Raw genomic sequence first — 72,089 nt, forward strand, 5'->3', positions numbered from 1 at the left:
AAAATTAATTATAACAATAAAAACATTTCCAAGAAGAATGGCTGAAGAGCAACAGTGAGATTCTGGGTAGAGGGCACTACCTAAAGCTAACCCGGAAACCAGAGGCTGAGTGGGCTTTAGCCCAACCAGAGTAACATGCATTATCCAGGAAAGGCAAATTAAAGTTTACATTGTGGACTTACAGAGAAGCCACAGAAAAATTCATGAAGGACTCATCTTTTAGCACTTCTGAGATGTGAAGAATGTGAAACCATCTTAATATATGCTAGACAAGTAAGAGTTTTCCTGCCCTTTGATATATCATTCCTCTCTCTTCTTTGATTTTTAGGGTGTCAGAAAACTGCACTAAGCAAGATGAGGTGGAAGAGAGAAGGACCATGTCCCTTTCCTCAGCTTTCCAGCTAGAATGTCCTGTTGGGGTGTGAGGAAAGATTATTTCAACTACTTTGAATGAAACAGAGAAGTTTTTATTATTATATGAACATATATTTAATTTCTGAACTGAGTTTGTATTTGCAGCTTAAAGTGGCTGCTAAGAGGGTTCAGAAAAGTCAAGGAGCTGCCCAAGTTTTTAACTAGGGAACTGGAAGTACAGTTGGCCTTCTATATCTGCAGGTCCCAAATACAAGGGTTAAACCAACCATGGATGGAAAGCATTTGAAAAAATTTTCCAGAAAGTTCCAAAAAGCAAAACCGGAATTTACTGCATGCTGGCAACTATTTACACAGGCTTTACATTGTATTACGTATTATAAGTAACCTAGAGATGATTTGAAGTATATGGGAGGATGTGCATAGGTTATATGCAAAGGCTACACCATTTTATATGGGGAACTTGAGCATCCTTGGATTTTGGTATCTACCAAAAAAGGGGTTGCTCTCCTGGAACAAATTCCCTATGGATACCAAGGGACCACTGTAGGTCTGCCCCTCTCTAAATAAGTTTAAAGGACCAGTGAGGGGTAAAAATAAAGATGCTTTCTGGTTTCATCACATAGGTTCTGTTTCTTCAGTGTACTAGTATCTTCCTTCACTAAAGCCTCATTCCTCCATTTTATATTCATGGGTGGGGTAGAAAACATCGACAACAGCCTTACTGAAATTCAGATATTCTCTCTGCATTCTCTTCATCACTCTAAATTGGGTAGACAATTTAGGAACAGAAATAATGTTAGTTTGAATTGACTAGTTTCAGTGGAACCATGTGGCTGCCAAACAAGCATCACTTTTTTTTCTGAATATTTATAAATGTTCTGATTAATACTTCATTCTAAACTTACCAAAGTAACTGATGTCAAGTTTAGTCAGCTCTGATTCCTTACTTTCAATATTAGGATAATTTGAATGTGTTTCTTAAGTGGTCTTATCAGCATGTAAAGGCTTATGAATGGCTTTCCTGAGGACCTGTGAAGATGAAGATCCATGTTAAGTTGATAAAATTTTCTGAAACCACAGAGATCAGTTGAGACAAATCCCTGTTTATTTTGTTGTTGTATCATTTCATTGTTGAGAGTGATTTGGTTAGACACTAAGTTTTCAAATACAATATGCACTTCTGAAAATACTTTAAAATATTAATGATAAGTTTAATGACACTAACCCTCAAGTCATCTAACTGTGTTAAATGTTTTTGTTAAAGTGATTTGGCTTGATTTCGCTTGATTACTTTCACCTTAGCTGCCTATGGAATTTCACAAATATTGTCTTAAGTAGCTACGCTGTCATAGAACTACACTTTTTCAAAATTTGTATAGTGGTTCGTCTAGAAGGGCAGCACTGAGGATATCGACAGAGTAGAAGGATAAAGCTGATCTTTACAAAGCCACTATTTTAATCATTCTATTTATTCTACATTTCTTAAATTGGCAATTTTACAATTGACCAGACTGCTAAATTAATTGGAATGATTTTTTTGTATAGGCTTTTAAAAAGAAGTCCTACATGAAGAAAAAAAATTAAAACAATGCAAAAAGCTTTCACAGCAGAATTCCTGACACATAGTAGACACTCAGTAATACAAATAGAGTAATTAAAGAGTTTAAAGGAATTTAATAATAAAGTAATTTCAAAGCAATACCCTAAATACAGATCCTGTCCCATTCCTTCAAAATATATCTCTGAATAAATAGAATGAAGTGTTTGTATATATTGAACATATGACATTGCCAATACTCCAACTTTGTTAAAGGCTTTATTGAGGTATAATTGATATGCAGTAAACCATACCTCTTTAAAGAGTTCAATTTGACAAGTTTTGACCAATGAAATCATGATCACAGTCTAGATAATGATCGTACATATTTTCCCCTAAAGCTTCCTCTGTCACTTTGTAATGCCTCCCTCTTGTTCCAAACTTTCTTGCATCCCCAAGGCAATGACTGGTCTGCTTTCTGTCACTATAGTTAAGTATGCATTACTGAGAGTTTTTTTTTTTTTTTTTTTTATGCGTTACGCGGGCCTCTCACTGTTGTGGCCTCTCCCGTTGCGGAGGACAGGCTCCGGACGCGCAGGCTCAGCGGCCATGGCTCACGGGCCCAGCCGCTCCGCGGCATGTGGGATCCTCCCAGACCGGGGCACGAACCCGTGTCCCCTGCATCGGCAGGCGGACTCTCAACCACTGCGCCACCAGGGAAGCCCCATTGAGAGTTTTTTATAAATGGAAACACATAATATTTATGGGTCCTTTTTGGGGAGCCAGGGGTTCTGGCTTCTACCACTCAGCATAATTATTTTGATAATGAAGCATGTTGCTGAATGAGTCAAGTTTGTTTCTTTTTATTCTTGAGTAATATTCCATTATATAGATATATATTTTTCTTTATCCATTTACCTATTGATGGGCACTTGGGTTGTTTCTAGATTTTGGCTATTACAAATAAAGATATTTTCAATATCCCTGTCCAAGTCTTGATATTGACTATGCTTTCTTTTCTAATACCTGGGATTAGAACGGCTGAATCATAGAATAGATGTATGTTTAACGTTGTAAAAAATTGCTAAGTTGTTTCCAAAGTAGTTGTGCCATTTTACATTCACACCAGAAGTGTAGGAAAGTTCCACCTCTTCCACATAGTGCCAACACTTGGTATATTCAGTATTTTTAATTTTAGCTGTTCTAAAGGTATGTAATAGTCTGTCATTGTGGTTTTAATTTGCAGTTCTCTAATAACTAATGACGTTGAGCATTTTTTCATGTGTTTATTTGTCATCCATATATCATGTTTGGTTTAGTATCTGTTCAAACAATTTGTCCATTTTTGTATTTGAGTTATTTTCTTATTATTGAGTTTTGAGAGCTTGTAATTATCACATATATACTTTGCAAATATTTTCTACCAGTCTATGGTTTGTCTTTTTATTCTCCTATGAATGTCTTTTGAATACCAAGAAATCTTAAATAATCCAGTTAATTTATATTTTTATTGATAGCAGTATTATATCTAAGATGTCTTTGCCTAGGTCACATGGGTTTTCACCTACCTTTTACTTTAGAAGTTTTACAGTTTTAGGACTTATATTTAGGTCTATGAATCATTCTGAATTAATTTTTATATATGATATGAACTATGGATCAATTTTTGTGTGAGTATATGAATATCTAATTGTTCTATCACCATTTGGTGAAAATACTGTCCTTTTTTTCCACTGAAGAGCCTTTATCCTTTATAAAATATCAGTTGTCCATATGTTTGGGTTCATTCTGGACTCTGTTTTCTATTCCACTGGTTTATATGCCTCTCTTTATGCCAAGGTTACACTCTCTCAATCACTATAGCTTACAAGAAGCCTTGAAATCAAGGAGGGTTAGTTTATTCCTCCAATTTTTTTCACATTTTCCAACATCCTTTGGCTACTCTATATTTTTTTGCATTTTCACACAAATTTTAGAACCATCATGTCAATTTCTACCAAAAAGCCTGCTGCTATTGTGTTTGGGTCTTAGCTGAATCCATAGATCCATTTGGGGAGCAATAACATATTAACAATATTGAGTATTGAGTTTTTCAATATTGAGTACTGAACACAGTATATCTCTCTCTTAATTTGTCTTCTTTATCTCCCCAATATTCTGTAGTTTCCATTGGATAAGTTTTTCACATCTTTTGTCATATTTAATATTGACTATTTCATAATTTTGATGCTAACTTACGGGGTATTAGTTTTTATATTTCAGTTTCCAGTTGCTACTATATAGAGTTGTTTTTTGCATATTGATGTATAGCCTGCATTCCTGACAATCTCATTTCTTAGTTCTAGTAGCTTTTTTGTAGATTCCTTAGACTATGGTTCACAGATGATAATGCCATCTGTACATAAAGACAGCATTACTTCCTTTCCAAGCTGAAGTTCTTTTATTTCTTTTTGTTTGTTTGTTTCATGGCTCTGGCTTAGACCCTCCAGTACATTTCACAAATTCCTGTCTTGTTTCTGTTCTTAGGGAGAAAATACAGTCTTTCACCTAATATTAAGTAGGATGTTAAGTGTAAGTTTTACATAGATATTTTTTTATCAGGTTGAGGAAGTTCCTTTGTATTCCTTGTTTGCTGTGCATTTTTATGAGGAATGCATAGTGGATTATTTTCTTTCTTTTATCTTTTCTTTTTTTTCTTTTGCATGAATTGAGAGGATCCTAAGGCTTTTCTTTTTTTAATTTGCTAATTTAGTGAATTGCATTGACTGATTTTCAAATGTTAAACTAACCTTGTATTCCTATGATAACCCTACTTGATCATGATGTATTATGCTTTGTGTATTATTAGATTTGATTTGCTAAAAGGTCTGTTTAAAAATCTTTACATCTGTGTACATTAGGGATATTAGTTTATAGTTTTCTTTTTCTTTTTTTTTTTTTTTTTTTTGTGGTTCGCGGGCCTCTCACTGTTGTGGCCTCTCCCGTTGCGGAGCACAGGCTCTGGACACGCAGGCTCAGCAGCCATGGCTCACGGGCCCAGCCACTCCGCAGCATGTGGGATCTTCCCGGACCGGGGCATGAACCCGTGTCCCTTGCATCGACAGGCGGACTCTCAACCGCTGCGCCACCAGGGAAGCCCCTATAGTTTTCTTTTTTGTAAGGTAACTCAGAACTTGGAAAAAAAATTTTGGAAGTATTTCCTCCTCTTAAATTTTCTGGAAAAATCTGTGTTAAAACTGTATTATTTCTTTCTTAAATGTTTGATAGAATTCATCAGTGAAACCAGTGAGCCTGGAGTTTTTCCTGTAGGAAGACTTTTAAGTACAAATCCAATTCCTTTAATAGACATATATCTATTCAGGTTTCTTTTTCTTTAAATCAGGGCATAATTGACATACAACATTATATCAGTATCAGGTGTACAACATAATATTGATGTCTGTATATATTGCTAAATGACCAGCACAATAAGTCTAGTTAATATGTCACCATACATAACATTTTTTCTTGTGAGAGAACTTTTAAGATCCTCCCCTTTTAGCAACTTGGAAATATGCAATACAGTTTTAACTATAGTTACCATGTTGTACATTACATCTCCATGACTTTTTATTTTCAGGTTTCTTCTTGAGTGGGCTTTTATAGTTGTATCTTTTAAGAAATATATCTATTTCATCTAAGTTGTCAATTTATAGGCATAAAATTATTCACAATATTTATTATCCATTTAATATTTGTAGAGTCTGTCATGATGTCACCTCTCTCATTCCTGAGATTGGTAATTTGTATATTCTCTCTTTTATTCTAATCTCCTGGGCTAGAGACCTTTCTTTTTTTTTTTTTTTTTTTGTGGTACGCGGTCCTCTCACTGTTGTGGCCTCTCCTGTTGTGGAGCACAGGCTCCGGACGCGCAGGCTCAGCGGCCATGGCTCACGGGCCCAGCTGCTCCGCGGCACGTGGGATCCTCCCAGACCGGGGCACGAACCCGTGTCCCCTGCATAGGCAGGCGGACTCTCAACCACTGCGCCACCAGGGAAGCCCAAGGGCTCTGTTCCTGTTAAACTTTTCTAATGGGTCTTTCTCCAGCCTTGGGTAGTTTCCTCCCATAGTTACTCAGCTGAATACATGGAGGAAATCCTCTACAGAGCTGCAGGGTTCACTTTCATTGCAACTCTTCATTTTGGTCCTCTGTCCTATAAAGTTTAGCTACCTGGGTCTCTCTAAATTCTCACCTTCATCTTCTCAACTCAGGGAGTCTGCAAGGCTTTGTTGGGTTTGTGTACCCTGCACCACAGCCTGGAAACTCTCAGGGCTGTAAGCTGTGGTACACAGGGTTGATCTAATTGTTTCCCAGCTCTCATGGATCACCGTCCATGGTTTTCTGATTTCCAGTCTTGAAAACGGCTATTTTAATATTTTCACTTTTTTAATTGATTCAGGTAGTAGAGTGAATTTGGTCCCTCTTTTTCATCTTGACCAGAAGTGAAAGTGCCTTATTCCATTTTAAACCCACAAAATTTGTAGTTTAATATTTTTCAAGCTAAGACATATATTTAAAATAAAAATTCCCTCAAGTAATCACATATTACAAATATGATTCTGAAAAATCAGAGGTTTGTATTCTATATTCTAAATATTGATCCCTTTCTTCTATATTGAAGACATTTTTGAAAACCGGCAACATATATTTTATGTTAAAATATAGCAGTTAGAAAGAGAATAACCTAGAAAGAAAACCTTTTAATCTTAGGTTACAAATATTTTAATATTTTGTAATACCAAAAGATGCTTCTGACAGTTGCCAGGTGACAGAATTTGTGTAAAGAACTTGATGATCCAGATGAAATCTTTTTGTTTGAGATTGACATTACTTTTTCTAACATCTATGTACTAGGCTAGGATTGCTAACTTCTTCCACCTTGTGCAATATGATGAATCCCTTTAGCATAGCTGTAATTGTAAGGGAAACTTGTCAAATTTCAAAAGCAGTGCTGAAAAAACATGGATACTATATCACTTATTCCAATTTTAGAAAAGTCTTTTCCGTTTTCTTTGCTACTGTCAACAAACATGAGAAGAAACTTAGCTAACATAAACTACCTGTTCCTAATGTTTGCATTTGTTCATTAGTGCATTAAAAAAATTAAAACTGCATAAAATGGAAGGAAATAAGGAAGAAAGAAAGAGAAAGAAAGGATTGGGGAATGCAAGAGCTCTATAAATTTAGAGCAAAGAAGAAAAGAGTGACCGAGACTATTATCTTCTATAAGGTACATCCAGCTGTTCTTCAGTCCTCTGTACTTCTCCCATTTTATTTCTGAGGAAAATTAAGTGACTTTTTATGGGTATAATACCTAGTTAGCTACTGACAGACAGTAGAATCTGTATGGCAGATTTTTGCATCTTCATGGTAGATAAAATTTTTTTTTTAATTATATCAAATGAGATCTGCCATTACCTCAAAGAGAAGCAATTTTGATTTCTCACCATTCAGTGCTAATACTGTGAATTTATTCACTGAAGCTAAGAATTTTTTTAGACTGGCATTCTTTAATTCACTTTACAGATTAGTTTTTAAAAAGTCAGTGGTCTATGAAAAATGAAATTTAATTCACAAAACGTGCATTGTCCCAATTTATATTCTCTCTTAGCTATCTGCATGTCCTTCTTCAGATTGTCTCTTTCACTTAGCATACAGCACACAGTATTTCCTTTTATGAAAATCTCTTTAATCTATCGCAAATTTCTCTCTTTAGCTTTTTTTCTTTCTATAAAATGGAGATAACAATACTTACGTCATGATGTTATTGTGAACATTTGTAGTGTCTGGTGTATTGTAATGCTCAATAAATGCTAGGTACTATTTTTCCCCTACTTACTATCTTTTTCATTCCCTAACACAACTCACCCATTAATATTAGTCAAATACATATTGTTCCCTCAACACTGTTTGGGTGTTTAAAATATAGTGTTAAGTTAAAAATAATTTAACACAATTATGGCCCATTTGACCCAGAGAGTTCTTTTTCCATTATTTGTGTTAATTTCTATGCATTATGACTATATTTCCCTATAATCTTAATTTGATATAAAGTCAAGTATGGTATGTTTACATGCTTGTGTGTAATATAAGGTAGGTTTTTAATCTTTTTTATCATAAAAATGCTTTCTTAATTTTTAAAGTTAAAATTTTAAATTACTATGCTTTCAAAATCTTGTGAAGAGTCATTAACATAGCCTTCTCAGATATACAAATGCAGAGCAACAGGGCTTTATTTGCCTCAATGGATTACAAAATGTTGCCTCGTGCCCTTGGTATACAGAATTGGTTTTTGGAGAGGGGGAAGAACTTTTTTTTATGTAATAGAGAATACTCAGAAAGAAGACTCTTCAGAAAGGTGGGGGAGTCCATGCTGGAAAACTTGGCTGAGAGAAGAGTGACAGGATTTCTGGTCGAGGTCAGGTCTCAAACTTACTGGACACCCAGAAACCATGCAAAGTATCAGTGATTTGGGAGACAATGGCTGAGTTTGTGATAATGAAGCAAGAGACCTGCCATCTTGCTTTTCAGGAATGGGACATGATTTTGGTGAGGGCAGAAAACAGATCAGAAAGGACATCATCATATATTTGAAAAGTATGTTAGGTGACAGGCCGGTCTTCTCTACTGATAGCACCAAACATAATACCCTCTTTACGGAACACAGAGCAACAGCTTGGTAGAGTGCTAAGGCAAGGTAATTGGGTGGCATGTAGTAAGCAGAGGTGAGTTTAAATGGTGGCCATCCTTTTGACTTGAACAAATTATGTAATATACCTGCCCCGACCCCCAATTACATGGGTTTATCATAATACATCATTTGAAATGTGAATTATGTTCCGTAATTCTCTTCTATTGAATGTTGTTTACAGGGTCCTAGTCACTGAACTTTCCTTTCTCATTCACACTATGCTCCATTATACTGGCTTCTTTCAGCTTTTCATATGCATGAAGATTTCTGCTTCAGGATATTTGCAGATACTCTGCCCCCTGTCAGGAATATGTACTTTCCTTATTCATACTAGGGGCTCAGTAAATATCTGTTAATGAAAATTTTATAATTGGTATGCTCATATTTTATTTTTTATCAATAGATTATCAGGGAATGGTTAATAAGCAGTCTTTAAAATCTCTTTATAGTATTTTAATCTATCCTATACTAATAATATTTGTTTTGTAGTAATGAAACTAGATCACTATTTCTACAAAAATGGTTAAACTTACTAGTAAATAGTGTAGATGTTTAGGTGACATATATCAAAATAATTTTATTATGATTTAGCTATTCCTCCTCTGGCTCACATAGCATAAATAGTGCCATTTTCCAGTGGGTTTTGTATTGTTGTACCAAAAAAATACTAACCCAACAGGACCTTGGGCTATGATTGTTTTAGTAAATTTCTGTTCAGATCATATGGTAAGGATATTTCTTGGGTCCTGTCTCATTTTTTTCATCATTCCCTTATTTCAAAATTTATGATATTTTGAAACTTTACACATCTTGGCCAAAATTCTAACTTTCTTCAGTCAATGATAAAATTTACTTGGCTCTCACCCTCATCATGTTTGGTTGCTTGATTATGATCCTTAAAAAGTGAAATCACGGGGATTCCCTGGTGGCGCTGTGGTTGAGAGTCTGCCTGCCGATGCAGGGGACACGGGTTCGTGCCCCAGTCCGGGAAGATCCCACATGCCATGGAGCGGCTAGGCCCATGAGCCATGGCCGCTGAGCCTGAGCGTCCGGAGCCTGTGCTCCGCAACAGGAGAGGCCACAACAGTGAGAGGCCCACGTACTGCAAAAAAAAAAAAAAAAAAAGTGAAATCACAAGCTTTGTTTGGTTTTCCTAGGTTATTTACCTTTGATTTTGAGGGGAAAATATGTAATTATTTTTAATATGCTACTCTTTTGAAAATAAACTTTCTACTTTCCATTCAAGTATTAAATATATTTATCATTTAAAAAATTCAAAAATGCAGAAAAGCCAAAGGTAAGAAAAAACTCACCCACTGTCCTGCAAACACTTAACACTTCAGTGCCATATCCTTCTAGTACTTTTGCTGTGCATATTTTACATATAACTAGGATAATATAATAGATGCAAAATTGTATTTGTACTTCTTAAAGTAATTTTTTTTTTTTTTTCTCTTTTTGCAGTACGCGGGCCTTTCAGTGCTGTGGCCTCTCCTGTTGTGGAGCACAGGCTCCGGATGTGCAGGCTCAGCGGCCCTGGACTCACGGGCCCAGCCACTCCGCGGCATGTGGGATCTTCCCGGACCGGGGCATGAATCCGCGTCCCCTGCATCGGCAGGCGGACCCCCAACCACTGCACCACCAGGGAAGCCCTTAAAATAATTTTTTTTATGCTTGTAAAAATAATATGTGCCTTAGGCTCTGTTGGTAATATCTAATCTCCACGTAAGATAATTTTAATTTTGAAGGGTCATTTTTGGCAGCTAAATAATCTTATTCATAATATTTTCATTCACTAATTTGGAATAATGGAGATTTTATTATGAAGGAGCTGACATTCATCTTTACACCATATTTAAATAATGGGTATTCTAAGAAAATTAATAATTCAAAGATGAAGGATCATGTTTGACTTAAAAGAAAAATGTAATCTCAGAGAAAATAGAAAATTAATACTGCAAACTTCAAATAAAATTTGTCTTGTGAATTATTCTATTATTTACATTTCACGAAATGATTTAAAGTTAGAAAAATTTCCAGGACAGTTTTTGTGTGAAAGCACATAAAATTCCTGTCCTCAGGGAGCAGGCAGTACCCTAGAGAAGCTTAAGGAAACATCTAATTTTAAAACAACAAAGCATCTCATACAGCATAAGACTGAGAATGAAAGACAGAAGAAATGTTTTAGTGGTAGACATTTGAAAATCACACAGATTTGGATTTTACTCACAGTTCTGCCACTTATAGACATGGTTCTTAATCTCTCAGTGCTTCAGTTTCCACCTTGGGAAAGAAAATAAAATCTCTATTTAAAGGGCATTGTAAATATAAATGACATATATCTAGCACGATGCCTGGCATATTAGAAATCTTGAGTAAACAGTAACTATTACTCATTTTAGTTATAGATGAAATGGCCTGAGAAAAATTAGAGAGAATATTTAGGGGGATGTTATTATGGTAATTCTAGTAAACGGTAATGAGAGTCTGAATTAGCATAGTGATAGGCAATATAGAAAGGAAAAATAGATATTGAAAAGAATCCCACAAAAGCATATACAGGCATTAGTTATAAGAAAATGAAGGTGCAAGAGGAATCCAAGATGACTTGAGATTCTGACCTTTGTGAATGGGAGAATACAAAGCTTGTGAAACACTCAAGAAAACTGAATCAGAATCTATGGGTTTAGAACCCCAGCATCAGGATTTTTAAAAAGCATTGCAGATTATTCTAATGCATCTCAAGAACTGAGAACCATTTTTGAGATTTTTAAATATGCGTACATCAGTGTATACATAAATTCTTTAAAATTAATTTAAAGGCAACTTTATTATAACAATTTTAACTTTATAAAAAGTTGTTACATAAAATAGAAAAATAAATGCTATGAAATTGGTTGTCAGGCTTCCATTTTCTTAAAGGTTATGTACTGGAGTGGATATTTGTTTAGGATAGAGTCTCACTGAGCAATTTTGTTAACAACGGCAGGGCTCCCTGGACATGATACCAAAGGGAGAGCTTTAAACATGAGACACATTGCTTTGCATAAAGATAAGATAATTTGTAATCATTTAAAGACAACTCTTATGAAAAAGGGAGGAGCCTACAGACTCAAGGAAGGCATGGGGGATACCCAAGGAGGAACACAACATTTTTAAATACTAAAAGAGCTGTCAGTAGCAAATTCTATATCTTGCAAAAACTATCCTTCAGGAATAAAGAGGAAATAAAGACATTCTCAGTTGAAGGAAAACAAAGATAATTTGTTGCTAGCAAAGCCACCCTTAAAATGGTTAAAGGAATTTCTCTAAACAGGAGGAAATGGTCACAAAACAAGTTTTGGAAGGTGAGAAAGGAAGGAAGAATGTTGGCATGAGTAAAAAGGTGTTTGTGTAAGAAATTAATCCACTTCTTATGAGCTTATTAAATCAAATTTGTGGTTGAAGCAAAAATTATGTCATCATCTGATGTGGTATTCCATGTATGTAGAGGAAATGCTTAAGACAATTATAATTAAAAAGCTGGGCAGATAAGAGAACCTAAATGAGGTAATGTTTCTATACTTGACTCAAAGTTGTAAAATGTCAATACTGGAAGATTGTGGTAAATTACATACTTACATTGTAATACCCAGAGTGTCCTCTAAGAAAATTACATAAAATGCTATAGGCAAAATCCAGATGAACCCTAAATAATGAATAAATAAGCCACAGTACCGTAACATAAGACAAGTGGGGGAAACAAATAGAAAACAAATATAAAATGGCAGCCTTAAGCCATAATATATCAATAATTATGTTAAATGTAAATGATCTAAATATGCCAATTAAAATATAGAGATTGATAGAGTGTATAGAAAAACATGATCTAACAATATGTTGTCTGCACGAAATTCACTTCAAATACAGTGACAAAGGTAAGTTTAAAAGGATAAAAAAAGAGAGGTTTTTCTGCATATGTTTCCGTAGTTTGACACTTCAAGCTCGTGAATATATTCACTACTCAAAAATTAAATAAAATTTTCAAAGCTTCGGTATACACTGATTCAGAAGCAAAGTTGAGGCCCATTTCCTGTTTTTCCAAATACTTGACTAGGGAAAGATGCCCTTTGAAAAGACAAGTGGTGGGATTTTGGATTTTCCACAGTATGTTACATGGAAACTGTAAACGTTGTAATTGACTTCTAGAAGAAAACAGTACCACAGACAGCTGAAAAACTCTCGGTGGTTTGCTTTACATATATATTGTAAACATCTTTGCAAATCAGTGTGTGTACATATTTATATGTATATACATGCATACATATACACACATACATATATATACAAATCTCATAAAAACTTATCTGTGTCTGAATGTATTGTCAATATATTTATATACATCTACTTCTACAAGTAATTTTTCTTGCTTACATAGTATTTCTAGCATGTATTATTTTAGTTGTCTTAATCGGTTCTCACTCGAAGAATTATATTGTTTCCACTTTTGTTGCTATTGTTGTTAGGATTCTAATTGTATTCTAAGAAACATCCTTGTTCACCTCTCTCTTATTCTTTAAGATAAATTCTAGAAATGGTAATCCAGGTCAGTGATCATCCAGATGTTTGCCTTTTGACACATGTTGTTGTGTTCTGCTCCGGAAAGCTTTTCATATGTACAGCATTGTTGTGACGGGTTTATCTTATAAGTCAGATAAATATCATATCACAGAAGGGACCACTATTTTTCAAGAACACTGCAGTGTGCACCCATCATTGTTATTAATGTCAAATTACCAAAGCAGTTGATCCTGAAAATGTTACATTTTCTGTTCTGTTCTACAATACATTTGAGGCGTGAGTGTGCTTGTCATTCAGGGAATGCTAAATAGCTAATGCATCCTTAATTCTCTTTGCAACCAAAGTACTGGTATATTTGTTACAGATATTCATGCCCAAGGGAATGATGCAGTTTCTTGGGTTAGCTTTTTGATTTTTAAATAGAAGAAGATGTGTCAGACAGCATTTGGTAAAGAAAAGGGAAAATATAATGTGATACTTGCTAGCTCCTGAAAAATGCATAAATAGACTTTAGAATCAGGTAAACAATTCCCTCTTGGCCATTGTATGTATTGACAGCTTGAAAATAATTCATGGAGAGAGATAATGAGAAGGAAATATTTATATATAATATATATAACATACATATTTTATTCATATATATATATAATTATTTTCCTTATCAAGATCTCCATGGAGTCACAAAAAATGTTGATTTGAACTTGCTATATACTTTAGTTTTCAGAAGGCAGAATAACCCATACTTTGTTTATGTAATATGATATAAGTAGTACATGTATTGTAAGGTAGTCCTTAGAATAGCTGCTACCAAGGGATGTTTTAAGGTGGCATATCCCTATCTTATGCTTTTTTAAGAAATGGGAGACTGACAACTATAAACACACAGTTCTTATGCAGGTTCTTGCAAGTTCCACTGCATTACAATGTTTGAGAATAGGGGTTAAAGTAAATAGAAGTCAGAATATATGTGTTAATGTTGATGTCTTAAAAGGTAGCTACAAATTACAATGATAACAGTTAATATTTATTGATATTAGCAAGTCATGAAATTTATATGCATTAACTTATCAATCTTCACAATAACCCACAGTGATTGATAATATCGTCATTATTATTTCCAGATGAGGATGCTCAAGGTAACACAGACAGGGTAATTTTAATCCTATTGATTTGAGATCTCAACCTCTTCTTAACTGTAGTGTCCCATTTTAAGCCTCTTAAACTACATTTGTAGCTAGGTAAATGCAATTACTTTCTTCTCATTTCTGAGCTTGCTTCAGATCCATTTGACAGGTTCCCAAAACCACTTATTACCTACTGTCTGAAGCCTTCATGTGCCTTACCTCTATCCTATTTCTTAGGATTATTTCTTTCAAAAGGAATCATGTGATATCCATGCTTGGAGCTCTTTCATGGAGCTGCCTTTCTGTTGAATAGCTTTTTCTTTTAAAATATGCCTTACTAAAAGAGCCAGACCACTTCTATTATGGAAATAGAACAGCTTTGAAATAATCTCATTGCCCAGCAGAGGTAAGTTGATCACACAGAATTTGAGTATACACTTGCTTCAGTGCTATCATAAATGAAAGATTCAGAACTAACACCCATAAATCCCAACACTAGATCCATTACACTTTTGATATCAGAAGTACATATTGAAATATATTCTTTTAGAAAATATTTATTAAACATAAACTCTATACCAAACAGTGTTACTAGCACTGGAGATACAGTGGTGAATGAGACTGTGAAATTTGTTTATATATCATATATAATTATATTATCATCAGGGAAGAAAAAACAAACTATTATTATAAAATATGATATGTAAAGGTGATAATTTTTCTGGTCAATAATCAATTCTATCCATTTAAAAATAGGAAATATAAGTATGTTAATGATGAAATAAATTGAGTTACCTATAAATTATACTGGTAATTTAGAATTCTAATTATATCAGTTTGAGGAAGAAATTATGGAAAAAATGGACTCCTACTTCAGAAGCACTATTGTTATTTTTCAGAACTGCTGTTAATGGATAATATTTGGGCAGATTTGAAAGGTAAAAACCCTTCAAACTTAATAATGTATGTTTGCCCCCATGTCAACAATTTCATAGTATTTAATATATATTATTAATTAGTTGAATTTATGGATAATTTTCTTGCAAATCCTAAACCAAGCCGAATTTTCTGTCTTATTTCAGATAAGTCTGTCAGGGAGTAGCTTCCTTCTTTGAGAAATTGTTCTTTTTATTACATTTAAAGAACTGTGATTCATTCTCCTATGTAATTAGAAGGAATATGTTAAATATTCTCTGTTCTTTTGAAAGGTGGCAGTACAGGGAACAAACTGTTGGTATAGTCCATTTCCATATCTTACTCCCTCATTAGCTGTAAAACAGCCTCTTTCTGATAAAACAATCAGTCTACAACAGAATGCTTTTTCCTTTGGGTTTCTAAGTTATGCAAAGTCTACCCTGTGTTTCCTGTAAAAAATAAATAAATAAATAACGCCAAATACCTTGTTTTCGGCCTTCCCTGGTGGCACAGTGGTTGACAGTCCGCCTGCCAATGCAGGGGACATGGGTTTGTGCCCCAGTCCGGGAAGATCTCACATACCGCGGAGCAGCTGGGCCCGTGAGCCATGGCCGCTGAGCCTGCGCGTCCGGAGCCTGTGCTCCACAACGGGAGAGGCCACAACCGTGAGAGGCCCGCGTACCGAAAAAAAAAAAAATATTGTTTTCTACTGAAAGAAAATATCTTTCAGAGGGAGGAAAATAACAATGTGATGTCACCTTATATTCTTTTTATTATCAAAAATTAGAAAGTTGGACATGGGTTTATAATGACCCTCCTGTATTAATGGGAGTGTAACATGACATCCTGGAGAGCAATATGGCACTGATTTTGTTAAATTAAATATTCTTGTATATGCTATATATCCCCTAAGTCCCACTCCTATGTCCAACAGAAGTTTTCCCATAAGTCTACAAGGGGATTTGAATGAGGTTCTTATTCAGAATAATGTTTGTGGTTATAAGGAGTTGGAGAAAAGCTAGGTGTCCAGTTTATGAGAGTGGATAAGAAAATGTGAGACCCTATAGAGATGCTGTACAGACCTAGGAAAAAAAACACAAAATGATGTCCATTAATCGTACTAATGTTTTCTTAGGTCAGTCTTCCAAGGCAATAGAAATAAAAAAAAAAAAAAAACCCAAATGGGACCTAATCAAACTTCCAAGCTTTTGCACAGCAAAGGAAATCATAAAAACAAACAAACAAAAATAAAACGAAAAGACAACCTATGGAACGGGAGAAAATATTTGCAAATGATGTGGCCGACAAGGGCTTAATCTCCAAATTATACAAACAGCTCATACAACTCAACAACAAAAAACAAGCAACCCAATTGAAAAATGGGCAGAAGACCTTAATAGACATTTCTCCAAAGACATATAGATGGCTAGTAGGCACATGAAAAGATGCTCAACATCACTAATTATCAGAGGAAAGCAAATCAAAACTACAATAAGGTATCTCCTCACACTGGTCAGAATGGCCATCATCAAAATGTCAACAAATAATGAATGCTGGAGAAGGTGTGGAGAAAAGGGAACCCTCCTATACTATTTGTGGGAATGTAAGTTGGTACAGCCACTATGGAGAACAGTATGGAGGTTCCTCAGAAAACTAAAAATAGAATTACCATATGATCCAGCAATCCCACTCCTAGGCATATATCTGGACAAAACTATAATTCAAAGAGATACATGCAACCCTATGTCCATAGCAGCACTATTTACAATAGCCAAGACATGGAAGCAACCTAAATGTCCACTGACAGATGAATGGATAAAGAAGATGTGGTACATATATACAGTGGAATACTACTCAGCAATAAAAAAGAATGAAATAATGCCATTTGCAGCAACACAGATGCAACTAGAGATTATAATACTAAGTGAAGTAAGTCAAAAAGAGAAAGGCACATACCATGGGATATCACTTATATGTGGAATCTAAAATATGGCACAAATGTACCTATCTACAAAACGGAAACAGACTTACAGACATAGAGGTCAGACTTGTGGTTGCCAAGGAAGAGGGTGGAGGAGGAACAGACTGGGAATTTGGTGTTGGTAGATGCTAACTATTACATTTAGAATGGATAAACAACAAGGTTCTACTGTATAGCACAGGGAACTGTATACAATCTCCTGGGATAAACCATAATGGAAAAGAATATTTAAAAACGAATGTATATATATGTAAAACTGAGTCACTTTTCTATACAGCAGAGATTGGCACAGCATTGTAAATCAACTATACTTTAATAAATAAATAAATATGTCCACATAGCAACATAAATACATGTTAGAAACATAGTGCTTAAAAAACCTGGTGGCGCAGTGGTTGAGAGTCCGCCTGCCGATGCAGGAGACACGGGTTCGTGCCCCGGTCCGGGAAGATTCCACATGCCGCGGAGCAGCTAGGCCCATCAGCCATGGCCACTGAGCCTGCGCCTCCGGAGCCTGTGCTCCACAACGGAAGAGGCCACAACAGTGAGAGGCCCGCGTACCCCAAAAAAAAAAAAAAAAAAAAAAAAAAAAAATCCAAAAAAAACCAAGAAGCAGAAGATGTATAGCATGGGCCAATTATGCAAAATAAAAAATCATTTTACAGGATAATATACAAATAAACAGGGTGCTTATCCAACACATTGTGTGTGAGTAGGGGGTGATGAGCTTGGGCAATAGGGACCATGAGGAAGGGAGGAAGGAAGCAAGGAAGGAAGGAAGGAAGGGAGGGAGGGAGGGAGGGAGGGAAGGAGGGACAGGAGAAAGGAAAGAGTAGAAAAGCATCAGTAGGACAAAGCTGATCTTCAAGCTACTTCACTGCTGATAAAACAAACCTCAACTCTTTTAAGCAAGACAATAAAATTCAGAAACATAGTGTAACATTCAAAATGTCCAATGTCCATTCAAAAATGGTCATTGTGAGGCCAAAAACATCATGGCCAGAAACATCAAAACCAGATAATTATAAGAAAAGAAAATTGAGACAAATATCCCTCATGAGCATAAATACAAAGGATCCTTAAGAAAATATTAATATATTGAATCCAGCAATATAAAAACAATAATATATCATGTCCTATTGAGATTCATCTGAGGAACGCAAAGCTGGCTTAATATTTGAAAATCAATAATACTTCTTTCCCTCTAAGACTGGAAAAAAAAGACAAGATCTACTCTCACCACTGGAGTTCTTAACATGTGCAATGAGGCAATACAAATGTGAAAGAGAGTAGTGTATTTGTCTTTATTCTCAAATAGGATGATTATGTACCTAGATAACTGTGAGGATTCTAGAGCAAAACGTATAGCTACTAAAAGTCTTGTACATGAATGTACAAGCAGCTTTATTCATAATGTCAAGAACCGGAAAGAACCACTATATACAACAACAGGACAGTAGATAATCTATGGTGCATTTATACAACAGAATACTTCTCAGTAATACAAGAAATAAAGAGATTACTGATATATTCAACAACATGGATGAATCTCAGAAACTTTATGCTGAGTGAAAGAGGTCAGATACAAAGAGTCCATAGTGTATGGTTCTATTTATGTGGAAATCCTCAAAAGCCAAAACTAATTGATAGTGGCATAAAGTAGATCAATGGCTGTCTGGAGCTGAGCGTGGTAGTGAGATTGATGTTAAAGAGAGAATATTTTGAGGTAGTGGATACATTCTATATTTTTATTTTGGTTGTGTTTACTTGAGTGTATACATTTGTCATAATTCATGGAACTATACAATGAAAAATGGGTATATTTTACTGTAGTTAATAATAAATCCTATTAAATTACACAAAAAAGAACAAATGTATGGATTACAAAGAACATGTAAAATAATTAACAGGTAATTTATTCTATTTGCGTTATGTTTAATTATTTCTCCTTTTTTGTGCACTTGGATTTAATTATAAAGCCAAAGTTTTTTGTTTTTTTTATCCTAAGAAAATACTTGCTTATTGGGAAATGGGTGTAGCCAAGCTGATATAAGATCCTCTAAGGATATACTTTCTAAAAAAAAAAAAAAAAAGGAATATACTTTCATTTAGACTTAGTTTCTAACAGCTGTTACACTTTAGTAACACACTTGATTCAACACTTTCCTTTCCCTTACACATTCTCTATTATTTAAATGTTTTCAAAACTACTACCAGCTTCTTTCCATGCCTATCTTCAGTCAATTTTAGAACTACCTGATTCTTTACTGTCTTTAGCCTTATCAGTCTCTACCCCTCTATCCACACTGGAATCACAATGATCTCTCTGAATCACAGATCTGAGGAGCTGGTTTAAAATTATTCATGGGTCACCATTCTATGGATCAAGTTCAAGTTTCATACCAAAGTTTTATAAGATCCTCATGAACTTGCCCAAACTTGCTTCCTATCTACCTACCTACTGAACTTCTTACTTCTCTATTCTTTGTCTAACTTACTGTACATTCTACTGCTATCCTACTTCTACCGCCTCAGATGTCTCAATTTACATATATACTTTAGCTAGATTCAACTTTTTTGTGCCCATAGTGAGACGTCTCTCTGGTCTCTCATATTTTAATGCTGTTTAGTATGCCTTGGCATGTTCTGTTTGTCCTACTGAATCAATTTCCTTTTCTTTTTTTCTGTCTCTCCTCCTCCTGGCTAATTCCTATTGAGTATGAAAGATTCATCTCAGCAATGACCTTCTCTTGGAAGACTTCCTGAGAAGATGGAATTGGAGGCTCCTTTTATAAGACCATGTATATTATCACTTAGTTCACCAGATTTGATTGCTTTTTCTTTGCCTACCTGACATTTTTGAGAAACTGCTGAAATCAAAAGTGACTTTCTTCCTTGGGCTAGGCCTAATTATGGTTCTTTTTTTTAAAAATTGAGGTATAATCGATATATAACTTTAGTTTCAGGTGTAGAAGGTATTGTGTATACAGTGAAATTTGATATTTGTGTATACAGTGAAATCATCACTACAATAAATCTAGACCACATTCATCTCTATAGTTAACAAAGTTTTATTTTCTTATGAAGAGAATTTGTAAGATTTACTCTCTTAGCAACTTTCAAATATGCAATACAGAATTATTAACTATAGTCACCATGCTGTACATTACATACCCCTGACTTATGTATTTTATAATTGGAAATGTGTACCTTTTGACACCCTTTTGCCCATTCGCCCACCTCCACCCACCTCTGACATCCACCAATCCGTTCTCTGTAACAATGAGCTTTTTTTTTTTTTTTTTCTTTTTTTGCCTTTAAGATTCAGGCTGAAGCTTCTGGACAGGCAAACAGGCCTCTTTCACAGAAAGACCGGGGGTGTGTTAAAGTCAGTCGTGTGTCTGTTGCCCCAAGGGTGGTAGCCTTTTAAGCACTATCTCTTCGCTTGTTAGAGGCCCGTGGGGCCCAGGAATGCAAGCCCCACCCCCCCGTCAGGGCCAGGCGATCAAGAGGCACCTGGGCAGCTGCTGCAAAGACCCAGACGCCAGAAACTAAAACCTGGGCACCAGCTGCGTGTAAAAATTCCCCTCTGAGAGATTTTGGTGCTCTGGAGGGCGGCAGAATGAGAATGCAGCGATGGCCCAGACCAGGACGAGAAAAAGGAAAAAAAAAAAGCGAGAAAAAAAAAAAGAAAAATGGCGCCCATGGGCTGGCGCAAAGCGGAAGAGGCAAAGGCTGCGCTCTGGTTCCGACCCTAGAGGGCACCCAGCAGGCGTCAAATGCGCGTCAAATCAGATACCTGCCCCTCAGGCTGACGCTCCAAGATAAGCAAATGAGCCTTTTTTCCACAAAGCCTAGGTGCTTCTCCGTCTAGCCGCTTCCACGCTGCGCCCTGGGGCAGGTGAGTCCGAGCTGCCAGCTCTTTTCTCAGATTCCCTGATATACCCTGGGTATATCGTGGACATGACCCCTGATGTTTTCAAAACTAGGTGTTTCGGGGGCTCATCTCTCAGGTGCAGGTCCTAAAAGTTGGGGGTGCGTGAGGTGGGGCTCAAACCCTTCGCTCCTCAGTTAGAAGTTCTGGCTTTCGGGTTCCCTTCTGACTGGGTGGCGGAGCTGGGGTCAGGGTGTGTGGGGAAGTTGTGTCCTAGCTTCTCCTACCTGCTTTGATGTGAGCCTTCTATCCTTCACCGAGGAGTTTCTGGAGCCACAGCCTTTAGGTTTTTTTCAGAGGACGTTGTTCCACACGTAGCTGTAGATTGGGTGTGTCTGTGGGAGGTGAGTGGTGCCGGGGGTCTGTCCTTCTCTGTCGCCATCTTGAACCTGACTATGGCTCTCTATGGTGAGCAGCGAGATGATGTTCTGGGTCACGAGGGATGGAGTCTCGTCAAAGCGTTTTTCTACTGTTGATTTATTACGTACTCCAGGTGATAATAAACAGTATTTAACTCAAATATCATTTGTTTTAGCTCTTACTAGTGAGGAATTTTTAAATGTGAGCAGTTTTAGGCTTTCTGCATTTTTTTTTTTTTTTGAAGGTTTGGGTGATGAAGAAGGGTTACCAGGTGAGTAATTCAAAAGAAGGTGGAGAAAATTTCACCTGTCTGGATACGTTCCCCGGGGCAGAATGATTAGCAGTGGTGAAATCTGTAGTCATGATTGCATTATCTCATTTGAGGCAGGTTTAAGGAATAGAAGACAATTACTTAGTAGCAACCTTAAAACTGAGCAAAGGAGTTTTTGGATAAAAGGAGTTCGGATAGGAACCTTGGTGTATTATATATTTCTCGCAGTACTTGTTTACTTACGTTGGTTTGTAATGTCTGGGCACACAGAAATTACTGTGACTAACTTACTAATCAAACTTTGTGATTTTCATTTTTATTTTTGGGTGAAGTGGAAGACAAAGTCATTTCTTCTCTGCCAATTTTTGGCAGACATTTTCTGTCCCATAGAGAGAAATTTGACCAAGGATTACCCCTGGATCTCCACTCCCAGACTGGGAGTTCCTTGCAGGAACTGTGTATGCACTTCTTTAGCCAAGATCATAGGACAGAGCTTACCTGAAGTAAATGTTCAATAAATATTTGCTGAATAAATGAGTGGATACATTTTCTCTGTGCACCTCTTGGTGTAACTGGTAGATGGCACAACATCATTTCAGCTCTCTGACAGTCTTGTTCTTATCTATGCTAAGATGATCTAGCCATGAGATGGATAATTGTATCTTTGGAAAGCTCAGCAATCTGTTCTTTGCCTTGAATTCTTTGTCTTAGCAGGCTTGATGGGCTATTTTCTACAATAGACAATAGCACACAAGTTCTTAAGGAATTGCATTCAGGTGGTACATGCAACTCAAATACAACTCCCAATGCATACTTTCTCCTCAGAGGATTTAAAAGGAAGGCCCTGTAATAAAAGAAGATGTTAACATAAGGTTGAATAAGGTGGTGGAGATGAAAAGGGCAAGGGTTTCAGCTGAAGTTGTATTTTTAACAGTTTGCAACATTTGCTGCTAATTAAACAAGCCCTATTTGGGTTTTCTAAAACAATCACGTTAGAAATGTGAGTACTAGAAGCCAAAATAGAACTGGAAATACCTAGGGTATTTTCTATTTCGGGGCTAGTTTGGATCACCTGAGCTCTGAACAATATCTGGGAGATGGCCCAGCATTCTGAATATTTTTTACATATTCATTAGTTTAACAAGTAATTGTAAGCCAGCTATATACTAGGAAGTCTTCTAGGTGCTGATAGTAAGGCAGTGAAAACACATGGAGTTAATATTCAGAAACTTGTATGACTCATACTTCCTCCCTAATGCTTATACCAGGTAATGAATTAATTGGAAATTTAAACTAGTAATATATTTCTTTTTCTGGTATGATTTTCTTGTATTTGGAAAGTGCTTTATTTTGGGTAAAACTGCTTTCTAGGGTGCTGGATGTAGTTATTTGTAATACCTGAACACTTAACTCTCGTTGAGAAATTAGCCTTATTGCTATTGAATATATATTCCCTGAAACATATATCATGCAGGTTTTTCCAGATAATGGCAGATGTATCAAGATGAGATCTGGCCAGACCTGGCCTGGTGTGCAAAGATTCACCTGACCAAGGCAAAGTAATGTGCGCTGAGAGGTGCTGCATCTAATTCTGCTCCAGTGAGCAGAGGGCCTTCACCTCTGGTACCTATAGTGTGCATGTGTGTATTTGTGGCCTCTTTAGGGTCATCTATAGTTCACTTAAAATATTGCAAATAGGCAACTTGCCTTCCTATTTTTGTTTTTAAGGAAGATTGTATTCTCTGTTTTTTTACTCTCTTTTACTCAACTTGTGTTTATTTATTCCTCATTTACAATGTGCAAAGGGTGAAGTGTTTGGGATACTATATTTTATGGGGAAGTCCTAAGGCAAAGTCCTAGTCCTAGACCTAGAGTAGGGGTCTTTGTATTTTTAGCTCTAATCTTTAATTTGGTGTTAAGTGAATGGCTAAAAGGAAGAAGGAAAATGTGTTTAGTGAACCCTGGCTTTAATTTGGTTGGGGCTTCTCTGTTGTGCCATCTGACTTTGAAAGTGGTTGTTAAAGGTATCTGTCTTCCCATGAACTCTTATCATCAACTCTTCATAATCACTGGTATCCCAATTAGAAAAAAAAATCCAGAGCAGATGTCTGCCAATCCAGTTTTCAAGTTCATCTCTGTTGTAGCAGTGAGCAGGCCTTCTCTTCCTGTCAATCACCTTTTGTAACCTGAAGAAAAGAGAGTTGCTGACTGACACCAAGGAGAATTTCTTTACATTCCATTCTCAGTATCCAAGGGGCTCTGGGATTTGAGACTATCAAATTAGTGTCAATTTGAGACATTTCTGAGAGAAGGAGGAAAAAAAATTGGATATTACCTGAATTCATCTTCCATGTGGCCCATCGCTAACATCCAATCATAGCGGCTGTCAGTCACAGAGAAACGCATTATATTTCAATGACTGGGTATCTCTTTAATTATAGAAATGAATAATCCAGCTCCCCCAGCCCTCTTCTTAACAGGTGCAGCCCGTGAAATGAAAGGCTTGAACCTAAAGGATCAACACAAACAGAATTTGCAGCAATTTCTATTACTAGTTTCTTTTCTATTGTCTGAACGCAATATTTTCTTACTGACAGAGGAAATGAATGAGGTCTGAAAACACTTTTCTAAGCTTCAGTGGCATTTAACGGCATTCCCTTCACCTTCTCAGGTTTTGTGGTTGTGAACAGCATCAGAAATTGATGATCTTTTCTTTAAAGATGTATATCATTTAAAAAATCTTCCCAAAATATAAAAATGTGATGAACATTAAGGGTTTTGAGCTTTCATAGATGTAGCAAACATTGTTATAATATTCACTTTGAATTTAAAAATATTTTTATCTCTTTATTGATCATTCTTAAAATTATTTTGTGGTAACTTTGGATAGACATATACCCAGAATATTTAGAGTCAAATAAATTGATTTTTACACTTTTTAAATTTTAGATTCTCCCTGGTGAGTATAAAATACTTACTTAACCCAGTTCTCAGCACTTACAAATTACTCAGTTAATGATAAGCAATCATTACTGTTACTGTCATGGTGACTTCTCTACTATTATAGCCTTGCTTCAGTCAATAATATATTGAGCACCTACTATGCACAACATTGTGAAAAATACAAAGGTCAATCATGCTCAGATACTTACTGGGCTTAAAGTAATGGCTAATAATGGAAATAAGTACAATAAAAAATAGAAAGTAATGACTGTAGTGAGAGAGGCATAAATAAAGTCCTTTGAAAGTTTAGAAGCATGAGAAATAAATGCCTCCAGATAAAATCAGGGCAGGCTTCTGGTCAAAGTGACATTTATGCTTGCCCTTGGAGGGTAGGTACAATTCAGACATGTAAAAAAACCAGGGATGACCATTTTGAGAAGGGAGAATAAAATGAGAAAAATTACTATGATGATACAAGACATGTATATTGTAAAAGAAGGACAGAGTGAGAAGTGTTTGCCAACAGAGGTTGAGCATATACCATGGAGAGCTTTGAACATCTGGGTAAGGAGTTGGTGGGACTTTTGTTTACTTAACTAAATGGAATTCATGAATAAGGTTTTGGGGACAGGGAAGGATTATGATTAGAAATATTTTAAGAAGATTAAATTTTTTTTTTTTTTTTTTGCTGTACACGGGCCTCTTACTCTTGTGGCCTCTCCCGTTGCGGAGCACAGGCTCCGGACTCAAAGGCTCAGTGGCCATGGCTCACGGGCCCAACCGCTCCGCAGCATGTGGGATCTTCCCGGAGTGGGGCACGAACCCATGTCCTCTGCATCGGCAGGCGGACTCCCAACCACTGTGCCACCAGGGAAGCACAAGAAGATTAATTTGATTGCTATCCTTATGCTTTTACAGGACTGCAATTTGCTGTCAGCTTTCAGGCATGAGTAGTTTTACTAATATATATATATTTTTCACCAAGATATATATATTCTATCTTAGTAAATAATAAATTATGTTTAATAAATATACTGGTAAATTATATGTATGATAAATTACATGTAAATATATAAGTATATATTAATTTATATAATTATAATTAGTGTATGTGTGTATATATATGCATATATATATATATATTCTGTCTGCAGGGAAGGAGAAGGTTAAACAAATACTCAAACACCTTCCAATAGTAGTACAAAAATGGCTTCTTATAAAGCTCAAATTGATATATATACATATAAATATGTATATATTTATATTTTCTCAGTTTTTCATCTCTAATATTCATGGCACTTTGGCTATGAAGGATCAGGAAACATTTAAGTAGTATACATAAATGATAAACATCTTCAGAATATACACCAATAAAAGTATTTCTGTTTAGCTACCTTAATCTAAGAATCTCATGAACTTTTCTCTCAGCTTTTTAAAAATCTAATAGAAATTTAGAAAGAGCATTGTGAGGATTTGTAGTTTGTATTGAAGCACAAAGAAACCAAATCAAGTGCTAGTCTGAAGGAAATCCTTGTTTCCACAGAAATCTCATTCACACCTTATTAAATTATCTAAATCATATTCTATAATGATGAGTACCTTCATTCTGAATGTAGGCACATGCACCTGAGAAGTGCAAAGGATATTGATTCCATGGACACAGACCACTTTACTTCACACCCTTTCCTAACATTAAAATCCAGGGTATTCTATGTCCAGTCAATATTATTATTATATAACAACGACTGACCTTTTTGGTTAGCAGAGCCTTTTCACACTAATAAACCCATGCTTTCCTGATGAGTCAAGCCCCTTTTGGCTTGAAATGATGCATAAATAATCAGTAGATAATTTTAGGCTGATTGACTGCTGCTACTAATTGAGTCAGGTGAATTTTAAAAAGTCATTCTTCTAAATAGATTGACCAAAGAGGGTGAGGAATATTTATTTAGCTCCTAAGAACTTTTTAAAATTAAAGATAATATCTTTTTCCTTAGCTAAATAAATGATTGCAAGGAAGGTAAATATTTCATATGTAAATACCCCTCAAGCTAGACACCCTAGGTAACTGAGAGAAACATGGAGGAAATCACAAAACTAGTTTATTATATTTTAGGAAATTCCTTAACTAATTTGGGTGAAGTCTTAGGTATGAATGTGCATCCCTAAAAAAATGAGTTCTCTTTAATTATAGGCATTTTGGATATATGACTGCACTGTGTAGAGTTACATTCTATTAAACGCTAAGATGATAATATATAAAGCTCCCAGAATTTGGAGGGATTAGGCAGGGACTGTCAATTCAAGCAGAGAATTTGATCTAAATTCTAAAAGATTAAAAAGTTGAAAACTGATAGGAAGGCTAATGTTTTCATTATGATATGGTTATTCTCTAGCATGGAAGATATATCTTTTACAGATTATAAAAATATTCCAAAAAAATCCCATTAAGGTAGTTAGACCAAGATAGTTCTGCGACCATTTACTTTACATAAAACGAAAAGAAAACAAAAAAGAAATCATGTGTTGATAAACATTTTCTACACTTTCTCTGACAATGTTTTATAGAATTTAGACCTATAAGATAAAAAAATTTCAAGAAAATTTTAGAACTCTGATAATGAGTTTAACTATATGTAAATAGGTTATAGCACATAAATTACTACTTGTATATTATTTGAATAAGTGTCCTTTTGTGAACTGGTCAAAGTTTTTAAAAAAGGGAAAAATGAAGCACTAATTCTTCCCATATTACAAATATGAGTAGAAAAGTCATTCAGTACAATTCCTGTTTCCAGTTTAGATGAAGGAACGAATGTCAGTGATTCAATTAATAGAGGAAATTAACCTAACAGACCGTGGTCAGCAGTAGGAATGTGGGCATTTCTGGGCTCTATTTTATGCAGAAATGCTTACCCACAAGTTGGGATTTGAGTTGCTCACTAAATGATCCTCATATACCCCCAAAATACTTCATATTCACCTGACGGTCTGAAATTCCATTCTGGGAGATTGGCTTTCTCTGCCTCTCTTTTCTTAACACAGTTGTTCTGTTAAATTCACAATGTAACTTACAAAGAGTCATATTAAATGAATTTGTGTTATGACCATATTAATACTTTGAGGTACATGGGATTTTCCTTTTTTTTTTTTTTTAACATAAAAGATGGAATGATTATGGGCCCTGCCAATAAAATCAGGACTATGTCAGAGGCTAAACTGAATGTAAGAGAGGAACCAAGGAGACCTCGTGGGCAGAAATGACGTTGATTGTGTCAGGAGATATAATAATCTCAAATGTCTTTGGAGGCTATTAAAATAATAACGTGTGACTTACCGGGGTGTATCACAGTAGGGAGTGGTTGTGTGGGAATGCAGCATGAATGCCTTCCCAGCCTCAAAGCATTAAAAAATCTTTTTCTTAAACACTGTGCTGGTCAAATACAATAGGTCAAGGACAGATTGGTTAAGAAAGCTAAGGGTCCTTTGCCAGAGTATTATCTCTAAACTTAATATTTTGAAGTAGCAGAGATTTAAATGATGTGGAAATTAAAAACCATTCTTCAATTTTGAGATATCATTCAAGCCATCTGGAAATATCTGGGGAACTGGCAGAATAGTGTAATATTAAAGGTTTCCAGCACCGTGTGACCTTACACAATTTATTTATACTCTCTGAGCCTTCCTCTCTTTGTCCGGAAGGTGAGGATAAAAGCAGTACCCAAACAGGGATTTAATGAGATAAGGTACACAGAGCCTGGTACAGAACTCAAAAAGTTAGCTACTGACTGTTACTTTATTGTTCTTGAAAAAAAATATGTGAATATATGAACTGCTAATTCAGGGCAATCAGACCTTGACACAGACTTTGAAAAACTCATTTCATTCTAAAGATTATGCACTATTAAATCATCTAATCTACAGTGAAGTTCAGTAGGAAGACAGTACATGACAGGTCACTCTCACCTCTGCCCTGGAACACAGTCATGGTGAGTATTGGCTGTAGACTTACCGGGTCCTTGAATACAGGTCATGATTCTCAAAGCTTTATTCCTGCAGGCCACTAGCTAGTTACGTGGGCTTGCCTAACATTTGTTTCATCTACGTTTCCTTTAAACAAGAGGAAAGCTCTACTTTGTTTTAAAGATTGAGACCCAGTACAATATATGACATGCATGAGAAGTAGAGTTTGGTAGGGTAAAATATCCCCAAAATTGTGAATCAGTAATTTTTTGTGTGTTTTATGTGTTTAATAATGGATTTAATTATTTATTGTCATACACCTCTAATCATTGCAACCCAGGGATGTAAACAAAAATAATTCCTTAGATCCTGGCCTATTTTGCCAGTGATAAATCTCCTAGACAAAGTCTTTCGTTTTTATTTATAGTATAATTGGTTTCACAGTCTTCTACAAAGCTTAGGGTTCACAGAATCAGTCTTTGTGTTACCATTGTGAGGTGGAGTGAGATACATAGGCCTCAGGGGAAATCGTATCTTAGGAGGGAGGGTTGAGAGAACATGTACAGCTTTAATTTAAGTTTTTTTTTTCCCGATAGAATATGTGACATATTAGAATTTGCCTTGGGTTCAATTTGGGTCATCTTATTTTTAGATAAAGTAGAGCACCCTTCTGAAAGAGGGTCCTAATGGGGCAGAATTCCTTACATAATTGAATCTCCAGAAACTGGTTACAATTAATTCATTCACTCTTTCATTCAGTGATTCATTCACTCACTCACTTAATATATAGTTATGTAATTACACTATGCTGGACGTCACACAATACAGGAACTAGGAATACATAAATAAAATGTAGCTTCTATCCTCATGGAGTTCAGTTAGTTGAGGATGACAAAACGTAGTCTACAAATTGCAGTTGTTTGGTACATGCTCTGAGAAAGATGTGCTAAAAAAACTGAATGGACAAAGTTTTCCCATTAAGTTGATGCCTAGGCTGAATCATAAAGGAGTGTAGTGTGAAGGTGAAATTTTACTAATAGCTTTGTGCCTTTCAGACCAATGGAAGGATTGCACTTCTGTGCCTGCTGTGAAGTTAGGCATGGGAATGCACCTGAGTTGGTCAATGAAATATAAGTGGGGTTGATGTATGTGTATCACTTCCAAGCAGTGGGTTTAAGAACCACTTAAACTGCAGACACACAGATTTGTACGTAGCCTCCATCTGCCTAGGTACCTGAGAGGCTATAATGAATAGTACCACACCGGCTGACTAAGTTGTGCACGTATTGTGTTAAACTACAATGATTGATAGAAAAACTGTGGGGCGGAGATTGGAGGTGAGATATTAGTATTTGAGGCAGATGTTAAAAGATGTGGAAAAGAACTAACTTGGTAGTAGTGGAGAACATGTCAGAGTAGCAGAAGATGCTAGAGAGGTAGGTGGAACAGGATCTTAAAGGACATTGTATGTCTTGCTAAGGAGTCTTGGACTATTGACATATTCTAAGCAGAGGAGTGGCATAATCTGTTTCGTATTTTAGCAAGGTGATTCTGGCAGCAGAGCAGGAGGTGAATTGAAAGGACAGGCTGTAAGTCAAGAATGCTGCCACAACCCAGGTAAAAATGATGATTTTCTGAACTAAGGTAGTTGTGATAGCAGTAAATAAGAAGGAATCAATGAAATAAACAAGATTTTGTGATCGAGTGTATGCATGGAGAATGTGGGAAATGAAGTTACCCTGGATCACTTTCAGGTTTCTAAATTAGGTGGTTGGGAAAAAGGTAGTGCTACTTTACAGATGTTGTGAATAGTCAAGGAGAATCAGTTCACAGAGCAAAGTTTAAATGTGTACATGCTGTATTTAATAAGACTGAACGTCCAGGATGGATAAGCAGGACGGAAGAACAGATCTACAGCTCAGAATCAGGGCTGAGGTAAATATTTGGGAATCTACCCATTGACAATGAGAAGTGTAAGGAGAAGAAAAGTGGTTCAAGGGTAGAAACCTGAGATAAATACATTGTCATTTTTAGGACCAAAAAACCCCCAGAAAAACAGAAGTTTTATGTGACAGTCAATTGACACATCCACTTTTGATTTTTCTTAGCAAAACAAACCCTTTATTGAAACATCAATAAAATAACAAAATTCCAGTATTTAAGTCAGGAGAGTGAAATACCATGGAGAATAGAAATATAAGAAAAATAAATTCTAGGCATTTTTTTAGATTACATAATTATTCTCTATTATTTTCTCTTTTTTGTTAGGTATTGATTAATTATATAAAATTTATTTTGAACCTGTGTATTAGGCAATACATTATATTGTAGATATAGACTTTGAGATGAATAAAATAACATGACTGCTGCCTCTATTAAACATATATCTAGGTGGGTGCATGGTTGGGGAAGGTAGAAAAGAGATGATAAAGTCACAGTGATCATACAAATAAACAGAATATCATAGCTGTGAAATTCTAGGGAAGGTTATCTTAAGGAGACTCAGAAGTTTTATCTGTGATTGAGATGGACTCTCTGCTCTATTCCTAAGTGGGCCCTTTTATTGTTAGAAGGAGCTTGGAACAGGGAGAGCTGTCCAAGAAGTCAGCTGCTGTACTACTTGGGATGTTTCAATCCCAAATTTACTCACACAGGTTTTTGGGAGGACAGGCTTTTTCCCTTTGTGTGTCCATTATGCTTTCTAGTCATAACAATGGGTTGAACAAATGCAAAAAATGTGTGGGTATAACATGTTTATTATCAATACTGACTAACCAAATCACTAAGAGAAATAATTTTTTCTGTGAACAGGTATATTTTTTCCTCAAATGCTCCTTGTTATTTTAGGCACTACAACTCAAATTCTTTTCTTTGTGAACTTATTTGTGAGGTACATTTCCCACCCAAACTCTTCCCCAAATCTTTCTCCGAAGTAAAGCTAACTAGGGTGACTTTAATTATTAATTATGGGTTTCATTGCAAGTGCTTATTCTCCACTGTAATATTATTACTTAAGGGTACAGCTCCTATTACCAAGACAACAGAAGGTGACGTGTGCACAGTTAAGCCTTTACTTAAATAGTCGCTCTTTAATAAAATGTCCACTGTCTTCTTTTTGCTCCTCCTGGAGATGAAAGAATGCAAAATATTCCATTCATACTGTATGTTCCAATAGAATATACATTTTTCCCCTTCTCCCTACATTGTCTGTGTTTTCAAATGATCTTACTCATATTAATGTTCTTTTTATAATTAAGTAACTTATTTTTTTCCTACAACTCTGAGTTCTTCTACTCTTCCAATTAAAAGATTTGCTGTGTTCCAGACTGATCATGTAATAGTCACCACTGAATTTGGGGTTACAAATATCATTAAAAAAACACCAACATACATAACTACTTCCTTTTTTTTTTTTTTCAATCAACTGAGTTACTCTGTGTAGATTATTTCTTTAGGGGATGTTGTTATTAATCGTGATGGACATATTTTGCGTTTTAGTGACTCATTGTCACTACTTTGGATCACAGCACTGATTTTAGTGGGGAGGATTACCTTGTACCCCTCTGCGTAGTCTTGAGGGGACTGTACCTCAGGGTAATATTACAGTAAAGTGCCTTCCTAATATGTCTAAAGTCAGTTGAAATACCTTCTTCCAGGGGCTAATGCCAGCTGAAAAAGAACATGTCCCACTCATACCCCGCAATTGCATTTAAAAAAAAAAAAACAGCTTTATTGATGATATATGATTCACTTATAAAATACACCTTTAAGCGTACAATTCAGAGGTTTTAATGTATTCACATAATTTTGCCACCATCATCACTAACTAATTTTAGAACATTTTCATTCCTCCTGAATGAAATCCTCAAACCACCCCTTAGCAGTTCACTCTCAATTCCTTTCTCCCCACCACCCTCTGGCAACTACTAATCTACTTTCTGCCTCTATGTATCTGCCTATTAAGGGCATTTCCTACTATATGTGATCTTTTATGACTGGCTCCTTTCATTTAGCATGTTTTCAAGATTCATCCATGTTATAACATTTGCCATTACTTTACACTCTTCTATTGGTGAATGGCATTCCGTTGTATGGATGTTCCACTTTTCTTCATCCATTAATCAGTTGATGGACATTTGGGTTATTTCCACTTATTGAATATTATAGATGCTGTTGCTATGAACATTTCTATATAAGTTTTAGTATGGACATGTGTTTTCATTTCTCTTGGGTATATACCTAAGGGTGGAATTGCTGGACCATATGACAGCTATAGTTTAACCCTTGGAGGAACTGCCAAAGTTTTCCCGAGTGGCTGCACCATTTGACATACCAGCCAGCAACAGGTGAAGATTCCATTTTTTCCACAATATTGCCAGTGCTTGCTATACTTTTGACAATAGCAGTCCTAGTGTGTGTGAAGTGGAATCTCCTTGAGGTTTTGATTTGCATTTCCTTGATGGCTAATGATGCTGAGGATCTTTTCATATACTTACTTTCCCTTTGTGTATCTTTGGAGAAATGTCTATTAAAATCACTTGCCCAGTTTTTAGTTGGATTTATTTATCTTTTAGTTGTTGAGCTGCAAGTATTCTTTATGTACTTTGGACATGAATCCTTAACAGATATATGATTTTCTCCAATTTTCTGGGTTATACTTTTAACTTGTTGCTGTTCTTTGCAACTCAAAAACTTTTAATATTGATTACATCCAAATTATCTGTTTTTTCTTTTGCTCTTTGCACTTTTGGTGTCATATCTAAGAAGCCATTGCCTAACCTAAGATCACAGAGATTTATAAAGATGTTTTCTCCTAAGAGTTTTATAATTTTCTCTTTTAAATTTAGGACTTTGGTGCATTTTGAGATAATATGTGTGTATGGCCTATGTTAGGCATGCAGCTTTATACTTTGCATGTGCATATTCAAGTTGTCCAAACACTATTTTTTTTTAAAAAAAACCCAAAAAACCCCATGATTCTTTCCCAGTTAGTTTTCTTGGCATCATTGTCAAAAACCAATTGACTATAAATAGGAGGGTTTATTTCTGAACACTTGATACTATTTCATGACCTATATGTCTATACATATGCCAGTAACACTCTGTCTTGATTACTATAGCTTTGTAGTCAATTTTGAAATTGGGAAGTGTGAGTCATCCACCTTTCTTGTTTTTCTGGAAGATTGTTTTGTCTATTTGGGCTTCCTTGCATTTCCATACAAATTTTAGGATAAACTAGACATCTGTAAAAAAATTTGATGGTAAATATTTTGAATCTGAAAATTAATTTGGAGAGTATTGCCAGTTAACAACATTAAACCTTACATAATCATGGGATGTTTTTCCATGTATTTAGGTCCTTGTTAAGATTTTTCATAATATTTTGTGGGGTTTTGTTAAGTATACAATTTTGGTTTTGGTTTTATTAAGTATACAATTTTTTGTACTTAAATTCCTAAGTATTTTATTCTTTTTGATGCTATTATAAATAGAATTTTTAAAATTCATTTTTAGATATTCCATTGCTAGTATATAGAAATGCTATTAAGTTTCTATGTTTTTGTTTTTTGTTTTTTTTTTTACCCTGCAACCTTCCTCAACTTAGTTTTTAGTTCCAATAGCAATTTAGTGAGTTCCTTAGGATTTTCTATAAACAAAATCATGTCATCTGCAAACTGAGTTTTACTTCTTCCTTTCTGATCTGGATGCCTTTTATTTCTTTTTCTTTCTTAGTTGGTCATGATAGAATCTTCTGTACAATGTAGGACAGGAGTGGTGAGAATAGACATTGTTCTCTTGTTCTTGATCTTTGGTGGAAAGCATTCAGTCTGTCACCACTAAGTATAATGTTAGCTGTATTTTGTTTTTTTGTTTGTTTGTTTGTTTTTGGTAGATGCTTTTTTAGGTTCAAATTCCCCTCTATCCCTAGTTTGTTGAGAGTGTTTATCATGAAAGGGTAATCGATTTTCCCAATGCTTTTTCTGAATATATTAAAGTGATTCTGTTGTTTATGTCTTTTATACTGTTAACATAGTGTATTACATTGATTGACTTTTCAGATGCTAAACCAACATTACACTCATGGGATATATTCTAATTGGTCAGAGTTTATAATTGTTTTTATATTTGCTGAATTTGGTTTGCCAGTATTTTCTTGAGGACTTTTGCATCTATATTCAAAGGGGATATTAGTTGATACTTATAATGTCTCTGTCTGGTTCTAGTATTAGGGTCTCATAGAATGAGTTGGGAACTTTTTTTTTCTATTTTATGGAAGGTTTGTGGAAGATTGGTATTATTTCTTCTTTAACTGTCTAGTAGAATTCACTAGTAGGCTATTTCGGCTTGAGATTTTCTTAGAAGTGTTTTGATGAGTAACTCAACTTTTTTACATTTATAGACCTATTGATTCAGAACTTCTATTTATTCTTGAGTTAGTTTCAGTAGTTTCTGTCTTTCTCAGAAGTTGTCAATTTCTTGTAGGCTATCTAATTTATTGGAAAACACTTTTTCATAGCATTTTCTTATAATAATATTTGCTGGCATTTATGTCCCCCTTTTTAATCCACAAGTTTAGTAATTTAATTCTTCTCATTTTTATTGCTCAGTCTACCTAAAGATTTGAAAATTTTATTACTCTATTTAAAGAATGGTTTCGGTTTTGTTGATTTTCTCTGTTATTTTCTCTACCTCATTTATTTCATCCCTAATCTTTATGATTTTCTTCCATTTTCCCTGGGTTTAGTTTGCTCTTATTTTTCTAGTTCCTCAAAGTAAAAGATTAGGTTAAAATTTGATACCTTTCTCCTTTTTTTTAATATAGGCATGTACATCTACAAATTTCCCTCTAGGAATTGCTTTAGCTAAATCCCAGGACTTTGGTATGCTGTGTTTTGCTTTCATTTATCACAAGGTATTGACATTTTCCAACGTGATTTCTTCTTTCACTCATTAGTTATATAAGATTATGTTGTCTAATTTTGGCATATTACTGAGTTTTCCAAAGTTCCTTCTGTTATTGACTTCTAATTTTATTCCATTGTGATAAGAAAACATATACTGTATGATTAAATTTTCTGATTCACTGTGGATTGTTTTATGACCTAACTTATAATGTTTATTGGACAATGTTTGATGTTCATTTAAGAAGAATATGTATTTTGCCATTGTTGAATGGAGTGTTCTAGAGATGTCTCTTAGGTCTAAATAATTCATAGTGTGGTTCAAGTCCCTTATTCCTTCATTAATCTGCTGCCTACTTGTTCTATTCATTTTTTTTGTTCTTAATGTACAGGTTATTTATCAGCTCATTTTTTTAACATCTTTATTGGAGTATAATTGCTTTACAATTGTGTGTTAGTTTCTGCTTTACAACAGAGTGAATCAGTTATACATATACATATGTTCCCATCTCTCTTCCCACTTGCGTCTCCCTCCCTCCCACCCTCCCTATCTGACCCCTCTAGATGGTCACAAACCACCTAGCTGATCTTGTGCTGTGCGGCTGCTTCCCACTAGCTATCTACTTTACATTTGGTAGTGTATATATGTCCATGTCACTCTCTCACTTTGTCACAGCTTACCCTTTCCCCTCCCCATATCCTCAAGTCCATTCTCTAGTAAGTCTGTGTCTTTATTCCCATCTAGCCCCTAGGTTCTTCATGACTATTTTTTTTCTTAGATTCCATGTATATGTGTTAGCATACGGTATTTGTTTTTCTGACTTACTTCACTCAGTATGACAGACTCTAGGTCCATCCACCTCACTACAAATAACTCAATTTCGTTTGTTTTTATGGCTGAGTAATATTCCATTGTATATATGTGCCATATCTTCTTTATCCATTCATCTGTTGATGGACATTTAGATTGCTTCCATGTCCTGGCTATTGTAAATAGAGCTGCAATGAACATTGTGGTACATGACTCTTTTTGAATTATGGTTTTCTCAGGGTATATGCCCAGTAGTGGGATTGCTGGGTCATATGTACTTCTATTTTTAGTTTTTTAAGGAACGTCCATACTGTTCTCCATAGTGGCTGTATCAATTTATATTCCCACCAACAGTGCAAGAGTGTTCCCTTTTCTCCACACCCTCTGCAGCATTTATTGTTTCTAGATTTTTTGATGATGGCCATTCTGACAGGTGTGAGAAGATATCACATTGTAGTTTTGATTTGCATTTCTCTAATGATTAATGATGCTGAGCATTCTTTCATGTGTTGGCAGTCTGTATATCTTCTTTGGAAAAATGTCTATTTAGGTCTTCTGCCCATTTTTGGATTGGGTTGTTCGTTTTTTTGATATTGAGCTGAATGAGCTGCTTGTATATTTTGGAAATTAAACCTTTGTCAGTTGCTTCACATGCAAATATCTTCTTCTGACGGTTATCATTTCATCTTGTTTATGTTTTCCTTTGCTGTACAAAAGCTTTTAAGTTGCATTGGGTACCATTTGTTTATTTTTGTTTTGATTTCCATTTCTCTAGGAGGTGTGTCAAAAAGAAACTTGCTGTGATTTATGTCATAGCGTGCTCTGCCTATGTTTTCCTCTAAGAGTTTTATAGTGTCTGGCCTTACATTTAGGTCTTTAATCCATTTTGAGTTTATTTTTGTGTATGGTGTGAGGGAATGTTCTAATTTCATTCTTTTACATGTAGCTGTCCAGTTTTCCCAGCATCACTTATTGAAGAGGCTGTCCTTTCTCCACTGTATATTCTTGCTTCCTTTATCAAAGATAAGGTGACCATATGTGCATGGGTTTATCTCTGGGCTTTCTCTCCTGTTCCATTGATCTATATTTGTGCTTTTGTGCCAGTACCATACTGTCTTGATTACTGTAGCTTTGTAGTATAGTGTGAAGTCAGGGAGCCTGATTCCTCCAGCTCCATTTTTCATTCTCAAGATTGCTTTGGCTATTCGGGGTGTTTTGTGTTTCCATACAAATTGTGAAATTTTTTGTTCTAGTTCTGTGAAAAATGCCAGTGGTACTTTGATAGGGATTGCGTTGAATCTGTAGATTGCTTTGGGTAGTAGAGTCATTTTCACAATATTGATTCTTCCAATCCAAGAACATGGTATAGCTCTCCATTCATTTGTATCGTCTTTAATTTCTTTCATCAGTGTGTTATAATTTTCTGCATACAGGTCTTTTGTCTCCGTAGGTAGGTTTATTCCTATATATTTTATTCTTATGGTTGCAATGGTAAATGGGAGTGTTTTCTTGATTTCACTTTCAGATTTTTCACCGTTAGTGTATAGGAATGCCAGAGATTTCTGTGCATTAATTTTGTATCCTGCTACTTTACCAAATTCATTGATTAGCTCTAGTAGTTTTCTGGTAGCATCTTTAGGATTCTCTATGTATAGTATCATGTCATCTGCAAACAGTGACAGCTTTACTTCTTCTTTGCCGATTTGGATTCCTTTTATTTCTTTTTTGTCTCTGATTGCTGTGGCTAAAACTTCAAATACTTTGTTGAATAATAGTGGTGAGGGTGGGCAACTTTGTCTTGTTTCTGATCTTAGTGGAAATGGTTTCTGTTTCTCACCATTGAGGACGATGTTGGCTGTGGGTTTGTCATATATGGCCTTTATTATGTTGAGGAAAGTTCCCTCTATGCCTACTTTCTGCAGGGTTTTTATCATAAATGGGTGTTGAATTTTGTCGAAAGCTTTCTCTGCATCTATTGAGAAGATCATATGGTTTTTCTCCTTCAATTTGTTAATATGGTGTATCACATTGATTGATTTGCATATATTGAAGAATCCTTACACTCCTGGCATAAACCCCACTTGATCATGGTGTATGATCCTTTTAATGTGCTGTTGGATTCTGTTTGCTAGTATTTTGTTGAGGATTTTTGCAACTATGTTCATCAGTGATATTGGCCTGTAGTTTTCTTTTTTTGTGGCATCTTTGTCTCGTTTTGGTATCAGGGTGAATGTGGCCTCATAGAATGAGTTTGGGAGTGTTCCTCCCTCTGCTATATTTTGGAAGAGTTTGAGAAGAATAGGTGTTAGTTCTTCTCTAAATGTTTGGTAGAATTCGCCTGTGAAGCCATCTGGTCCTGGGCTTTTGTTTGTTGGAAGATTTTTAATCACAGTTTCAATTTCAGTGCTTGTGATTGGTCTATTCGTATTTTCTATTTCTTCCTGGTTCAGTCTTGGCAGGTTGTGCATTTCTAAGAATTTGTCTATTTCTTCAAGGTTTTCCATTTTATTGGCATAGAGTTGCTTGTAGTAATCTCTCATGATCTTTTTTGTATTTGTGCAGTGTCAGTTGTTACTTCTCCTTTTTCATATCTAATTCTGTTGACTTGAGTCTTCTCCCTTTTTTCTTGATGAGTCTGGCTAATGGTTTATCAATTTTGTATATCTTCTCAAAGAACCAGCTTTTAGTTTTATTGATCTTTGCTATCGTTTCCTTCATTTCTTTTTCATATATTTCTGATCTGGTCTTTATGATTTCTTTCCTTCTCCTAACTTCAGGGTTTTTTTGTTCCTCTTTCTCTAATTGCTTTAGTTGCAAGGTTAGCTGGTTTATTTGAGATGATTCCTGTTTTTTAAGGTAGGATTGTATTGCTATTAACGTCCCTCTTAGAACTGCTTTTGCTGCATCCCATAGGTTTTGGGTTGTTGTGTCTCCATTGTCATTTGTTTCTAGGTATTTTTTGATTTCCTCTTTGATTTCTTCAGTGATCACTTGGTTATTAAGTAGTGTAATTTTTAGCTTCCACGTGTTCGTAATTTTTACACATCTTTTCCTGTAATTGATATCTAGTTGCGTAGCCTTGTGGTCAGAAAAGATACTTCATACAATTTCGATTTTCTTAAATTTACCAACGCTTGATTTTTGACTCAAGATATGATCTATCCTGGAGAATGTTCCATGAGCACTTGAGAAGAATGTGTATTCTGTTGTCCTATAAATATCAGTTAAGTCCATCTTGTTCAGTGTATCACTTAAAGCTTGTGTTTCCTTATTTATTTTCATTTTGGATGATCTGTCCATTGGCGAAAGTGGGGTGTTAAAGTCCCCTACTATGATTGTGTTACTGTTATGTATTGTATTTTTTTTTTGGAAATAGTTAATATTTCCAAATATTGATTAACTATTTCCTTTTATTGCTGTTATGTATTGAAGTGCTCCTATGTTGGGTGCATAACTGTTTACAATTCTTACGTTTTCTTCTTGGATCGATCCCTTGATCGTTATGTAGTGTCCTTCTTTGTCTCTTGTAATAGTCTTTATTTTAAAGTTAATTTTGTCTGATATGAGAATTGCTACTCCAGCTTTCTTTTGATTTCCATTTGCATGGAATATCTTTTTCCATCCCCTCACTTTCAGTCTGTCTGTGTCTCTAAGTCTGAAGTGGGTCTCTTGTAGACAGCATATATATGGGTCTTGTTTTTGTATCCATTCAGCCAGTTTGTGTCTTTTGGTGGGAGCATTTAATCCATTTACATTTAAGGTAATTATTGATATGTATGTTCCTATTACCATTTTCTTAATTGTTTTGAGTTTGTTATTGTAGGTCTTTTCCTTCTCTTGTGTTTCCTGTCTAAAGAAGTTCCTTTAGCATTTGTTGTAAAGCTGGTTTGGTGTGCTGAATTCTCTTAGCTTTTGCTTGTCTGTAAAGATTTTAATTTCTTCATCAAATCTGAATGGGATCCTTGCTGGGTAGAGTAATCTTGGTTGTAGGTTTTCCTCCTTCAGCACTTTAAATATTTCCTGTCACTCCCTTCTGGCTTGCAGAGTTTCTGCTGAAAGATCAGCTGTTAACCTTATGGGTATTCCCTTGTGTGTTATTTGTTGTTTTTCCCTTGCTGCTTTTAATATGTTTTCTTTGCATTTAATTTTTGATAGTTTGCTTAATATGTGTCTTGGTGTGTTTCTCCTTGGATTTATTCTGTATGGGACTCTCTGTGCTTTCTGGACTTGATTAACTGTTTCCTCTCCCATATTAGGGAAGTTTTCAACCATAATCTCTTCAAATATTTTCTCAGTCCCTTTCTTTTTATCTTCTTCTTCTGGGACCCTTATAATTCGAATGTTGGTGCATTTAATGTTGTCCCTGAGGTCTCTGAGACTGTCCTCAGTTCTTTTCATTCTTTTTTCTTTATTCTGCTCTGCAGTAGTGATTTCCACTATTTTATATTCCAGGTTACTTATCCGTTCTTCTGCCTCAGTTATTCTGCTATTGATCCCTTCTAGAGAATTTTTAATTTCATTTATTGTGTTGTTCATCATGTTTGTTTCCTCTTTAGTTCTTCTAGGTCCTTGTTGAATGTCCCTTGTATTTTCTCTATTCTATTTTCACGATTTTGGATCATCTTTACTCTCATTATTCTGAATTCTGTTTCAGGTAGACTGCTATGTTCCTCTTCATTTGTTAAGTCTGGTGGGTTTTTACCGTGCTCCTTCATCTGCTGTGTGTTTTTCTGTCTTCTCATTTTGCTTATCTTACTGTGTTTGGGGTCTCCTTTTTGCTGGCTGTAGTTTCGTAGTTCCCATTGTTTTTGGTGTCTGTCCCCACTGGCTAAGGTTTGTTCAGTGGGTTTTGTAGGCTTCCTGGTGGAGGGGACTAGAGCCTGTGTTCTGGTGGATGAGGCTGGATCTTGTCTTTCTGGTGGGCAGTTCCACATCTGGTGGTGTGATTTGGCTTGTCTGTGACCTTATTATGATTTTAGGCAGCCTCTCTGCTAATGGATGGGCCTGTGTTCCTGTCTTGCTATTTGTTTGGCATAGGTTGTCCAGTACTGTAGCTTACTGGTCTTTGAGTGGAGTTGGGTTTTGGCGTTGAGATTGAGATCTCTGGGAGATTTTCGCTGTTTGCTATTACGTGGAGCTGCGAGGTCTTTTGTGGACCAGTGTCCTGAAGTTGGGTCTCCCACCTCAGAGGCACAGCACTGACTCCTGGCTGGAGCACCAAGTGCCTTTCATCCACACAGCTCAGAATAAAAGGGAGAAAAAATAGAAAGGAAGAAAGAAAGAGGATAAAGTAAGGTAAAATAAAGTAAAATAAAACAATTAAAATAAAAAAGTATTAAAAATTTTTTTTAAAGTAAAAAAGAAAAGGATGGACAGAACCCTAGGACAAATGATGAAAGCAAAGCTCTACAGACAAAATCACACACAGAAGCATATACATACACATTCACAAAAAGAGAAAAAGGGGAAAAAATAATATATCTTTTCTCCCAAAGTCCACCTCCTCACTTTGGGATGATTCGTTGTCTAATTCAGGTATTCCACCGATGCAGAGTACATCAGGTTGATTGTGGAGCTTTAATCCGCTGATTCTGAGGCTGCTGGGAGAGATTTCCCTTTCTCTTCTCTGTTCGCACAGCTCCGGGGGTTCACCTTTGGATTTGGACCCGCCTCTGTGTGTAGGTTGCCTGAGGGCATCTGTTCTTCGCTCAGACAGGATGGGGTTAAAGGAGCAGCTGATTCGGGGGCTCTGGCTCACTCAGGCCAGGAGGAGGGAGGGGTATGGATGTGGGGCAAGCCTGCGGTAGCAGAGGCCAGCGTGACATTGCACCAGGCTGAGGCGCGCCGTGCGTTCTCCCAGGGAAGTTGTCCCTGTATCACGGGACCCTGGCGGTGGTAGGCTGCAGAAGCTCCCGGGAGGGGATGTGCGGATAGTGACCTGTGCTCGCACACAGGCTTCTTGGTGGCTGCAGCAGTAGCCTTAGTGTCTCATGCCCGTCCCTGGAGTCCGCGCTGTTAGCCGCGCCTCGTGCCCGTCACTGGAGCTCCTTTAAGCGGCGCTCTTAATCCCCTCTCCTTGCGCGCCAGGAAACAAAGAGGGAAGAAAAAGTCTCTTGCCTCTTCAGCAGGTCCAGACCTTTTCCCGGACTCCCTCCGGCTAGCCATGGTGCACTAGCCCCCTTCAGGCTGTGTTCACGCCGTCAACCCCAGTCCTCTCGTTGCGATCCGACTGAAGCCCGAGCCTCAGCTTGCAGCCCTGCCTGTCCCGGCAGGTGAGCAGACAAGACTCTCGGCCTGGTGAGTGCTGGTCGGCACCGATCCTCTGTGCGGGAATATTTACGCTTTGCTCTCCGCACCACTGTGGCTGCGCTCTCCTCCGCGGCTCCGAAGCTTACCCCCTCCGCCACCCGCAGTCTCTGCCCGTGAAGGGGCTTCCTAGTGTGTGGAAACCTTTCCTCCTTCACAGCTCCCTCCCACTGGTGCAGGTCCCGTCCCTATCCTTTTGTCTCTGTTTATTCTTTTTTCTTTTGCCCTACCCAGGTGCGTGGGGAGTTTCTTGCCTTTTGGGAGGTCTGAGGTCTTTTGCCAGCATTCAGTAGGTGTTCTATAGGAGCAGTTCCACATGTAGATATATTTCTGATGTATCTGTGGGGAGGAAGGTGATCTCCACGTCTTACTCTTCTGCCATCTTGAAGCCCCTCCCTCTCTATCCATTTTTTAAAGTAGCGTTTTGAAGTATCCAGCTACTGTTGTTGAGCCCTTTATTTCTCTGTCTCATATGGTCACATTTTTCTTCATTTGATTTGAATCTCTCCTGTTAACTACAGATACATTTATAATTGTTGGTCTTCCTGACAGATTGGCTCTTTTATCATTATAAAATGTTTTTCTCTAGTAGCAATGTATACTTTAAAGTCTGTTATGTCTAATATTAGTATAGCAACTCTAGTTCTCTTTTGGTTATTGTTTGTATGGTACATATTTTTTCCATCTGTTTACTTTCAATTTACTTGTCTTTGAATACAAAATGTGTCACTTGCAGGTAGCAGTTAGTTGGATTATGGGTTTTTTTCTTTATTCGTATACCTTTTAAAATCTCTGCCTTTTGATTAAAATGTATAATCCATTATGTTTAATAAAATTACTAATAAGATAGAATTTATAGTTGCCTTTTTTTGTTGTTTTCTAAATGGTGTAGGTCTTTTTTTGTCCCTCTATTCCCCCATATTGCCCTCTATTGTGATAAATAGATATTTTCTACTGTAGCATTTTAATTTATTTGTTGTTTATTATATTGTGTTTTAAAAGTTACGTTCTTTTTAGTGTTTGCCCCGGAAATTAAAGGTAATGTATTAACTTAAAGGAATCCAGTTTGGATTAATACAAACTAAATTCTAATAGTATACAAAAACTTTGCTCCAAAATAGCTGCTGTTTCTTGGTGTTATAATTTTCATACAAATTATGTCTTTGTATGATAGAAGCTCATCAATACAATTTTATTACTATTACTCTATACCCTAGACTGTTATATTTTAGATCAAATAGAACAAAAAAGGAAATAAAAACACAGATACATTTATATTGTGCTTTTATGTTTACTTATGCAGTTATCTTTCCCAGATTCTTTATTTTTCTGTGTGGAGTCAAGTTACTGTCTAGTGTCCTTTCATTTCAGACTAAAGGACTTCCCTTTGTATTTCTTGTATGGCAGATTTGCTAGTAATAAAATCTTTCTCTTTTTAAAAAATTTTAATCTCAGAAACTCTTAAATTTTCTTGCATTCTATAAGCCTAGTTTTGCTGGATATAGAGTTCTTCATTGATAGTATTTTTCTTTCAGGGTTTTTAGTATGTCACCCCACTGCCTTTTGAGCTCCATGGTTTTTCATGAGAAGTCAGCTCTTAATTTTATTGAGGATCCTTGTATGTGATGCATCACTTTTACCTTCTTTCAAAATTCTCTTTTTCTTTCAGTAGCTGATTTTGCTGTAGCTAAATGTAGATCTTTTTGAGTTTATCTTGAAGTATTTTGAGCTTCTGGTATGTGTAGATTAATATTTTACATCAAATATGGGAAGTTTTAGGCTATTATTTCTTGAAATAGTCTTTCTGCTCCTTTTTCTCTCTCCTCTCCTTCTGGAACTCCTATTATGCATATGTTGGTATACTTAATGGTGTCCCACAAGTCTCCCACTATTTGCCAGGGAGCTCTGTGTGTGTGATCACACTTTCAAAGCTCCAGCAGTTTAAAATTCTGCCTTACCCTACACTTCCTGCAAATGCAGAGCTCAACGCCAGCCAGAGGTAATATATTAGGGTCTTGATTGTTTTTTCCTAGGCACATACTCCACTGTGCAAATGTGTGGCCTTCTACATCTCCATGGAGATGTTTGAGATTTTCAAAGTCACTTATGGGCATCTCATTCCTCAGACTTTTATGTATTTTGGCCAACCTCTTTTGTTTAAATTTTAATTTTATTGGCATATAGTTGATTTACAATGTTGTGTTACTTTTGGGTGTACAGCAAAGTGAGTCAGTTATACCTCCACATACATTTATTCCTTTTTAGATTCTTTTCTCTTATAGGTTATCACAGAATATTGAGTAGAGTTCCCTGTGCTATACAGTATGTGCTTGTTGGTTATCTATCTTATATTATAGTAGTGTGTATATGTTCATCCCAAGCTCCTGATTTATCCCTCCCCCCCCCCCCCGCAGTGTTTCCCTTTTGGTAACCATAAGTTTGTTTTCGAAATCCATGAGTCTGTTTCTGTTTTGTAAATAAGTTCATTTGTATCATTTTTTTAGGTTCCATATATAAGTGATATCATATGACAGTTGTCTTGGCTACTGTAAATAGTGGTGCAGTGAACATTGGGGTGCATGTATCTTTTCGAATTATGTTTTTTTCTGGATATATGTCCAGGAGTGGGATTCCTTGATCATATGGTAGTTCTGCTTTTAGTTTTGTTTGTTTGTTTGTTTGTATTTGGTTTTTTTGCGGTACGCGGGCCTCTCACTGTTGTGGCCTCTTCCATTGCGGAGCACAGGCTCCGGATGCGCAGGCTCAGCGGCCATGGCTCACGGGCCCAGCCGCTCCGTGGCATGTGGGATCTTCCCGGACTGGGGCACGAACCCGTGTCCCCTGCATCGGCAGGTGAACTCTCAACCACTGCGCCACCAGGGAAGCCCTGCTTTTAGTTTTTTAAGGAACCTCCATACAGTTCTCCATAGTGGTCGTACCAATTTACATTCCCACCAACAGTGTAGGAGGGTTCCCTTTTCTCCCCACCCTCTCCAGCATTTATTGTTTCTAGACTTTTTCATGATGGCCATTCTGAGTGGTGTGAGGTGATACCTCATTGTAGTTTTGATTTGCATTTCTCTGATAATTAGTGATGTTGAGCATCTTTTCATGTACTTTCTGGCCATCTGTATGTCTTCTTTGGAGAAATGTCTATTTAGATCTTCTGCCCATTTTTTGATTGGGTTGTTTGTTTTTTTGACAGAGCTGCATGAGCTGTTTTTATATTTTGGAGATTAATCCCTTGTTGGTCACATCATTTGCAAATATTTTCTCCCATTCTGTGGGTTGTCTTTTTGTTTTGGTTTCCTTTGCTGTGCAAAAGCTTTTAAGTTTGATTAGGTCTCATGTGCTTATTTTTATTTTCTTTAGGAGGTGGATCAAAAAAGATATTGTTGCAATTTATGTCAAAGGGTGTTCTGCCAGTGTTTTCTTGTGAGAATATTATAGTGTCTGACCTTACATTTAGGTCTTTGATGCATTTTGAGTTTATTTTTGTGTATGGTATTAGAGAATGTTCTAATTTCATTCTTTTATGTGTAGCTGTGCAGTTTTCCCACCACCACTTATTGAAGAGACTTTCTTTTCTCCATTGTATATTCTTGCCTCCTTTGTCATAGATTAGTTGATGATAGGTGCATGGGTTTATTTCTGGGCTTTCTATTCTGTTCCATTGATCTATATTTCTATTTTTGTGCCAATACAATACTGTTTTGATTATTGTAGCTTTGTAATATAGTTTGCAGTCAAGGAGCCTGATTCCTCCAGCTCTGTTGCCCAAACTGGCATTATAACCTCAGGGAGCTGCAGTGTGAAACAGTTGCCACTGATGGTTTTGCATTGATGGGAATGGGGCTTTTCTCGCTGAATTAGTTCAAACAACAACAAGCCCTGTGAATGAGACATTTCATGGGAGCTTCCAGAAAGGTCAAAACATTGAAAACTATTTGGGGATGAGACTTTTTGAGAAACTCCAAAGCCATTCTGTTTCCTCTGGCAGCTACTAGGCTGCTATTTTTCACAGCAACCTTGATTGCAAGGCTTTTTGGCTTTCAAAGCCACTACAGAATTGTGGAGAAGAGAATGTGAATAGAGCAAATTAAAGCACCACAGACCTCACTGTTACTATCATTTTCAGCCATTTTTCTTGAATAAATGCTCCTCAGATTAAGTCATTGGTTAATTTCCAGGGCTCTGAAAAAGTTGAATTTGACAAATTTTGCCAGGGTTCTCATTGTTTTTAAGGAGGATCTGATTTTTGGAGGTTTACCATTATAGAAGTGCTTTGTTCCCCATGACTACTTCTGATAAGAAATGGAGAATTGATATTCTGTCATCTGCCAAATAACAGAATATTGGACTCTGTTTACCCTTACTTTTAAGGTCTTTTTATTTCTCCAAGGATCTAGCTCTTGGTTCTTTTCTCTGTCCTCCAGCCCACTTTTTTAAAAATAAAAATTGTATGTATTCAAGGCATACAATGTGATGATTCAATATAGATATTCATAGTGAAATGATTGTTACAGTCAAGCTAATGTATATCTTCTCCTCACATAGTTACCCTTTCATTTGTTGCAATAAAAGCCCCTGAAATCTACTCTCTTAGCAAATTTCCAGTATTCAGTACAATATTTTTAACTGTAGTCATCATGCTATACATCAAATCTTTAGACTTATTCATTCATTCTACATAACTGCTACTTTGTACCCTTTGACCAACATCTCTCTATTTCCCCCACCTCCCAGCCTCTGGTAATCATCATTCTATTCTCTGTTTTTATGTATTCAACCATTTTAGATTCCACATATAAGCGAGATCATGAAGTTTTTTTCTTTCTGTGTCTAGCTTATTATAGGTTTTAAGATGTGTAGAAAAGAAGCTACCTTTGTCATAGGTTTTCTTTTTCCTTAACATTTCTAACTGTGATTTTTTTAGAAAGGCTACCTTGAAAATTAAAATTATTACAAAATTTAAACCTTTGTAACATAGTAAAACAAGTATTTACTAATAGAGAATTTTGGTCTCTCCCCTGGAGAAATTCTCTCATTCTCACTTATGATAACATAAGACATTAAATTATAAACACATATTATTGTTCATTATTATGACCAATAAAATTAAGAAACAATATAGATTTGATAATTGGGTAGATGGTTGTAATAAATAAAAACACCCCTTGGGCTTTCCTGGTGGCGCAGTGGTTGAGAGTCCACCTGCCGATGCAGGGGACATGGGTTTATGCCCCGGTCTGGGAAGATCCCACATGCCGCGGAGCAGCTGGGCCCGTGAGCCATGGCCGCTGAGCCTGCGCGTCCGGAGCCTGTGCTCCACAATGGGAGAGGCCACAACAGTGAGAGGCCCACATACTGCAAAAAAACAAAACAAAACAAACATCCCTTGATATTGTGATATATTCCCTTAGCAGTGAACTCATCTTTTCTGATCGTTAGAGCCTAATTTAGTAAGCTAAGTTTATATATTTTTCTGGGTACATTTATTTTCAGCTCTGTTTACTTGATGTAATAAGCTAAGTAAAGAATCCAAAAACTTACGCTAAGGGTACTAAGGATATTATAAAGTGCCCAGTGGTTTTATCTCTCATTGTTTATTTGACTATACTTATTAGTGTCATGGCATGCCTTTTTTTAGTCCACATAACAAGAAGTTTTTAAGTTGATTTAAGTTTTTCCCCAGATTCTGCCTTATGTTATTTACCCTTGACAATAAAGTCAGCCCAAGGAGTTAAGTAAACTTGAGTTTGTATCTGATCTTTATGGTGATAAATTAGTAGTAGGTAAATTATTTGTAGAAGCAGCTATATTTTTAACATTTCTTGAATTCTGTGTCCATATCTATAACATACTTCTGTACAGGGTGGGTGAGATGTATAACAGTTAATGTATAGGTGCTCAACGTAATAAATTTTTCCTCCCTTAACTAGGGTATATAAATTCTAGGAAAGATAAATATAAAAGGGAAAAGCGGATTATTTTGATAGACCATCCCTTTGTTGAAAGTGGAATTTGCAATAAATTATATTTTAAAAATTTATGATTGGAGTGAATTATGTCCAAAGACTGCTGGTTCCCAATTCCCATTAAGTCAACTCAGCCAGTTATTTGTTCATGTATTTATTCAACAGCAAATATTTATTGACACACCACTATGGGCCAGGAATTGAGGATATAACAGTAAAGGAAAGGTGAGTGGTTGTTGCCTTCATGAAGCTTTATTCTAGTGGGAACACCTGAAAAGACAAGGAAATGTCCCCACAATTGTTAAAAGCAAATAATTATAGATTATATGCACATAAGAAACATATAGAATGATGGCAAATAACTCAGGAGGGTGTTTCAGGGAGTGTGGACCTAGAAGGCCACCCTAAGGAGGTGACATCTGAGTCAAGACCTGAAGAATGGGAAGTAAGAGGCATACCCAAAACTGGGGAAACAGTTTCTAGGCATAGGGAATAGAGAGTGCAAAGTCTCAAAAGTGAGGAAAAATCTTGGCTTATTCAAGAAACAGAAAGGAGGCCAAAGGCATTGGTGCTTAAGAAACCATAGGGAAAGTGATCTAAAAAGAAAGATACTGGGTAGAAACCAGATTAGGCAGGGTCTTGTAACCAAGGAGTTTGCATTTTGTCTTAAGTGCGGTGAGAAAGCAGTGGTGTGACTGGATCTGATTTACGTTCTATAAAGATGGTTCTGGCTGCTCTGTTGAGAACAGATTGGAAAAGGCCAAATATGATGCATGTGTAGGGATATACCCACACACCCCACATGCTATGCCTCAAGAGGACTGTGAGAAATAGAAAAAGAGTGTTTGGCCAAGATCCTGTCATATGGTGGCAGATAAGCTTGTGACCTAATATGAGCCCCCCAAGGGTCTTTTATCACCAGATGGTGGAGAGACTACCTTTCCTCTCCATGCTGGCTGCTTGGTGTCTGCACAGCAGCTGCCCAGAGCCTGTAACAGCATGTGGGGCTACACGAAAGATGGGACCTAGATAGCAATGCCAGTTTGCAATACCCTAGGGACAGCTTCCTCAGTCTGATCATTTTAATACCCAAGATATAGTTTCATATTCAGTATGCGAGATAGTTCAAGCATAAGAATACTCACTGTGTGAAATATCCAATATTTAGGAACAATTCATTTTCACTACCATCAATGTATATTTTGTGTAAATATTATCCAGTTGCTAGGTCAGATTTTTTTTCTCATTTATATTTGGTATATTCCATTAATGTCAGATGTCTTGTGTATATGGGTGTTGTCCATGAAGGATTATAACTCCTTTATGTCTGTTGATCACTAAAAATTGAATCAGTTAATCGTTAAGAACAATCTTTTACCTCCCTGCAGCATTATTTAATTAACACACTTTGGGGTTTCAGAGCTAGAGTTTTGTTGTCACATTATGCTTCCATAGGAATTGTAACAAATTAGGAGGCAAAAAGTGGAATGAATTTAGCTTTTAAGATGCAAGGTATTGACATGTTGAATTATCGTGAGTGAAGGACAACTATAGTACGGTAATTAGTGCGAGTCTTCTGTTTTGCATTTATCATCTTGAAAGATAGCACTAGAAAATAACAAGGACAACATTAAGAAAATAAATGGAAAAAAATGACAATTCAGTTACAGGAAAGGGTACTTTTTATTATATGAATTGAAACTGTATAAAGAAGCTCTTGGACTTTTTCTTTTGTTTTGTTGTAAAGAAAGAGAGCATAGAATTGTTGATCCTGCCAAAACTACTCATTTATTTATTTATTTATTTATTTTATTATTTTTTTTACTACTCATTTATTTAATGGTTGCCAAATACAGCCCTTGATATTCTGCTAGAAATTTGATAGTTACGGTATTGCCAAGGTTGTTTGGGAACATTTGATGTCTTTCCCATATGTTGTTACAAGGCAACCCTAGAACACGTGATATAAGAGCCAGGCTGGAAATGAGGTTCTTTGTGGAACCTGTTTTTTTAAGTTTTTACATAATGACCACTAATCTCCATCCCTTTGCTGGTCTGAGAGTGATGGAGGGAGTGGTTCAAATGTAAGAGGCCAGGGTAACATCTGCAGACCAACTTAGAATCTAACTTTGTTTCTAAAAACAAGCAAACAAACAATAATCATTAAAATATAGCACTTAGAGAGGTCTGATGTTAAGCGGTCTCAGTTCATTTCCTGGAGGATTTTTAGACCTTACTGTTGATTCACTACAAACTGTCATAATGTAATATAGCTAACTCCAGAGTCTGAACAGGATGAGGAATTCTGCCTTTTTGTCTTGTGGATGACCTTTTCTGATCAGGGTGAAGTTGCTGGTGTTGGAGTGAGTGATTGCTCCTATCCCCTTGTGCTTCGTCTAGCTTTGCTTGCGGAAGCTTTTATTGTTATTAATATTTTACTGCCTGAAGGCCAGCAGTGCTCTAGGTGATGAATACAACATTGAGCTAGCCCTGGTCTTTGTCCAACTGGATAATTACTAATTATACAACTAGGAAATAGAAATTGCTCTATATAAATATTGGGATAAATAGGGCAATGTGGGGCAGAAACAAATAGTTATTAATATTCATCAACCTATGACAAATTCCTGATGAGCTCTCATGGTATCTCAAAAAAAAAGGTTAATTTTCTAAGAAAAAGATTTAATATTTTCCAACTGTGGTTGGTCTTCTCAGCTGCTTGCACTTAAATATTTCTTTTGGAGTTACTAAGAATAATGTATTCTGAAGGTCATGTAGCAAAACTACCATAAGTTTGATGAATTACTTGAGTTTTATTTATATGAATAATTATTGTTTTGTGGATAACCATTCAGAAGTGACCATTATAGTCTCAAAAATTTTATTTGTTATTAAAATTATAGTAATCAAATTTATCAGACTATCTTATCAAAAACAAACAAAAACTAAAGCAAACAAAAGATGCTATGTTGTGTGTTTTTCAAATATACTTCCTGGAGGCGGAAGTTATTTTGCTGCTAAGACTTTAGGGGATGTATATTGGTTCATCTACTTGCCCTCTGTGTTTGAAAAAGGATTGATTTACATCCTGCCTTTTTCCATTTTGTTCCTCTAATTGATATAGCACTGGATGAGAATAATCCATTAATAGCCACTAGTGTGGTTTTAAGGGAAGTGGAGCTGCGGAAAGCATTAAAGTAACAAACAGAATGCGATGCATTTTATTTATTTATAATTATCCTGAAAGAAATAAGTTGAAGGTGTCATTATAATCTTTTATAGTATTAGGCTCCTGATGCTTTGTGAATTTCCTTGATGTGTTTTGCGTTTTAGGGTTTTGTTGGCAAGCATTTATAAATTCCGTAGAGCGCCACATTTAAAACCATATCTTTCCAATGTCTCTTTTTTGGTTTTTTTTCTGACATACTTTTAAGTGCACTTGTCTTATTCCTTCTTAATTATGAGCCTTTAAGGAAAGAGTCTGTACCTTACTCATCTGGTTGTCTTTGTATCTAGAGCACATTGGGCACAAAAATAAAATATTTTGTTGAACTTATTTGATTTTCAGATTAAATTTTATACTGTTTGTGAGAAGAAGTCAGTGTTAGAAAATCTGACATCCAGCTTCAAAATTAGTTTGGGTCAGAGATGATAAAGGATAGAGTAAGCAAGAAAATTAGAAAGTAATTTTGTCCCAGATTATTAAAAAATTGTGTATAAAACTCTCTGGTGAATTATATAATCACATGAAATACACCTTTTTCATTGTACCAGTGATCATTTTTCTCAGTTAAAAGTAACATTTAAAAAAATGCAACACATGTTTATTATAGGTTCACTGGAGAGAACACTAAAGAGCAAAAGGTTAAAAATAAAAATATTGTACAATTTCCTTACCCATAGAAAACTTCCATTAATCATTGAATTTCTGTTCTTCTATCCTATTTGACATATATCTAAATTTTATCTTTTTAAGGGGTCATATTATGCATATAGTTTTATCATATCTTTTTTACCTAGTATAATATTCATTTTTTTTGATAATAAATACTATTTATGGCAATATTTTTATGTCTTAATAGTTAAGCATAATTTTATCAAACCAAGTTTCCATTATTTGGCATTTATATATTTTTGGAATTGTCCTCTGTCAAAAACAACTTAATGATGAACATCTTTGTAGCTAGATCTTTGTGGATACCCTTCGCTAACAAAATATTTTAATAAATATGCTCTAACACATGTTTGTCACAATCACAGTGATTCATAAAATCATTAAAGTATGCATCTAAAGTAATTATTGCATTTTATTTTTGGAACAGCAGTTCATAGTTATAAATAGGAGAAGTATATACTTAGAAAATCACACTGGACTGACAAATTTAATTTTGTAAGTTAATTTTCCCACCACAACATCTTGGTTGCCAACTTTTATTTCAAATTTCTAGCACACACATTTGATCATTCCTCAGACATTAACCCATTGCCTACCAGGTGCCAAGTCCTGTTCTAGGAATCAGAAAATTAAGATCACAAAGTTCTCATGCTTAGACTGCTCACAGCTTCATGGGAACAGATTTATTTTATAGAAACAAGGTAAGCTTGCAGACCCAAAGCATAGATAAGGCTTAACTTTGTAGCAGTCTCTGTCAGTACACATCAGAAAAAATTGATAGTGAGGAAATGAAGTAATCATAAATGACAAGTAATAAAATAATAGATGAAGAAAATACTAAGCTCATAATATGTGCTAAAACTGTTTAGATATTTGATGATATCTGTATAATCTATCATTGATTATCACTATTGCTAGACACTAATGTCTTTATGATGCTTACTATCTAACTTCCTAAGTTAAATAGCAGTAAATGCATAGTAGTGTGTATCGGGATTCTTTATAAAGGGGTAATGAAAAGATGATGAATGCGTAGAGACTTGATTTACCAGATACTTTATATTACAAAGTAAAAGCAAATTTTATTATTATTGAACCATAAAATACTGCTGAAACTCTAAAATATAAGCCAATACATATATTTTTAATTTTTTTCTTTTCATTTGAATTCTGTGTTTCGGTATTGGGTATATCCAAAGACCATAATGATGCATTCATAGCTGGTGGCATAAATATTGTCACAATTACACAATCATTTTGTATCATGCTTCATTTTTTTCTTTGCCATATATTCAACTTGATGTATGATATAATGATAATGATATGTAGACTTTGTCCTTGTTGATTTATTTGTAACTTCTTAAGGGTACTTTAGCACCATCTATTTAAATTTCCTCCAAAAAGCACTCAGTAATTTACTTTTTAAAATAATTTTAAGTTTATGCCTCATAATAAGGATCACTTTGATGTTCCATATCCCTAGAATCAGCAATATTTTTACTATCATATTGATTTCTTCTAGTCAATGTGGGGAAGAGCAATGTCGGTTTTCATTGCTTTGAATCAAGGTGAAAAACTGCGTGGTCGGAATAGTCTAACAAATAATGTTCATGTGCTGTTGGCTGTCAGAGGGAAAGAGGAAACCAGCCATCAGCTCTTCTCCCCACAACACACTAAACAACCAGCTCAGGTGGTTTTGTGTCCTATTCTCTTGTCCAGTAACTGCTGCTTGTAGCCATGCAATGTAAACTCAGTTATTCTGTTATTTTCAGGATGTAAAACACACCTCTACATCCTTAGAGAAGAAATGGAAGAACCAGTCTCATCATAAGTGCTTAGGTACTTGTAAGGGTTTTATACCTCTGGCTTTAGGTCAATGAGTTTAGTTTCCTAATCCTAGATATTCAGGGCTTTATGGTGAATGGATAGAAGTTCTGTTGACAGAATTATAGGCTATGTGGCTGTGACAAAATTATGAATCTCTCATTTCTACTGTGTTTTAGAACTTGATGGGAGAAGTAAGTATATAGGAAAATATGCAAACACTTACTGAAAATTACTCTTTTTCGTTAAGTGTTATATGGAGGGTTTTTTTCCTATGAGGAAATGAAACAAACCTGTTTTTATATTCAAAACTGCTTCATCATGAAGTCTGTTTCCCTGAGGAACAAAGGGAACCTAAGAGATACCAAACTGAGTTTATCCTTAAAGACTGTTGAGTAAAGATTGCTTACTATTGATACTTAACAATATTCATTAAATTAATTTAGAAATAAAAATGTTTTTAATAATTTTAAAATTATTGTTTTATCCTCTCTAGCTCTATCTATGTGTTATTATATGATACTGAGCAGCAGTTTTTCTTCTTGTAACAAATTGCACACATTATTAACATCATCACCAAATATTCTCTATGTTCAGTAGACTTGGGGCATTTGCTAGATGTTGAAGAGAAAATGTTTAAAAATAAAAGTTTAAAGAACTTCAAGGCCTACATCCCATCCACAGGACCTTTGGAGTTTTTTGTTTGTTTTGTTTTGTTTTGCCATGCCTAGTAGCTTGTGGGACCTTAGTTGCCCAACCAGGGATTGAACCTGGGTCCTCAGCAGTGAAAGCATTGAGTCCTAACCACTGGACCACCAGGGAATTCCCCCATCCAAAGGATCTTACAATATAATTTGAAAGAAATGAGTAGAACAGAACAAAGACAATTAACAGTATAAGGTAGTTTAGTGAAGTGTCAAATACTGTACATGATACATGTAATAAATATTGAGAAAGAAGTGATCATAAAGAACCTGTATTCAGAAAAGTCTTTTAGGAATCTCTCAGAAGGAATATTGCAAGGAAATTTGAAAAAGGATGTTTTCAAGAAGACTTCAGGGGAAGGTTTATATGAGGGCGTATGTAGGACAAAGAATAAAGTATGAACCTTATTATGATAGTAAAGAGAATTCATTGAAGAACTTTTGAGGAAGGCATTATTGTGTTTGGCTTGGTGTTTGGGGAATATTGGGTTACTTTGGTAACAGGGTGGGAAATTATGGGAAGGAGGATGTAGTGATGTGCTTGGACAGGGGTCACCCCTTAGGAGAATGATGCAGTTGGTCAGGTGTGAAATAATGAGACTACCACTGGAGAGGTCGTGATGGGAGTAGGAATGATGGACTTGGCAGACATGAGAATCTAATTGACAGAGATAATTCCACCTGAGAAGTAAAGGGAAAGCTTTTTTTTTTTTTTCCCTTTATAAAAGTCAGTTTTGAGACTGATAGAAATGTTGAAACACCACAAAGATCTTGAAGGTGAAGGTGATAAAGGTTGGAGATGTAGATTTTGATGATGATGAACTAGGAATGTGTGAATAGGTTCAAGCTGAATTGCTTCAGTAACCAAGCTTATTTGTATATTACTAGATTTGAATATTAAATATTTACCTGTTTAGATATTCACGTATTTAAACAGATTCTTTCAGTGCCTGTGTGTTTCCAGTACCCCAAGAAGGAGATGATATGCATCAAAGGGGTAGTACATTCTCTGTATGAACTGAACAATAAAGATGTTGACAACTGAACCTTGTAAAATAGGTTGAATATATATCAGGGCAGGAAGAAAACAACACAATGAAGAAGGGAAAGAGGGGAAAGGAATGGGCTAGGGAGGGGAAAGGAATGGGCTAGGGAGTAGAAGAAATAAGAAATTGTGGTAGAGTAAAAGCTAAGCATCAAGAGAATTCACGAAAGATTTTGTTTTGTCCACAACTAATAAGAATGACATCTAAATATGACTGAACTTTAAGATCTTGCATTAAAATAGTTGCAGTAGAAACAGAAATGCTGAAAAACAGATAGATGGACTTAAGAAGTGAGTGGAAGATGAGAAAATGTATTAAATTATCTCAAAGAATAGTAATTTCTTCATGTTAAAAAACAAAAACAAAAACTATCAGCTTTTTCGGAAGACCATGTCTTTTGGTCTGGTCTTCTGTATGAGAACCGAATGACAAAAAGACAGATCCTGAAAAATACTAGGGTAAATCAATTGCATAAATCTTAAAACATTTTTGTGTGTGTGTGTGTGTTGACAAGTCCTCTGTATAGCCGAAAAACAGGCAGCCTATCTCTAAAGAATATTTTCAACTTTTTTTCTACTGCTACATATTAAATTTGGAATATGGAACTACAGGCCATAGCAAAGAAAAAAATAAGGTTTTGGTTATATACAATTTTATTATTGTAACCAAAGAAAATATTTCAAAAGCCAGTTGAGCAATATTGACATGATTAAAATCCTGACTCTCTAAATTCAGGAAAACACAGATTACTAAAAATTCTGGTACTTTAGCTATGATTTCTTTAAAAAAAAAAAAACCAAAAAACGAACTGCTTTTTCCTGAGCAGGTCAAATCCCTCTGTTGTATGTGCTTTCATAAGGTGATCTATCATCCCTTCAAAGCAGTAATCATAGTTTATTTTTTAAAAATTATTGTAGACTATTATTTGAATAAGATTTTTTTTCCCAAATGAATTATGTTGTGAAAGCAAGATGCTTGTATGTTCGGTTTTGCTCATCATTATAACCTAGCACTGTGACTAGCACAGAGCATCTTAACCCTCAGCACTATTGACATTTAAGGCTTGATAATTATCTCAGTTATCAATATCAGATCACAGTTTCTTGCTAATTCTTTGTTGGGGGTGGGGTGGGGAACTGTCCTGTAGCATTCCTGGCCTCTACTCAGCAGAGCTGTAATGATCAGAGTGTAAAAACAAAAAATGTCTACGAACACTGCTGAATGTCCCTTAGAATGAGCACAAAATTGGCCCTAATGAGAGTCACAGGGCTAGCACATAGTGGGCAGTCAGTAACTGTGTTACAGGAATAATTAGTCAATTATCACTACTTCACTACTAAGCAAAACCTACCTTGAGAACCAAAATCCTACAGAGTGGCGTTAGATACCCATAGTCTTTACTTCTACTATCCCTTCACTGTACCCTGACACCCCCCTTACAATAAGAGTGAGAGGTTGAAAGATACTCTCCTAACTCTGCTCTCTTGTAAAATGAAAATTCTGTTTCCTCCTTTTAGCTTTAATCTTAGTTGACCTGTCTGTATAAAACTTTGCTTCTCACCACCAACAGAGGATTAGAAAATCTCGAGAAATGTAGTCAAGGAACTAGTTGACTGAATTTGGTTAAAGACCCAGGATGTAGATGAATTCCTATGTAACCTGAATTGTAATTTTAGTGATGGAATCAGTCTGAGCCAGGAAATACTCTCATTCATTATGCGTAGGAATAAAACTCCCTTCTAAAGAAGAGAAAATGAAGATAAAGCATGTCTTGTTTGGCTGTTCCTTTAAGAGTTTATTTCTTTAAAATTGCAGCTGTTACTTGGCTACAAATTTCTAGTTTAGGCAGAACATCACTTACTTCTTCATTTGTTTGTTTAGCACATGAACTACAGTCATCCATAATGACTGTCAGCAGCATCCGGGGACATTTGCACCCTCAGTTTCTTCTGCAGGTGAATTCCGAGTCATTCTTTTTAAACTATTATTCTTATGGGAAACATGGTAATATTATTTATTAAGCCCCACTTCTTGTAAGTACCTGTTCTACAGAAAATGTCAAGTATTGAATACTTCTCAACCAATAAGAAGTTAACATGGATAATATTACTTCACATTTGTACCTAATTATACATTTTCAAAGCACTTTCTAACCATCCTTCTGCCCTCTGATGTAGCTAGGGTAGGTTTTGTTTAACTACATTTTACAAATAAGTAAGCAGGAGCACTTTAATCCACTCATACCACCTTAATATATTAAGAACCTCATGACTGTAAATTTGGTTTTTCAGGTTGAATTCTTTGTCCAGTGTAAAATTAAATTTCGCCCTTTTCATAGGAGTTAAAGTCAACTAGTTGACTTTCAGAGATGTTTAGATGTTTTATCCTGTTTTTAATGTACCATTGAAAAACTAAAAGAGAGAACAGACTGGGTATACTTGGTATATCTCTGCCAAGGAAACAGATGTGTACCAAAATCTGACTTGAAGTCAAGAGTTTCAGCAATCCTGGTGAAAAACTACCACCTGCACAAAATGTGACATTTTTTCTTTTCAGCCTAACTTTGATGCATATTCAGTACTCTGATGTATACAGATTTGGTGTCATTAAATTATTAGTAAGATATTTTAAGGATGTTAGAAAATATACATACTTTATTTAAGACAGGTGCCAAAAGATGTGCTTTAGCCTAGAATTGTGCTTTGTCTGAATGGGATCTGTCTGATTAAATAGAGACAGCTCAAATCTTTTGCTTGTTTTTACTGCATTTACTCTTATGAAATGTGTTGGATTGGCCAAAAAGTTCCTTCGGTTTTTAAGTATAAGACACGTTTCATTTTCACCAAGATTTTATTGAACAACGTATTCACCCTTTTGTTCCTTTACCTTCTGCCATTTTTCAGACAACTTCATAATTCCAACTTCCCCAAACTTTTTATCTTTTTGAGCAAAGAATAGTTCCAGGTGCCTTTTACAGTCTTCCAGGGAATTGAAATTTTTTCCACTAAGAAAATTTTGTAGAGACCAAAATAAGTGGAAATCTGAAGGTGCAATGTCTGGTGAATACAGCAGATGAATCAGAACTTCCCAGCCAAGCTGTAACAGTTTTTGCCTGATCATCAAAGAAACATGCAGTCTTGCATTATCCTGATGGAAGATTTTGTGTTTTCTGTTGACTAATTCTGGATGCTTTTTGTCGAGTGCTGCTTTCAGTTGGTCTAACTGGGAGCAGTACTTGCTGGAATTAATTGTTTGGTTTTCTGGAAGGAGCTCATAATACAGGACTCCCTTCCAATCCCACCATCTACACAACATCACCTTCTTTCGATGAAGACCGGCCTTTGGTGTGGTTGGTGGTGGTTCATTTCTCTTGCCCAACGATCTCTTCCGTTCCACATTATTGTACAGTATCCACTTTTCATTGCCCGTTACAATTTGTTTTAAAAACAGAGCGTTTTCATTACGTTTCATGCGGAAATATGGTCAAGAAGGTTTTTTTGCTTAATGTGAAACCCAAACATCTAAGTCATTAACATAACCAAGCTGGTGCAAATGATTTTTAATGCTTGATTTGGATATTTTGAGAGTGTTGGCTATCTCCTGCATGGTATAACGTCGATTGTTTTCAATATCTCAGTTTGATCACTGTTAACTTCAACTGTTCTACCCGACCATGGAGCATCTTCCAGCGAGAAATCTCTAGCATGAAAATTCACAAACCACTTTTGACGCATTCGATCAGTCACAGCACCTTCTCCATACATTGCACACATCTTTTTTTGCATTTCAGTTGCATTTTTACCTTTCTTGAAATAATAAAGCATAATATGCTGAAAATGATGGGTTTCTTCTTCCAACTTCAGTATTAAAATGGCTACACAAAAATTCACCAATTTTGATGCTTTTTTTAAAATGCACACTGATAGGGCTTCCCTGGTGGTGCAGTGGTTGGGAGTCTGCCTGCCGATGCAGGGGACATGGGTTCGTGCCCCGGTCCGGGAAGATCTCACATGCCGCAGAGCGGCTGGGCCCGTGAGCCATGGCCGCTGAGCCTGCGCGTCCGGAGCCTGTGCTCCGCAACGGGAGAGGTCACAACAGTGAGAGGCCCGTGTACTGCAAAAAAAAAAAAAACACACTGATATCACAGCTGTCATGATACAGTCTAACAAAATTGTTTCACATGAAGTTAAAGACAAGGAAGCGCTACTAGAGCCATCTTGTGGAAAAAACCCGAATGAACTTTTTGGCCAGCTCAAATGAACAGTACCTGAGTTCCTTTATCATTCTTGAACTATAGTTTTGAATGCTCTATGGCAGTCCCAGGCCTGTTTGCCCTCAGAACCATTCCTTGCCTTTTCCCTGCTCCTCCCTATTGGCAGGAGGGCTGCTCCCTGTAGCATATGCTTTCCAGCCTTCTCTGCCAACTACTTCCACCTGGGTTTGGCCAGTGGGAGGCACTGATGGCAGATTGGGACCTGGGTGGGTGTCCTCCTCTCTCTGCATTGGGCAGCCTCAGCAGCCAGTATCTGCTAGAACTAAAAAGTTTCCTCAAAAGGTTAGGTGCACTTATCTGAATATAAATTGCTAAGAGCTGCTAAATATTGCACCATGCATCAGAGGACATAACAGCAAGTGTCCGGTCAAAGAATGCCTTCTGAGAGGTGGAGAAAGCAATCTGAGATTACAAGTTGAAGAGCCCTCAGGTTCATGTCTTGGCCAGGAAGTTGGCTCCTTCATGCCAGTAGTGTGCAAGCTCCAAGGGAATGATATTTATTGTGTTTCCAAGGTGGCAGAACTAAACAAAAGACAAATCTCTGTCCTAAGTATAAAATTCAACCCTGTTCTCTAGGGCTGCTGCTCAAATATTCTAAACTGGACCCTACCTTCTTAATGAGGCTTCCAGCAACTACCTATCTGCCCCATCTTCTCTGAACTTCCCTCCCTAAACTTGACTGAAATATAAAAGAAGCCAGTGCTTTATAGAGTTTCAGAGCACATAATCACATTTTAGGAATAGCCTACTTCCTTATCTTGGAGTCTTTCTGTTCTCTATTTATAATTTTTCATTCAATCACACAATCCTAAATATGATCTATATGCCAAGGAATCCCAAATCTGTATCATGGGCTTCGTCTCTTCCTGAGATTTTACACTCGTATTTCCAATGGTTCAGCATTTTGAGACTGTGTACAAATGTACTTAGTCCCAACTTCTCAGCTGCATATAAGCACTCCCTGATCTCACCTCATTTTGCTTCTCTCTCACCTGTTACATTCTAGCCAGACGCATCTTCTTATCCCCACTTCACTATTTGTGGACCAGCAGTTCTTTCTGCCTTCAGGATGTTCTCTTCCATGGATCTTCACAGGCTGGCTGCTTCTGCCCATTCAATCCCAGCTCATATGGCACTGCCTCTTAGTGGTCTTCCCTGATGACTCAATCTAAGTTATCTAAATTTCCTACTCTATTACGCTAAATTATGCTTCAGCCTCTTTAAAAGTGTTTATTTTATGCTCCTTCGGCACTGCAGTATAAGCACCATCAGAGCTAGAACTTACTCTCTCTTGTTCTGCACTGTGATTCCGGGACTTAGAACAGATTCCATCACAAGTGTGTTGTCATACATTGGCTGAATGAATGAATACAGTCTAGTGGAGGACAGTCCAAAAACAAATCAGCATCATCATAGACAGGAAGTTAGTAAGAGAGTATGGCATTTCCCACACCTCCTTGACCCTGAATACCAACCTTCTTTCGGTCTTTAATTTCTGTTATCATAGATTTCCAACTAGGCTGATCTGTTGCTAGGCTGAACTGTTCTCTAGGGGAAAATGTAGAACTCTCACTCCTTTGAGTTTTAAACAGCTTATAATTCAGATACACTTTTGCCCTAATGTCCATGTTAACTAACAGAAACCTTCCAATGTATTTGTCTTCTCTCTGGTCCTGAGACTGTCAGTTATTATTATCTGCATTGCAGATGTGTGTAGAGTAACGGTCTCGTGGGCACAAATGTTTCCAAGTGTAATGTACACAACCAAAAAGCAGTACTGTTTAATGAATAAGAATGTGATGAACTGTGCCATTCAGAAAATGTGGACAGAGAAAGCAACCTAGATTTTAAAAAATTCATTGGATTTCATCTTGTTTTCCCAGCAGAAATTCTCACGGTACCTATCAGATTTTAATAAATATTTTTAATTGAATTAACCTTAAGATATGTTAGTTACTACATTTAAAAAATAACCTTTATCCATAAACATTTGCTCATTTATTAATTTGGGCCTCACAATTTATGCTGCATGGAATATCAATCCATGTATAATTTTCTAGTGTCATATTGTCAGAAAGTAAATCCATTATATTAATTCAATATTAAATATTCCTTTTGCACTAATTTTGTATCATGAAGTTCATGCAGTTTCTCTTAATATTGTGTATTTCTCTTTACTTTGCAATACTCTTATTCTGAAAGGAACTGTAAACCTTTCTCCCATCAAGTTCAGAGTCTTAGTGTCAAAACTGAAGTATCTTATTTACCAAATTCAAACTAATGACTCTTTTCCTATATATATTATCTTCCAGAAGAATGTGATTATAAGAGCATGTGTCTAGATGCTTTGGAAAAACTTGTGTAGAATAAGTATAAGTTACTTGTTAAACGTTTGGTATAGCCACTTGGTTGTAGAGTTTTCTTTGTGAGACAAAATTTTATCACAAATTTAATTTCTTTAATAGAGGTATCAATTTTTTTCCTAAGAGAGCTTTGATAGTTGGTATCTCTTAGGGAATTTGTTTATTTCATATAAATTGCTAAAATTATTGACATAAAATTGTTCAAAATATTCTATTATCTTTTAAATATATGCAGGTTTTATAGTGAAAATGCTTTTATTCTTGATACTGGTGATTTGTGAAAACTATGATTTTTACATTCTCAGTGTGAGGCTATAAGATAAACAGGATTCAGTGAAAGTCTAAGATAATTCATATTTCTTGTGTAAGACTAAAATTTTTCTTAGCTTTAATATGTTTTTCAATAATTAAAATTTAAATAAAATCTTAGAACACCCCAAATTTTAGTACAGCTTTTCCAGCTTATGGATGAGAGGGCTGAGATTCAGAATAAACAAAGGGCTTAACCAAGACAAGGTACCTAGTTGATAGAACATCTAGATTTGAAACTTGCCAATTATATGTCCTAATATTAAATCATACTTAGAAAAAACTTTAGGCAATTATTCTTTGTAAAATTTGAAACTTGATATATTCTTCAGGGCTTATTAATACAATTATATTTCTTATTCAAAAATATTTTTTGGTGGGTGGCTGTGGGCTCAGGGTCACGTCCAAGGCCAGGCCACAGTGAATTTGGAGGTGGAACGCCCATGGGCAGTGCCCCCAAAATTTAAAAAATGTAATTTTATAAATATATCCTTAATTGAAAATTATCAGGTAAAAATACAGAAATGTTTTCTAATATCTTACACACACACACACGCACGCACGCACACGTACTCTGTTTTTGTGAATGCTGTGATTCTTCTGGTCTTTGCAGCCACCTGCCCATCTCTTGATGCTTGTAATGTGGCAATTAACCAGCAGCTTCTTAATGACCTAATTAAACCATAGTGATTGAGGTACAAGGCACTTCCTGGGGATTAGTGGCCAACTGAGAAGAGTTGATGGCCCATGGCATAGCTGAGAGCCATTAACCCCATCCAGCCATTAATCCTGTGAAAACACTATATAGAGGTTATTATTATAAACTAGAAATGAAAACAATGACGTGTGGTATATTTACATGCAATGAAATTATACTTGCCAAATATAGCACCTTAATAAAGAATAAATATTTGAACTGCCCTGAAATAGTCATTCAACCTTTAAAACCTACTTCTGATAGTGTACAGATATTTAATGAATTAAGTAAGCACTGCTCGAGGAACTTCAGTTGCAAATTACAGAAGACAGATGGACCTAGGTTAAATCAACAAGAAAAACGTTGTACCTCTGAGACCTGATGTCAGGAAGCAGTTGAGATTCAGGAATGATGAGAACTGGAATTTAGATATGTGGAATCCAAACAGTATTCTGTCTCTCTGTCCCATCTCTTCCTCTCTCTAAATATGTATTTTGTTCTCTCTCTTGGTAAATTAGCTTCCCTTGCTTCAAAGACTTACAAAGAAATAAGGCTGCCCACAGTACCTTTGGTAACATTTTACATGCTTAGTCACTCAAAGAGATTGTTTCTCTTTGTAAATTCCAAATACACATTCCTAAATTAGGGTATCTGGCCAATATTGGGTCAGGGAATTAATGAGGGTTTAATTAATAGTGATTCTGTGTATTTGTATGTGTATGTGTATACCTTGTTAAGAAATGAATAGACGGCAAATAATCGCACAAAAAATGCTGACTGTATTTTGACACTAGAGAAGCACAAATTAAAACTACAATTAGATATGACTACATACCTATTAGGATAGTTAAAATAAAAAAGATTATACCACATGTTGTCAAGGATAAAGAGAAACTGGAAATCTCATAAACTGTTGGTGGGAATTTAAAAGGATAAAATCACTTGGGAAAACAGTTTTACAGCTTCTTAAATAGTTAAATACACACTTACCATATGATCCAGCCATTCTACATCTAGGTATTCACCCAAAAAGTGAAAACATATGTCCACATGAAGTTTTGTACATGAAAGCTCATAACAGCTTTATTTGTAATAATCCCTGTATGAAAGCAATCCAAATATCCATCAACATGGAACAACATGTATGAATCTCAAAATAATTACACTTTGAAACAAAGAGTACTCACTGTATGATTCTGTTTATTTAAAATTCAGAAAAACACAGATTAATCTGTAGTAACAGAAAATAAATCAGTGGTTATGTGGGTTTGGAGGCGGAAGGGAGAGATTACAAAGGGGAATGAAGAGACTTTGTAGTTCAGTATTTGGATTGTGGTTATGATTTCATGGGTGTATACTTATGTCATAAGTTGTCAAGTAGTACACATCAAACATGTACAGTTTATTGTAAGTCAATTATACCTCAGTAAAGCTATTTCAAAATTGGCTATTCCATGCCTATCACAGAGGCAGAGACAGCGATGACAGAATAAGGAGTTGTCAAGTGAACAGTTGTCCCATCTCAACCTTTTATCTGCAAGATGTTTAAGGACCAATAGAGTGACTCAAGCACAGTCCTTACTTGTAAGGACTTGCCTGCACCTTACTTGTAAGGCATTTATAATCTGTCTGCTGAAGGAGATAAGATGATTAATTTTTTTTAATAAAAAGTGAGAAGATAAGACAAAATATTTTGTTTTATAAGGAAGGTATAGTATACTGTAAAGTGTTTCAAAGCAGGGAGAGATCATTTCCAATTGAGGATTTAAGAAAGACTGCATAAAAGAATGGCATTTGAAGTGAGACTGAGAACATACAGAATTCAAGCAAGCACAGGATGCTTCGACCAGCATGAGCAGGGACTCACGAGGCAAGAAAATTTGGTTTGTTATTAAAAAACACTAAAAAATCCAATTTTGCTGTACCATAGCTTGTGAGCTAGGGAGCAGTAACAGAAAAAGGCAGACAGGTAAGTTACAGATTATACTGTTCAGGTTCTTAAATATAGCAGTTAGGATTATATTTAATGTGGGATTTCCACTTCCAAGTAAGATGTGATAGGTTGAAGCAGTCATTTCAACTGAAAGAAATGAGTGAATTATAAAAATCATACTTCTTAAAACATTGTAGAGCTGTGGAACCAAGTAAGACTACATGAATTAAATTCTAGAGGGAGAAAAGCTTTCCTTGGGTGAACTGAGATTATCCACTGGATTTTTTTTTCCCCTGCTGAGACTGAAGATCCCCAACTAGAGGCAGAAGGACTCTAATAGAAACCAGAAGAGAAACTGGAAACCAGAAGAGCTTTTGGGACATGCTGTCTGGTATGACAGATTGAAATCTTAGAGAAGCCCCAAATGTACAGCTGGGTTTTCTAACAGGAAATTTGCTGAGTGCTATGGTAGTGCAGAAAGCTGGGGCTAGTTAGAAGGGCACAGTGAAATAAATCCAGTCTCATAGTGTTTTGGTATCAAAATTATTCTAAAGGAAGGGGTTTGCAAAAAATACATTGAAGCTCTCTTTGCCAGATTTTGAATCTGTGTGAGGTGAGGAGCTAAATAGTTAAGCTCCAAACCTCCAAAAGACAGTCTTTCAGGGAAGAGGCAGCAGCATGCCAGTATATCAGCTAAAAACCAGGGAAGGCTACAGTGGGTGAAAGAAGGGAAAGAGGGGATAGCACCTCATGGTGCTTAGAAGAAGTGCCACTAGAGGGCAGATACTATGCCAAACATACTACAAAGCGTGCTCTTGAGATACTTGTGGACTATAACTAACTAAAGGAGAATCTTAGGCCCAACACATGTATTTGTTAGAATTGTAAGTGACCCTTCAAACTCTTGCCAGTCCTCCCTGGATAAAAGTAACCATGACTTCAGTCTCTATTGTTCTTTTATAAACAATGACTGGAACATAATTTTTAAAAAGTTAGACATGAGAAGGGTCAGGAAAATGTGGCTATAAATGAAGAGAAAAATCAGACAATAGAAGCAGTCCTAGAAATTATCCAATTGTTGGAGATAGTAGTCAAGGACTTTAAAATAATTAATAGAAAAATGTTAAAGTAACTGAAGAAAAGATGAATAAAGTGAACTGGAGAATTTCAACAGAGAATTGGAATCCATATTAAAAAAACAATTGGGCATTCTAGAACAGAGGTAACATTTTCTGTAAAGGGCCAAGTAATGAATACTTTGGATTTTGTGGGCCATGTGGTTTCTGTCACAAGTATTTAACTCCACTGCTGTAGTGTGAAAGCAGCCATAAATGATACATAATCAAGTGGATGTGGCTATATTTCAATAAAACTTTCTTTACAAAAATAGGTTGTGGGCTGTATATGGCCCATGGGCTGTATGTAGTTTGACAGTGTTGTTTTAGAACTGAAAAATAGGATGTTTAAAATTAAGAGGTTATTGGTGGCCTTAAGAGGAAATTGAACACTACAGAAGACTAGATTAGTGAACTCAGAGTAATGAAATACCCAAAATAAAGTGCACAGTACAAAAGAACAGAGCAGTATGTAAGAGACATGCAAGATATAGTCAACTTGACTAGTATGTTTGAAATTGGAGTCCCGGAAGAGAGAAGAGGATAGCATTATTTGAAAAGATGCTAACCAAGGAATCACTGAAACTGATAAAGCATCAAAATATCCTTTTAGTAAGTTCAGGGAACCCTAAGCAGGCTAATTAAAAAGAAGGCCACATCTAACTATAAAATAGTCAAACATCTTTAAAGATAATTTTATGAAAACAACTGGGGTAAGGGGCACAGTACTTTATAAAAGGAGAAATAATGAGATTACAGCTGACTTAAACAGTAACTATGGAAGCCAAAACACAGTGGAACATCTGTTGGTATGGGGGAAACAACCCGCCAATCCAGAATCTATCCAAGCAAAAATATCCTTCAAAAATGAAGTTAAAATAGAGATATTTTCAAACAAACAAAATATGAATTCCAGTAGACAATACAGGAAATACTAAAGAGGTCCTTCAGACTGAAAGAAATCATCTGAAGTGAAGCAAGAAACCACAGAAAGAAACAAAGAACCCTGGAAATAATAAATATGTGAATACATATTAAAAATACTGAATACTGAAAGAAGATTAATGACTGTATGTTTCAGAGTTTCTAACATTTGTGGAAGATTAGTATATGACAGTAATAGTACAGAGGGTAGGAGAATGGTTAAATGCACTGATCTATTGAAATATAAGGGATAAAAGTCCAAATTTAAGGTAGAGTCTAATGAATCAAGGATGCTATGCTATATGTTCTCCAGTGATGGTTTCTAACAGTTTTTCTCCTCCTTGAACATGGCTGGCTGCCTCTCTTCATATCAAGAGATGGAACTTACTTCCCTTCCAACTGAATCTAATCTGGCCTTGTAATTGGTTTTGATAATGCAAATAATGCTTCTGAACCTAGGTTCTATGAGAACTGGTAGATTCCCTTTCCTGCTTCTTGGAACCCAGCAATAATGCTATGAGAAGCCCAAGTCACATGGAGAGTCAAAATGGAGGAGAAATAAGAGGCTCAGTTTGACAGCCCTAAATGAATTACCAGCTGACAGAAAGCACTAAATGCCTGTTAAGCTCCTGAGCCATCTTGGACATGGCAACCCAGGTGGATCCTATGTGACTGAAACCCTAGCTGATACCGCATGGAGCACAACTGTGCAACTGGACATAGTTAATCTGTATTACATTGCTAGGGTTGTCATAGTAAAATAACATAGATTAGGTGGCTTTAAAAACACAAATTTATTTTCTCACAATTCTGGAGAATAGATGTCCAAGATCAAGGTGTTGGCAAAAGTGTTTTTTTCTGTTTCAGGCCTCCCGCCTTGGCATGTGCATGGCAGTCTTCTCCCTATATCTTTACATGGTCTTCTCTTTGTGCATGTGTCTGTGTCCTAATCTCTTCCATTAAGAACTAGATATAAAAAATAGCAAGACTTCACTATTTTTTCTTTATAAGAAGTATACTTAACATATAACTACACAGAAAGGTTGAAACCAAAACAGTAAAAAAAGATATACCAAGCAAACCCTAAGCAAAAGAAAACTGGGATATGTATAATTTAGTAAATTAGATAATTTAAGAAAAAATGTGTTATGTATTCACTTATATTTATTACTGTGCAGTGCACAATTATCAACTGGATTTTTTCCTAAATCTACTTTTCTTAAATTTAAAAAATGATAGCTTTATTGGACTATAATTCGCATATCATGAAATTCATCCTTTTACAGTGTATAAATCACTGGTTTTCAGTACATTAACAGAGTTATGTAACCATCACCACTATCTAATTTTAGAGCATCTTTATCACTCCCAAAAGAAACCCCATATCCCTTAGCAGTCATGCCCCATGCCTCCTCCACTGATCGTGTCTCTGGATTTGCCTGTTCTGGACATTTCATATGAATAAAATGAAGGTTTTTAAGGTTTATCCATGCTGTATCATAGATCAGTACTTCTTTCTGTGGCCAAATAATATTCCTCTATATGGGTATACCACATTTTGTTCATTCATTCATCAGTTGTTGGACATTTGGGTAGTTTCCACTTTTTGGCTATTACGAATAATGCTGCTATTAACATTTGCATACAAGTTTTCATGTGAACGTGTGTTTTCATCTCTTTTGGGTGTATACCTGGGAATAGAATTGCTCAGTCATATGGTAACATTATGTTTAACATTTGAAAATCTGCCAAACTTTTCCAAAGCAGTTTTCATCATTTTATATTCCATCATCATTTCATCATTTTATATTCCCACTAGGAATGTACAAGGGTTCCAAATTCTCCACCTCCTTGTCAACACTTGTTACTTGTTACTTGCCCAGAACTTTGATGAAGCTACATAGTGGATGTGAAGTGATACTCATTATGGTTTTGATTTGCATTTTCTTTTTTTTTATTGGAGTATAATTGTTTTACAATGTTGTGTTAGTTTCTGCTGTATGACAAAGTGAATCAGTTACATGTATACATATATCCCCTCCCTCCCAACCCCTCCCCCCGTCCCACCCCTCTAGTTCATCATGGAGCACCAAGCTGAGCTTCCTGTGCTATACAGCCGCTTCCCACTAGCTAGCTATTTTACACATGGTAGTTATATATGTCAGTGCTACTCTCTCAATTCACCTCACCCTCCCCTTCCCGCCCTGTGTCCCCAAGTCCATTCTCTACGGCTGCGTCTCTTTTTCTGCCCTGCAATAGGTTCATCAGTACCATTTTTCTAGATTCCATATACATGTGTTAATATACGACATTTGTTTTCCTCTTTCTGACTTCTCTCTGTATGACAGATTCTAGGTTCATCCATATCACTGCAAATGATCCAATTTTGTTCCATTTTATGGCTGAGTAATATTCCATTGTATATATGTACCATATCTTCTTTATCCATTCATCTGTTGATGGACATTTAGGTTGCTTTCATGTCCTGGCTATTGTAAATAGTGCTGCAATGAATATGATGGTACATGTACCTTTTTGAATTATGGCTTCTCAGGGTATGTGCCCAGTAGTGGGATTGTTGGGTCATACGGTAGTTCTATTTTTAGTTTTTTAAGGAACCTCCATACCGTTCTCCATAGTGACTGTATCAATTTACATTCCCACCAACAGTGCAAGAGGGTTCCCTTTTCTCCACACCCTCTCCAGCATTTATTGTTTGTAGATTTTTTGATGATGGCAATTCTGACTGGTGTGATGTTATACCTCATTGTGGTTTTGACTTGCACTTTTCTAATAATTAGTGATGTTGAGCATCTTTTCATGTGTTTGTTGGACATCTGTACCAGAAAACTACTAGAGCTAATCAATGAATTTAGTAAAGTCGCAGGATACAAAATTAATACACAGAAATCTCTTGCATTCCTATACACTAACAATGAAAAATCAGAAAGAGAAATTAAGGAAACAATCCCATTTACTATTGCAACTAAAAGAATACAATACCTAGGAGTAAACCTACCTAAGGAGGCAAAGGACCTGTATGCAGAAAGCTATGAGATACTGATGAAAGAAATCAAAGACAACACAGACAGATAGAGAGTTATACCATGTTCTTGGATTGGAAGAATCAACATTGTGAAAATGACTACACTGCCCAAAGCAATCTACAGATTCAATGCAATCCCTATCAAATTACCAATGGCATTTTTCACAGAACTAGAACAAAACATTTTACAGTTTGTATGGAAACACAAAAGACCCCGAATAGCCAAAGCAATCTTGAGAACGAAAAATGGAGCTGGAGGAATCAGCCTTCCTGACTTCAGACTATACTACAAAGCTACAGTAATCAAGACAGTATGGTGCTGGCACAAAAACAGAAATATAGGTCAGTGGAACAGGATAGAAAGCCCAGAGATAAACCCATGCATCTATGGTCACCTTATCTTTGATAAAGGAGGCAAGAATATACAGTGGAGAAAAGACAGCTTCTTCAATAAGTGGTGCTGGGAAAACTGGACAGCTACATTTAAAAGAATGAAATTAGAACATTTCCTAACACCATACACAAAAATAAACTCAAAATGGATTAAAGACCTAAATGTAAGGCCAGACACTTATAAAACTCTTAGAAGAAAACATAGGCAGAACACTCTTTGACATAAATCACAGCAAGATCCTTTTTGACCCACCTCTTAGAATAATGAAAATAAAAACAAAAATAAATAAGCAGGACCTAATTAAGCTTAAAAGCTTTTGCACAGCAAAGGAAAGGGAAACCATAAACAAGATGAAAAGACAACCCTCAGAATGGGAGAAAATATTTACAAATGAAGCAACTGACAAAGGATTAATCTCCAAAATACACAAGCAGCTCATGCAGCTCAATATCAAAAAACAAACAACCCAATCAAAAATTGGGTGGAAGACCTAAATAAACATTTACCCAATGCACTTTTTAATCCCCCAAATATTCTTAGGTTGTCCCATAGTCAAATTTTCAGTGATTATTTTAAAATTATGTCATGTGTTTTATATGAAATGTTAATATATAGATTTATACATTCCTTTTTTTTATACAAATTTCATTTCATTCAAAAAACAATTATAGGACTCTTATTATGTACTAGCAGTTATGCATACAAAGGTCTAACTTAGTTTCTGATTTCTCGTATATAACAATCAAAACAAAATAATTAAATGATAATGACAATAAAGTTAATTATAAACATAACATCTAAACTTGTTTGAGACCCAGGAGTAAGAAGGTGAGAATTATAAAAGTTTTTATTGCGTATGTCTAAGGAACAATGAG

The sequence above is a fragment of the Phocoena sinus genome, chromosome 3 (genome assembly GCF_008692025.1).
Source record: "Phocoena sinus isolate mPhoSin1 chromosome 3, mPhoSin1.pri, whole genome shotgun sequence".
Taxonomy (NCBI): Eukaryota; Metazoa; Chordata; class Mammalia; order Artiodactyla; family Phocoenidae; genus Phocoena; species Phocoena sinus.